We start from the raw sequence: 71,634 nt of genomic DNA, 5'->3' as shown, positions 1-71,634 counted from the left end.
ATCTTTATCAGAAGAAGACAAAACATGAAATTGAATGTTAATAACTCAAAAATATTTATCTGACAAAAACTCAATCACATTTGCCTTCCCAATGAACATTTCATAAATATTTGAAGGCCTCTTGTGGCCACTGTGTGCAAAGCCTTCTGCCGGACCCTGTATATGCAATAACAGTGTGCTTCTAAGTAAATATTGGAAGCCCTGTTCTGATAAGAATGGGGGATAGTGGTACAGAATATGTGTAATTAAGAGTTTTATTGCCTATACTATATTCATATGGTCCCTGTTCTCAACGACTTCATGGTCTTATTGATAAGGTTTCAAATATGCAATTTTTAAATAATACATCAGGCTGAGTTCTAGGAAGTGTTATACTGAATATGAACAGGGGCCAAAATATAGGACACAAAGAAGAAGGGTTCGGAGTAGTCAAGTTGTAGAGGGTCTGAAATAGCCAGGGAAGTTTCCATGAAAAAGGTGGTCTTGAAAGTTATAGCATGCAAGGATCAGGTAGTAATCTGGCTATAGTTTGGATTAGACCTTACAATTTAGATACGGTTGTATAACAAATAACCCCCCAAATCTCACTGACTTGCATCACAGACATTTATTTTTCTTGCTCACAGATCTACAGGGCAGCTGAGATTCAGCTGGTCTTGGTTGGACTCAGCTGGGCATGACTCCACTTTGGGCCCTTCCTTTGTCTCTTCCTGGGACAGGCACCTCCTGGGGCGTGGTCCTCTCATGATTATGGCAGAAACGCAAGAGGCCAACTCAAGTCAGGCAAGCACATTTAAAGCCTCTGCTGCATTATTTTCCTTAACATTCTGTTGTCCAAAGCAAGTCATGTGACCAAGCCAAATATCAATGGGGTGAGGAAATACTCTGCATTGATTCTTATGAGAGAGACTGCAAGGCACATGGCAAAGGTCATGGATATAGAATCCTATATAACAGGAAAGAGCAAAGAATGGGAAACCATAATTCAATCTGCCACAGTCACATACTTGAAAAAAGCAGTGGAAAAATTGCAAACAGCACAGATAAGACCCCCCAGTGAAGAACACAGGTATAGATCATTGTGCTTAGTTGACTTGAAATGAAATGACTGATAGACACATTATCTTTAAGATTTTGGAGGTTTGTAAAAAGACTAATGCTGACTAGTTCGTCTTCCTGGATAAAAAAAATAATAGACCAAAGGTAAATAAGAACTTGAGTTGGAAGAAAATTTTCTCTATTTGATAGCTAAAATGCTGGCTGAAATTATTGGAACAAGTGGAGTATTCATTTCTGGCTCTTCAGGGAGAGAGCTGTGTCTCGTCTCACAGAGGTGCCCGAATAAGGTGAACCCTTCAAGCCTTTTTCGGTTCTACGTTCCTGTGATGTCAGCGTTACTTCCCCTCCCAAAACCCCCAGCGGTGGCCGAGTGTCAAATGCCGCATGACAAGACCCATGACGGTCTTTGCGAGTTCTTCTTTTGGTTTCTCTGGCAGGAAGTGATGGGTGAGGAGTGAAAGCCTGGAGGTCTGCTTTGGGGTCATGGTCCTGGGATGGCTAATTGATGCCAAGATACCACCCCAGGGAGCCTTGTGGCCAACCCCTGGCAGCATCCCTGTGCTGAAGGGCGCTGTGTGGGCAACAACAGATGCCTGATTTGTGTGGACAGGGCTTCAAACAAAAACCAGGGTCTACTTTCAAAGTTTTCATAGAGATCTTAGGCTCCTCAGAAGTAATCTAGGTGGAACTAAATGTTATTGAACCTCAGTACACAGCGGGAATGGTACCAGCGACCTCCCAGGGCTGCAGTGCAGATTAAATGAAAACTACATGTAAAGATCCCAGCACCGTGTCCAGCACATACTAAGTATTAAATAATTGGTAGCTTTTTAAAAATACCACACCAAAAGCATCCCATTATTTGGAAACAATCAGATGAGATTTTTTTCTTAGTAAAATTCAGTTTGGTGCTACTTAGGCACAGCTGATCTCAGGCAGAATCTCGGACCAGTGGCAGGTCTGAGGCACTGGTAAAAAATTTCTGAGAGGCTCCCAGCAAGGGGAGTCTGGTTAAGAAACTCTTACAAAGAAATGTTTATTGAAAGGCAACATTATCTGGCCTTAGGCCCCGCTGCAGAGGTGTAGAGGTAATTTGCACAGGCCTCCCTGACCCGCATTGGTTTCCAACTGGCAGACACGCACTTGACCGACTGGCCTGTAATTTGCTCCAGGGTGAAGGCAGTGTCTTACCCACCGTTGTGGGCTCCCTCGTGTTAAGCATAATGGACTGTAAACTCTAGGTACTCAGTAAATGAATGTCTACTGAATGATTGAATATATCCAGAATCACCCTATATCCTCAGTACATCCACATCAGCTCAGGGCTTCACTGATTTTCAAATCACGGGCTAAAAATGAACAAAGTTTATGATTATACCTTAGGGTACAGGAGGCATTCTATCTTCTAAGACCTTCACATCAGCTGAGTTTGAGAACCTGGACCCTGTGTTGAATTAGCTCCATAATGAACCACACTGGCTGCCCCTGCGCCAGGGGCCTCTGGTTGACATTTGAGTAAGCTTTGACAGACCCCTCCCCACATTTACTGAGAACTTTTATTTCCTCTGCCAAAGCATAAAACTAGATTCAGGGGAACTTCCCCAGAAGAGGCCAAACCTGCCTCTCATGGGTTCCACATGAGAACCCACGAAAATGTCACCAGCCTTTGTAAAGTTCCGCCTGGTTTCCTGTTCCCCAGCCAACTGTACCTGTTCACACCACCAGGAGACCAGGCCCTGCTCTGGACTTAGGCCATCAGCATCACTACTTCCTCTGCAGGTACCCAGAGGCTGGACTTCTTTTTTTTTTTTTTTTTTGCGGTACACGGGCCTCTCACTGTTGTGGCCTCTCCTGTTGCAGAGCACAGGCTCGGGACGCGCAGGCTCAGTGGCCATGGCTCACGGGCCCAGCCGCTCCGCGGCATGTGGGATCCTCCTGGACCGGGGCACGAACCCGTGTCCCCTGCATCGGCAGGCGGACTCTCAATCACTGCGCCACCAGGGAAGCCCGAGGCTGGACTTCTTGCCTCTGAACTTGCTTGTCTCTGTCCTTGACCCTGTTCCTACACCGACACCCCCAAGCTCACCACTAGTCCACATGCCAATCCCCTTATCTGGGAGGATATCCTAGATTTTGTATCTCAGCCAACAGAACTTGAACTCGAGTCCTAATTCCCTTCCCTCTCTTTCATCTATGAACCTTATGGTAGCCATTTGCATTTACAATTGTGCTTGTGGACTCAGACCCCTGCCAGCGCCAAGCAGATCACATCAGGAGTGGAGCTGGTGGGCGGCGTGGGAAGTGGGTGAGAGCGACGCGGGCTTCTCTGCTAATCCTTTTCTTCCTGGCTTTGGAGGACATACGGTGCAGAGCAGTAGATCTCGGCCACGAGACAAATAGTGTGAGATGCTGAGTGGCCACTGGCACCCACCCCCAGTTCAGCTTCAACGGGAGGTGGAGTGGGTGATGGGGAACCGTAGGGCAGATTAGCCTCTCATGACTGGACAAAGGGGCACGTACATCACAGTTCTGGTCAGTGTGCCCAAGAGAACACTGGCTCCTTTATTTTCAAGAGAAAGCACAAATCTGGATTTTTATATGAAATATCCCAATTTTCAACACCGCTGGCTTATGTTTAAAACTCTGGCTGACTAACACCACCTGTGGGCTGCTGGTGGGAGGACCGGCTCACCCAGGCCCCTCACGAGAGGCAGCTCCTTGATTCCTTGGGGCGACATTCTTGTCCGCCCTTCCCGTGCAGAAGGCCCACGGGTGAGTGGAAGAGCCAGGGTCTGAACCCTCATCTTTCAACGGCAAGTCCACGGTGAGTGGTTTCCCAGCTGCTGAGTGTCTTCCACACGCAACCCGACGTGCTGTGCCTGGGACACAGAGCCCGCATCCAGCCCTCATCAACACTGCGTCCGCCAGGTCCCAGAGGTCTGTCTGGGCTGACGGGTCTTAGCGCTCTGCCGCGAAGCTCCTCCCAGCACAGCGGGAGCCTTGGGGCCTCCACGGTGGCCCTGGAGCATCTCCTGTGTCCCCGCAGGGGTGGGGTGGGCCTGCCTGGGCGGTCAGAGGCAGCTTGGGGCAACTTAGGCCATGGGAGCGGGATGCCCAGCTCTCCTCCTCCAGCGTCCCTGCTACCTTGGACGTACTCTTCTGTCCTCTTTCTCCCTCAGGTGAGCCTGGGGGGAAGGCCACTACCACACTGATTCTAGCCTGAACTTGGACCCAGACGGTCTGAGTGTTAGCGCTGCCGCTGCTCTCATCTCCCAGCGTGATCTTGGACTCCGTCTTCACCTCATCAGGCCTTAGAGTCCACATCTGCAAAATGAGAGGCTTCTACTAGGGTATCTGTAGAGACCCTGAAGGCATGTGACAGAAAACCCACCTCAAGCCGGCAAAGGCAAAGACTTGAAATGATTGTTGATGTCCTTGAGTAAAAATAGTAGGGTTTTGAACACCATTTCTGTAACTTGGTCTCTTAGGTCTCTCAGCTCTGCTCTCCTCCGTTTTGGCTTCCTTTCAAGGTGGCTGCGGGTCACTCCAGGTCTTCAACTTCCTGGACTCAAGTGCAGTGAAAAAGAGGAAGGTGACCTCTCTCTAAACAGCAGCAACTGAAGGCTTGTGGCGGGTCACTGTCTCAGTTTGCGTTGGGTGCCCAACCCTGGGCCAGTCCCTATGGCCAGAGAAATACAATATGCAGAACTGTGGCGCATACCCACCCCCCTGAAACACCCATGGGCTGGGCAGTCTGGGAGGAAGTCAGGGTATGGCCGGAGGGGCAAAGGGGTCCTGGGTATTCAACTTCATTATTGATTTCATTTTATTTTTTGATATGTAAAACACCGAAATGCTACCGAAAGTCAAAACTATACAGAAAGGAAGGCTCAGAAAAGCATCCCCCCAGGCTATAGTTCACCCCATCCCCCCATGCACCTTGTAGGAAACCAACTACATTACTTTTTGGATTGTTCCTCCTGTGTTTTGTTTTGTAAAGAGAAGCAGATATATACAAATCTTATTATTTCCCTTACGTCTTACATAAAAGATAGCAGATGATATATGCTCTTTTGTACTTAGTCTTTTCACTTCACGGTATCTCCTGGAAATCATTCTATTTCCACTCACAGAGCTCTTCCTCTTATTTTTTAATATCTCATTACCTCGTTGTTTGTGTGTACCATATTTTATTCAACCAATCTCCTGTGCCTGGGCTTTTAGGGCGTTTCCAATATTTTGAAATTATAAGTAATGCTACAATAAATAATCTTGGGTATCTGTATTTTCTTTTTATTGAAGTATAGTTGATTTACAATATATACATATAAATATATGTATATATATATTCTTTTTCAGATTCTTTTCCATTATAGGTTATTATAAGACATTGAATATAGTTCCCTGTTTTATACAGTAGGTTCTGGGTATCTGTATTTTTATATTGCTAGAGGTATATATTTGGAGTAAATTTCCAGAAGAGGAATTGCTGGGTGGAAGGGTAAATGCATGCATAGGTTTGTTAGGTATTGCCAAGTTCCCCTCCATAGAGGTGGTCCCATACCACATTCCCACCAGCAGTGTTCCTGAGTGCCTGTTTCTTTAGTCTCACAAACAGAGGGTATTGTTAAACTTTTGATTTTTTTTTTTTTTGCCAACATCATGGGTAAAAATGTTATTCAATGTGGGTTTAATTTGCATATTTTATTATGAATGAAGTTGATCATATTTTCATATGTTTGAATTTTATATTTCTTTTAATGGATTGTCTGTTCATGTCTTTTGCTCACTTTTCTATTGGATTTTTGGTCTTTCTTAATTTTTAAAATATTAGATATTGTTTCTTCATGATCTATGCTACAAATATTTTTCTGTCAGTTTTCATTTGTGTTTTGACTATGCTAAAGCTTTTTTTGTAGTCAAATTTATCAGTTTCTCCTTTGTAGCATGTAGAGTTTTAGTCATATTAAAAAATATATTTTCCTACCCCTGTTATCTAAAAGTTCATCCATGTTTTCTTTTAGTACTTGTGCAATTTCATTTTGCATCTAGATCTTTGATTCATTTGGCAATTATTCTTATATATCATGCAAGAAATAGAGCTAAATTAATTTTTTTAATGACTAACCAGTTAGCCCCAAATGAGTCAGCCCCAGTGATTTTGGGATATCTCCTTATCATAACCTAGATTTCTTCAAGTATTTGGGCCTGTTTCTTGACTTCTCATTTTATTCCATTGATCTGTCTTTTTAGGTGTTGATACCACACTGTTTGGATTATAGAGGCTTCGTAGTGTGTATTAATACCTTATAGGACCATTCCTCTTTCACAGAAGATTGTTTTCAAAAGACAGGAGTTATTATAGAATATTTGTAGGCTGAGGGAAATGACCAAGTAGAGAGATGAGTCAGGAGAGAGAGGGGAAAATTGTGATGTCCTTGAATGAGCACATGTGGAGAATTCTGGAAGGAGCCAGTGAATACAGATTCAGAAGTCGGTAGACTTGTTGGTGAGAAGAATTCTCTTCTGACTTTGTTTTCCAGTGAAATAAGAACCAAGGTCATCAGCTGAGAGTGGGGAAAGGGGAGAAGAAGGGTAATCACTCAGACAGTGCTGAGGGCCCACTTGAGGTTTGTGGTAATAAATAGAAAGCAAGACCCATCTGCATAGTTATGTGTTTTCCTCTAGCCTCACGCAATGGTTTGAGCTTGGGAGCTGAGTAGGCAAGGAGTTGAGTTTAAACAGAGTTGGGATTTAGCCAAACAAGCATGACAAATGGAAACAGGGATTAAGTAGTGAAGGCAGCATGGATGCAAGTGAGCAGAATGATGGGCTAGGGATACAAGTTGAGTAAGGAGGGGAAATAAGGACAGTGGGTGAGGCGGGTGGATGTGAAGAAGATAGTGATGATGGGTTAAAGATCCTGAAGGGGTTTAAGAAATGTTGGAGTCTTTGGAAGGGGAGGTGATGCTCCTGGGGGTGGATGGATAAAATGGGATAGAAGAAAGATGTCAACAAAGATATAAAAAGACTGAAGGGCCAGAATGTGGGCAGGTTGTCTTTGTGGTTGAGATGGTAGCGACAGAGAAACAGTGAGCCTCATCCTAAAATCTTCATGAGCAAGGGGCAGTGGCTGGGAGGTAGGAGGTGCCTGCAAATGAGAGTGGGGAGCGGGTGGGTTCTCAGTTAATCATTCCTCAAGGACTCACAGAATTTCAGCACAGGAAGTTCAGGTCCCCACCACCCCTAGGAGTCCCCTAATGCTCCTTTTCAGTCTGTTCCCCTGGCAACTTTCCAGGGTTGGATTAAGCTGTGAAGGCTAAATCTAAGAGGCTTTACTAAGAGATTTCTCTTTAAGTTTGTAGAGCCTGGCATTCCTTAAAACTCAAAGACAATTTGAGAGCCACGAGAGATCTTACGGACACTTTTTGCAGGGCTGGCTCGAGTGGCACCATGGGAAAGATCCTGGGATTCCTCTGCAGTGCAGGCCAGGTGAATGGAGAGGCCACTTGTTGTCATGCAGGAACACGAGGGGGTGAGCTTAAACCCTCAAAGGGTCAATTACTCTGGACAGCCCACCCTGGCTACAAAACCAAAGCCATAGCTCTTTCTAAAAGAGCTCCTAAGTGTTGAAAACTATCCTCCTACTTCAAGCATTCTGTTCCATCCAGACTTTCTGAGAATCCCCAAATCTGAAGTTAGATCCTGGAAAATGATGTGTCCCAGCCAGGGGAACTGGACCTGGGTCACCTTCAGAAGACCAAAGCTGTAATGAGCCCTGGTTGACTGGGTGACCCCAGTGTGGCTTTGGCCATGCACTTCAGGCTGATTGTGCCTGAGGCCTGTTGACAGGAAGGGCTCTAGGTCTTCATGAGGGAAAAATAGATAATGTGAGAAGTTAACCTTTAGGGGAGCAGGAATAATGAATGGACTTAGGATGGGTCCCTGGGTGAGGTGACAAATGGGACATGTGGAATGTCAGACCTGGGTCTTTGTTGAGAATGAAAGATTATGGTCCAGGACCAGTTAAGATGTTAGAAATAAGATTCAGATGTAGGTTATTTTCAGTCATGTATAGTAATTGGTAAGTTGGCGTAAATGTAGAAGAAAAGTGCATGCTGGACTTGGAGCCCACTGGCTTGTGCTCACGAGGACTGGAGAGAACAGGTGAGAAAAACCCCATCTCTGTTTCCTAGCTGTGTCTCAGGAGGTCCTGTGTGGAGGAGGGGCCAGGTCCTATCAGCTCTTACTCTCAGGATGTAATTTGCCAATGGGATTGGGTTCCAAGATTGACAGATGGGGCCTGAATTGGGGTAGGAGAGGCGGAGGGGGTAGGGTGGGGAAGTTCCAGACACCTCCACCCTCACCCATACCTGCGGCTTCCTTTGCTCAGAAAGAAGTGGTGCTTGGGGGTTCCCAGCCCTGAACTTCCATCCAAAAGAGGCACCTCAATCCTGGAGAAACACACAGACATGCGCACATATACCCACTCCCACTTAGGCATATCCTCAAATCCACAAACCCCAAATTGTAATTTTTCTCACTCAGTTGCCAGCAGCAGCTGTGGAGAACATGAGAACATGAGAACACCCAGAGAACATGAACCCCAAATGCGAAAGTTTGTTAAGACACGCAGATCAGTGGAGATGCTCTTTGACAAATAAAGGCTCTCCAAATCCCACAGCTCGCACAGCTTTTAGAGGGTTATGTTTCTGTCTACAACACCCAGCTCCAGGCTCACGACTAAGGAAGCTCAGGGAACAAGTCTGAAGGCCCCGGATGGGAATCTGTGCTCAGCTTGGGGGTCTTGGTCTTGCCTGACTCCCACCCAGATGCCCAGAGTCCTCAGGTCAAGAGTCTGGCCTTGTTTCCCAGCTCGACTTCCCTGTCCAAAACCCGGGCGAACATTGTCACATCCCCTGATGCCGATCATCTACCTTCCTGACCCACCAACCCTGAACACACACACACACACACACACACACAGTCTGCCTCTTCCAATTTGGACCAACTTACTATACTTCAGATGCCACTGAGATGTTGGCTTCTGCTCCCCAAACATCTCACCCCTCTTTTTCCTGGTTGGCAAACTCCCTTTCATAGGTATACTTTTTGGACTCAAGTCCCCACTCAAGCCTGCCTTTTGAATAGTAGACAGTTGACTGTGCTCTCATGTTTAACCCTTTCGGTAAGGTCTATTCTGTTCGCTGGGAGACATGTGAAAGTTAGCCTTTAACTCAGTGACGTCATGGTATTTTGCTCTCGTGTAAGCTACTGTGTATGTGTTTTTCAGGAACTTTCTTCAGCCTGTTTGCCTCTCTGTTATGTGAGTGACCACAAGCAAATTTGAATCCTCTCTTCCCTTTCGGCTTGATGCTCACTTGTGTGGCCTAGAGGGTATTTGTGGAATAAGTTTGACCCCAAAGTGCGGGGTCACTGGGCTCTTCCTGGCAGAACAGAGTGGGCACAGATTCTGAAGCCCCAGCCAGGGTCTGTGGAACAGAGCATTCAAAATCTGCAAAGTCTAAGACACATGATTAATTAACACTGGTCTCTTGGGTCAGGCCTATCTGGGCCTCAATTCCCTGAGGTAGAGAAATAGAAATCTGAGTATCACCCATCGGGATTATCATAAGGATTAAGCAGTGTGATGTGAGTGTGCGGTGAGTACCGCTCAGTAAGTGTTACTTTCTTTTCTCTTTCTGGTCCTAGTGGAATGTGCTTTCCGTGGCACTGTTGATATCGGTTCTAGAAAATGAAACCCTTAAAGAAGCTCAGATGCTTTTGTGCAGGAAGCACCATTGCTGCATTTACCATGAGAGACGGACGCTCTGCCCTCTCGGCTCTTCCTCCGGCAGCTGCTCACAGATCTGTTCGGGTGGGGGAGACTTTTCCTGGCCTTCCTCAAAACCATCATTTGTGCAGCATCCCCAGGGCTACGAACAGCAAGGAAATGAGGGAAAGCAAGCAACATCTGGTGTTAAACAAATACCATCATCTTACAAATGACTCATCTCTGGGATAATGATTCTTGCGTACGTATAGCAGAGGGTTGTCAACCCCAGGACCCGATACTAGAGAATAAACACCTGAAAGGCAGTCCTAGGACTTCCTGACAGCTCTACTGTGTCTCCAGCTGAATTCCATTTTGGAAAAAAGAGAAGGTGCTCATGTTCGTAGCTTTTAGTCACACCAGACAGAAAGCTCACCTCCTGTTCTCTGTTCTGAAGAGCAGAATCCTGCAAACATACGGCATGATAGTAGGTCAGTGTTTGGGGTGGTGCCCGGAGGAGGGTGAGCTTTTGAGCATCTCCTGTCTTTCTCCCTCGCCCAAGGCCAAGACCATGTCTGTTTGTGCTGCTGCTGGTGCATTTGGGAGTCCCTGAGACGTTCTCAGGCATCATCCAGAGAGTTATACATGTAAATGGCTAAGACAGATGTTTTCCACTTTGCTTGGTTATTATGGGTGTTATACCCCAAAGAAGAAAAATGTTAATGAATCATTTTGTGACACTTAAATGACTCCTTAATAAGCTGTGATGGGAATGGCCTGCAGCCAAGTGGTGATGGAGAACTTTGTCCTTGGCAACCACTTGTTCAATCTTCTCTCCTCTTAGCATGATTTTTTTCTCTCTCAACTGAAATCCATCATCTAGCTTCATGTGAGGCAACCAGTCACCTGGCACTGACCCAGGCCATCAAGGATCCTCTCTGTAAGGTCCCAGACAAGACTGCTACCACCAAATGTTGTATCCTATGACATAAATGACAGCCATGGATGTGTTTGTTTTGTCCTGCATAGTGTTTTGAACAAAAATCAATGGTTTGCAACATTCAAGAGATTTCATATAAATAGCTAAATTCTCAGCTTCTCTGCAAAAAAATCCCAGAAAGATTTGACAATGCTGGGTTAACATTTTCACATTAGCAACTGTTGGCTGGAGCTGAGTAGTGGCTGCTCCTTTTAGGTGGGCTGTTGCTGTTCAGTTTGCCATGGACCTCACTACTCCCTATTGCCTCCATTCTCACATAGGTCAAATTTAGTGTCAGGCAACTGGCTCTTTTTATGCATTCATGTTACCTTCATGGCCCTGTAGGTACCCGTTTGCAGTCTCTGCTTTAGACCTTCCAAGCCTCCAGTGATGGCAACCATGTAATCAGAAGACTGGAACTTTCAGTCCCATCTACCTTCCCCACTCCCCTAATCTCCAGGAAGGGGAGAGGGGCTGGAAATCGAATTCAATCACCAATGGCCAATGATTTAATTAATCATGCTTATGTGATGAAGCCTCCATAAAAAAACAAATGGAACCCTGAATAGCCAAAGCGATTCTGAGAAAGAAGAACAAAGCTAGAGGCATCACCCTCCATGGTTTCAAACTGTATTAAAAGCTGTGGTAATCAAAACAGTAAGGGATTGGCATAAAAACAGATACATAATTAGCAGAACTGAGAGCTCAGAAATACACCATCAATTATGACAAAGGAGTCAAAAATATAGTGAAGAAAGGACAGTCTCCTTAATAAATGGTGTTGGGAAAACTGGATAGCCACATGCAAAAGAATGAAAATGCACCCCTATCTTACACCATACACAAAAATCAATTCAAAATGGATTAAAGACTTGAATGTAAGAACTGAGATCATAAAAATCCTAGAAGAAAGCATACATGCTCAGCTCTTTGGCATTGGTCTCTCTGATGATTTTTTTGTATTTGACACCAAAAGCAGAGGTGACAAAAGCAAAAATAAACAAGTGGGACTACATAAAACTAAAAGCATCTGCACAGAGAAGGAAACTGTCAAAAAAATGAAAAGGCAACCTACTAAATGGGAGAAAGTATTTGCAAATCATATATCTGGTAAGGGGTAAATACCCAAAATACATAAAGAACTCTTACCACTCAATAGCAAAATAAAAAGTTCAATTAAAAAATGGGCAGGGCTTCCCTGGTGGTGCAGCGTTTGAGAGTCCGCCTGCTGATGCAGGGAACATGGGTTCGTGCCCCGGTCCGGGAAGATCCCACATGCTGTGGAGCGGCTAGGCCCGTGAGCCATGGCCGCTGAGCCTGTGCGTCCGGAGCCTGTGCTCCGCAGCGGGACAGGCCACAGGAGTGAGAGGCCCGCGTACTGCAAAAAGAAAAAAAAAAAATTGGGCAGAGGATCTGAATAAATATTTTTCCAGAGAAGACATACAGATGGCCAACTGGTACCTGAAAAGGTGCTCAGCGTCACTAATCATCAGGAAAATGTGAATCAAAACCACAATGAGATATCACCTCACACCTGTTAAAATGGCTATTATCAAAAAGGCAAGAAATAACAAAAGTTGGCAAGGATGTGGAGAAAAGGGAGCCTCTGTGCACTGCTGGTGGGAATGTAAATTGGTGCAGCCACTATGGAAAACAGTACGGAGTTTCCTCAAAACAAAACAAAACAAAACAAAACCTAGAACTACCATATGATTCAACAATTTCACTTGTGGATGTTCATCCAGAGAAAAGGAGACACTAACTTGAAAAGATATGTGCACCCCCATGTTTATTGTGACATTATTTACAATAGCCAAGACATGGCATCAACCTAAATGACCATCAATGTATGAATGGATTTTAAAAAGTGAGATATATATATATATATATACACTGGAATATTATTCAACCATAAAAAAGAAGGAAATCTTATTATGACAACATGGATGGACCTTGTTGGCACTATGCTAAGTGAAATAAGTCAGACAGGGAAAGACAAGCACCATGTGAGCTCACTCATATGTGGCATCTAAAAAACAAAAACTTGTGGATACGGAGAACAGGTTAGTGGTTGCCAGAGGCAGGGAGTGAGGGGTAAACAAAATGGGTGGAGGTGGTCAAAAGGTACCTATTTCCAATTATAACGTAAATAAGTCATGGGGCTGTAATGTACAGCATGGGGACTATAGTTAATTACACCATATTGCATATTTGAAAGTTACTAAGAGATTAGATCTCATAAGGACTCATCACAAGAAAAAAAATTTTTGTAATTATATATGGTGATAGATGTTAACTGGACTTATTATGGTGATCATTTTGCAACATATACATTATATAACATTTATACTGCAATTTTTTAAAAAGATACAACTCTAAATTCTAGTGGAGGAAACAAAATATAAAAAGCAAACTAATATGTGAGATAATTTCAGATCATGAGAAGTACTATGGAGAAAAATAAAATGGGGTAAAGGAGGTGGCAGAGGTTTACTCTTTTATACGAAGTAGTTAAAAGAGACTGTTCTGGAAAGGTGATGTCTGAACAGACTTGAATCAAATGAGGGAGGAAGCCAGGCCGTGATTCGGCAAGAAGGTTCTAGAAGGACAGAGAGCAAGTCCAAAGACACAGGAAGGCGCATGTGAACAGGTCACTTCAGCGTAGATGTTACTGTAACACAAGGAATTCATCGGATGGCAGGTCTTCTTCACATGGCCTTGGAGGAGTCTGGTGCCTGGAGGAACCTGGTGTGGGAGAAGGCTTTCCTCCAAAGCACCTCAAATCAAGTCTGAGGCCAATTTCTCTGTGTTTTGTTTTTCTGCAACTTGTACCTGTTGTGAACGGCATCTCTAAATGCTTCTAGTTTCTTAGAGGAGAAAAGCAAGCCAGCCAGAAAAGTACAGAAGCAAGAGGTCTTTCTATTTATTTTGTTCATTAAGTGAACAGATGAGCACATCACTGGAAAGTACAGGGTGACTAAGAAGTAGTCCAAAGGGAAAAACCTAATGGGGGAATTTTATTTTAAAACATAATTTACATATCCACACTTTGGGTTTCCCTCTCAGCCTCTCTTTGGTTCTCAAAGCCCCTGGGAGAAGCTGGAGTGGTGGAGTGGGTATCTGAAGGTCCCATCAGCTTGAGGGCAGGGCTGTGGGAGTGAGGCCCCATGACCCCGTGGCCAGCTGATAAGAGCTCTCCACACAGGGCTGTTTGTAGACCACGAGGTGCTTGGCCACAAACCTTGACCCTTGACTGGGCTCAACTGTGGTAGATTCGTTGGAAGGATTAGTTCAAGAGCATTTTTTTCGTTCAAAAACCCTTCTCTTGAAAGGAGGGCTTCAGAAGGCACCCTTGGGGCAAAGGGGAAACCCACCCTTTTCTTTTTATAGGACTTCCTCATCCATCAGGTCAGTCAACACAAGAGGCGAGAGTCTGGGTAGAGAGAAGGGTGCCCGGAGCAGTAACCATGGATTTTGCCCCCTGTCAACTAGCAGTCACCAGATGAGCTATTCCTAGTCAATCACAAACATCTTTTGCATATTTGCGATGTGCTCAGCATTTGATAAGTGTCTGACGACTTCCAACACCAAAAATGTGTTCACTGGCCCCTCCTGTAGGACTTTCCCTCAAAGGCCATGCTTCGCTCTCATTTCCTTGCTCTCCTGATCCAATCTCCACCTTCCCTGATTCCTATCCTCACTGTGCGTTCCCTCTTTGTAGAACCACCCTCAAGCTCTGTACTCCACACCCCTCACCCCCAGCCTCAGACCTTCCCAGAGAAATTGTGTAGAATTGAGAGACAAAGCAAGGTCCACTTGAAAAAAGAGTGTCCGCCCACATAAACTTCTTCAGAACAATCTTTGCACAACGTACCTGCTGCTTAGTAAATGTTTAATAGTGAACTAAAACGTCCTCCTTTCCATGCCCATCCCCCAGAGCCCTGCCCTGGGAGGGGGGAGGTGAAGAGAACTAAGATAACATCGTTCTTCAGCTTTCTCGTCTCCTGGCTTCCAAACTCTGCCCAGGTTCTCCAATGTCCGAATTCCAAACGTGATGACCTGCTCTACTGGCAAGACCTCTGAGAGAAATAGAATAACAAGCCACGGTCCTGGTGTAAGTAGTCGTGTGAAGGGAGGGTTTGAGGGTCCGCAGAAGTGGCGAGGGCACTGGCTATTTTTGTTTTTTTGCCCAAGGTGAATGCATGCCTGCCATTGGCAGTGAGAATGTTTTCTAATGATGTAGGGTTCTTCGTTTCTTCAAGTAATGGAGCAGAAACATGCGAAGGTGACAGCTACTGGTTTCAGAAAGATCATATGCACTTCTTCGTGTTCATGTTACTTTTCTCTCTCAAGTGAAATTGAAGATCGAGCCATCTGTAAACTCCGTCCTCCTGTTCAAGGAAGACCCCCAAGGTAGGGCTTGGAGCTGTTTCTTCCCATAATCACTGCCACTTCCAGTACACTCTGAGATCCTCTAATTTTTTATTGTAATGTGGCCTGTATAACCCGAGAATGCTTCATAAGGAGTGGACTTCTCAGAAATATGTTCCTACCTCAGTATGAGGGACTTTTTAGGAATACATTAAGGATGAAAAATAATGTGGGAATTCTGGTGGTTAAGCGGGAGTTGCTGTGAAGTCACATTTTTAGGCTGTTAAATAACAGATTGGGGAGTTCTATTTTCAGCAACATGGTTTTCTGTGTAATAGAAAAAAAAAAAACCCACCTTTTGCAAATTTCTAGAAATAATGAATAAATTCTAACCAATATGTAGCTGTACCTGCAAGAGAGTAAGGGCAATCTGGAGGGTAAAAAATGAAGAAAGAGGGCTTCCCTGGTGGTGCAGCCTTTGAGAGTCCGCCTGCTGATGCAGGGGACATGGGTTCGTGCCCCGGTCCGGGAAGATCCCACATGCCGCGGAGTGGCTGGGCCCGTGAGCCATGGCCGCTGAGCCTGCGCGTCCGGAGCCTGTGCTCCGCAACAGGAGAGGCCACAGCAGTGAGGCCCGCGTACCGCAAAAAAAAAAAAAAAAAAAAAGAAGAAAGGGCTATGAGCCTGCACGAGCTGATGCTGGGACTTCTTGGTAGGGGCAGGGGTGGGGTGGGAGAGCAGAGGGGGTGCAGGTGGGGAAAAGCAGTTGTTTGGGCTTCAGAATTGGCTGGGGAATCAAGGGGCTTAGGTTTTAATAACCAGCAGGCATAGAAGAGGAAGCCTGGGCCCCAGGAGAGGAGAAAGTGGGAACTGAAGCCCACCCCCACCCCAATGTAAGGATGAACTACCAACAATTGCCCACTCACCCAGCGAGATGACAAAGAAGCTTTTTTTAAAAAAAAACAAAAAACAAAAGCCTACCCTTAATTTATTAATTTATAATCATAGAGGTGCCCTCACAAAGATATGGTATTTAAATTTAAATTACCAGAGTGGTCTAGGATACATCCCACTAAGAGATTAATATAAAATGCTAACCCAGGCTGCTAATACCTTTGGGGCACCTGGCTGAAACAAACATAAAATCTCTCTAGGAGGCTACACCCTCCTCCCAGACCCTCTAGGATGCCCCTATGTGAAGCCCCTATTAAAGATTAACTTACAATGAAAAATTACAAAATACATGAAAAAAAATCGATAAAAAAGAGTTAACAAACAAAGCAAAAATCAATAGTAAAACTCCAAGAACTTCAGATAATATAATCATTGGGTAGATTATAAAAGAAACACATTTAAAATGATAAAAAGTCATCAAAGGATTAATGAAGAACACAATAAAAGAATAGGACACTTTTGGTGCAGCCACTATGGAGAACAGTATGGAGGTTCCTTCAAAAACTAAAAATAGAACTACCATATGACCTAGAAATCCCCACTTCTGGGCATGTATCCATAAAAGATGAAAACTCGAATTTGAAAAGATACATGCACCCCAATGTTCACTGCAGCACTATTTACAATAGCCAAGCCATGGAAGCAACCTATGTGTCCATCAACAGATGAATGGATAAAGAAGATGTGGTGTATACACACACACACACACACACACACACACACACACAATGGAATATTACTCAGCTATAAAAAAGAATGAAAAAATGCCATTTGCAGCATCATGGAGGGACCTAGAGATTATCATACTAAGTGAAGTAAGTCAGAGAAAGACAAATATCATATGATATTGCTTATATGTGGAATCTAAAAAAATGATACAAATGAACTTATCTACAAAACAGAAAGAGACTCACAGACATAGAAAACAAACTTATGGTTACCAAAGGGGAAAGAAGGGGGGAGGGATAAATTAGGAGTTTGGGATTAACAGATACACACTACTATATATAAAATAGATAAAAGACAAGGACCTACCCCCCCCAAAAAAAGTATAAGACACCTTCAAAGAAAACCAGACTGAGTTAAATAAGAAATCCAATATAACTTCAGAAATCTTTTTAAAATTATAATTTAAAACTTGATATGTTAAACTGAAGATACATATCACTGAATAAATAATAGTGACTGGAAAGACAGGTCTGAGGACTACTTGGAAGCCTGCACAGCGAAATGAAGGGAGACAACACTTGGAAGAAGGGCTTACTGACATGGAGTGTGGGTGGGAGGGTCCAACACACATCTATTAGGTGTTCTAGAGGGAAACAGCAGAGAGAATGAAGGTCAGGCAATATTCCAAGACAATAAAGGAGATTTTCCAGAACTAATGAAAGCTACGAACCTCAGCAGGTTAAATAATATGAAATTCTCTACTAGACACAGCACAGTATAACTGAAACAACACCAAGTAGAAATGCAAGATCTTAGAAGCACTTATAGATAAAAGACAAGTTGCCTACAAAATAACGAGTATCAGTTTGTCCAGAACTTTGCAACAGCAAAAACAGAACAGAATAATATAGTCAAGGTGCTAAGATAAAACAGCCATCTATTTATAACTAAATTATTATTTAAGAATATGGGCAAAATAAACATTTTCAGGCAAATAAAAATGAACAGCATTTACTACTAACAGATTTTTGCTGAAAGAATTACTCAAGAATATACTTCAGAAGAAACTGACCCTATAAAGAAGCAGTGAGATGTCTGATATTAGATCGATTTGAACAGATACTTAATACATAAAAAAGACTAATTGGGGAGTAGAAACGCAAGGTGGCGTGAAGGTATAGGTCGCAATAGTATGTAAGATGGGCAGGGGATGTACAGAGGTCAGGCATTCAGGCATTTTGGGGAGAAGGTTGGCAACATTGATTTTTTAGACTTTATTAGATCGACTATGCTTATTAAAAGTTATGTAGAGGTAATCACTTAAGATGAGAAATTCTATGTATAACTTTTCAACCAGTAGAGAACACTATGGAATATAAAAGTGTGGTCAATATAAGATAGAAGTAAGAGAGAAAATAAAGAAGCAGAGAAAAGTCCAATTAAGTATGAAGCATGAAACAAGATGACTGAAATAAATTCAAATATAGCAGAACTCAGGAAAAAAGTAAAATTAAACTCTCAAAAGTCAGTTGTATTGGATTAGAAAAATCTAACTGCATGCTTTAAAAAGACATAGAACTTAAGGACAAAGAAATGTTGAATGTAAGAGTATAGAAAGTTACTAGCAAAATATTAACCCAAAGAAAGTGATGTGGTTATAATAAGAGTAGACAAGACTGTCTTTGAAGCAAAAAAGAAATATTCAGGGAAAAATGGTCACTAAATAAAGATTAAAAGGAACAATTCACTGGGAAGAGATAATTATAACTTGCAGGCACCTAAAACATAGCATCAAGTTATATGAGGCAACAAATTAATAAAATTTCAGATACATGGGCAATTTCATAGTCACGGGGATTTTGGGACACATCTCTTTCATTAACTGACAGTTTAAGGTGACAAAAAGTTAGTAGGGCTATGACTTAAGTAACACAATGAGCAAGGTTGATCAGACACCCCTGTGGCAAACGGACATTCTTTCCAAGAACACATGACACATTTACTAAAAAACCACATGTTAGGTCACAAAGCATTTCTCGATAAGCAGCAAAGAATCACACAGACCACATTCTGGTCATACTCAACTGCTAGACCAATTCAAACCAGCCACGTATTTGGAATTTTGGAGGAAAAAAACCCTTTAAATAATTCACGACTATAAAACTGTCTTAATGGAGAGTCTAAGAACAAATTGTTAACATTATAAGAAAGTTCGGCAAGATTGCTGGCTATACAAAAGTAAATTTTTATTCACTGGCAACAAGCAACTAGAAAAACTTAGTTTAGAAAACTATACATGTGAAAATAGCAACCCCAGATAGAAAGGTACATAGGAATACATCTACCAAAAGGTGTAGAAAACTTTTATGTATGAAATTTTAAAAATTCCCGAAGACCTAAATAAATGGAAAGATACTCAATATCGATGGACCTGTAGAACTGATTTCTAAAGATGTTAATTTTCTGCAATTTATGAATGTCTTCCTATTAAAATTCAAGCTAGTTTTTTTTGAGGTTCACAAGTTGATTCTAATGTGTATAAGGCAGAGCAAAGAACCAAGAACGCCAGGCCAATCTAGAAGAGGTAGATCAATATATGAGGGCTCCCTCACTCCATCACCATAGTAAGACTTAACTCTAGTGTGACTAAGCAATAAGAAAGCGATATTAGCACAGGAAAAGACAGAATACAGTCCAGAAACAGGCCCCCACACACATGAAAATTTGTATATAACAGAGATGCTATTTCAAATCAGTGGGGAAATAAGGACTTTAAGCAAGCAGCATTGGAACAACTGCTTATCCACATGGAAAAAATAAGTTAGATCCCTATATCAAACCATATTTAAGTGGATTAAAGACCTACATATGAGAAAGCATAACTTTAAAAGTTTTGGAAGAAAATAAAAGAGAATGTTTTTATGATCTCAGGGTAGGAAAAGATTTCTTAACCACAACACCAGAAGCACAAACCATGAATGAAAAAAATCAATAAATTTAGCTACATGAAAATATTTTTTAAAATCCTTTTGTACATTAAAGGGATCATAAAGTGAAAAATACAAAACTGAGACTTGGAGAAGCTCTTTGGCACGCACTTTACCAAGAAAGGATTTGGCCCAGAATTTATAAACAGCTCCAGTGGAAAAGGCCAAATGATATGAGGACACCCAATGGCCTCAAAACATAAGAAATGATTTTCCTCCCTCCTAGTGATCAATGTCATGTAAATTAAACAAAAGGGAACTAACATTTCATATTCATTACATTGGCACACATGAAAAAGAATCTGGTGATGCCAAGCCCTGCTGAGGAGAGTATAAATGGGCACACACCTTTTGGAGAACAAGATGTCAATATTTAATAAAGCGGTGGGATTGCTGGGTCAGAAGACCTGAGCATCCCCAGCTCTGTGCAACATTGCTTATAACACTGAAAAATTGAAAGAAAGCTTAAATGCAGGTATGGGATCTAGCAAGGGACAGATGTTTAATTAAGAATCTATCGCATACACATATGTTTATTTTCTGTACCTATTTTTGTATCTTTAAAAATTTCTTAATTAAAACATCAGTTTTAGTGGGGGTTATGGGGAAAGCGCACTGGCACAGAGCTAGTGTGACTGTCAATTGGTACAGCCACCTCCCAGGGCAAATGAAAATGTCATGTGATGCAATTCTTTCTAACCCCTTGAATGGACAAAGGTGGAAAAGTTCCATGACAGCTTGCGTTGCCAAGAGTGTTGGGAGAGAGGCATGTTCATGCACTGCAGGTGGGAATGTAGTTTGAGGACACCTCTGTGGAGGTTATTTTGCCAACAGTTAATAAAATCGTAAATCCCCTTTGACCTGGTACAATGTCCTCTAGGTATTTATTCTAAGAAAATACGCTATATTAGAGCAAAACTTTATCTACACAGAAGTTCATCATAACAATGACAGCGTTGTTTGTATTTTAATAATAAAAGAAATAACTAATACTAACATTATCTAGACTACTAACCCTAGACTAAACATGTCCAACACTAATAGGTTCTAATTTATGGTACAACTGTAGGACGGAATATTATGTAGCCATCAAAATGATGCTCTTGATTCTTTTTAATGATGTGGAAGCTCTCGCAAAATATTAAGCTAATATGAAGTAGATTACAAAACAGCACGTGCAGTATCTATGCACTGAAGCAAAGACACCAGAATGTTACCAGGGGTTACTTCGGGATGGTTAGAGGCAATTTTATTTTCTTCTGGATTAAAAAAAATCTTTTTCATACATTTTCTGTGTGTGTGTGTGTGTGTGTGTGTCTGTGTGTGTGTGCGACCTTCGTTTTAATAGGAGATGTTCTTCTTTGTTGAAATAATTTAAACAGGCTGCATGATATGGACGGACAACGCCAGAAGGCCGGGGGCCAAGTATGACGGATTAGACGGGTTCCTTGGGAAACCTAGTCCGATGATCACAGAACCTGGAGAAAGGCGAGTCCTTGGGTTCACTGTGATGTCACCACTGGCAGCTGGGCGATCGGGAGAGCTGCTCCTCCTCTCGGAACCTTGTTTCGCTTCCGTGCAAAAGACCTAACAGCCTCGGCTGGCCTGGCTCCCGGCTCTGTTTGGAGGGTCAGCGGGAAGGTGTCTGGCGTGCGCGCGCGGTTTGCCAAGCCGCGGGCGCGGTGCTTTCCTCGGAGATTGCTGTTGCCGCGGCTGGGCGGCGGCAGCAGCTGCAGCAGCAGCAGCAGCAGCGACGCGGGCTTGGGGCGCGGGGGCGGGGCCGAGCGCGGGGGCGGGGCCGGGGCAGCGGGGGCGGGCCCGGGGCGCCCCGGGTGGCGGAGGCGGGGGAGGCGCGCCGCCGCTTCCGCCGCCCGCGGGGATCCCCCGGGACTGCCGCCCGGGGCAGTCCCGGTGCGTGCGGGTACAAGAGGCAGCTCCGGGGCCCCACGCCGGCAGTCCCCAGCGATGTCGCGCGGCCTTCAGCTCCTGCTTCTGAGCTGCGGTAGGGCCCGCGGACGCCCGGCGCCCCCCGCCCGCCTCCCCGGGACACCCCCTTTTCTCGCTTGCTCACGCCGCTCTCTCTCCCTCTTGCAGCCTGCAGTCTGGTGCCCGCGGCGCGGGAGGTGAAGGTGGCTTGTTCGGAGGATGTGGACTTGCCCTGCACTGCCCCCTGGGACCCGCAGGTCCGCTACGCGGTTTTCTGGGCCAAGGTAAGCGCGGCGCGGCAGGCGAGTTAGGGTTGGGTGGTTTAATTGCAGACCGGGCAACCACCTTCCTGGGGCTGGCGACCCTCTATGGCTCGGGTTCGGGGGCATCTCCCATAGCTGAACTCGGTACACGGTCTTCCCACACGCCTCTCCCATCACCGCTCCAAGCCCAGCCGCATCCAGGTACAGGCCGACTTAGATTTAGTTCCGCCGGGGACCTCAATCTTCTTGCCTCTAAAGGTGGCCCTGAGATGAATGATCCAAATAAGACGTTGTGGAGGGCAGAGAACCTCTTATTTGGATTAATTCCAGAGGCCACCTGTGGTTATGGACAGCAGGCCAGGGAGAAAGCAGCTAGTGCAGATTTGGCATTGGACGGGAGGAAGGTCTCCCGGATTTCTGATTTCTGGTGTTTTGTGACGGTGGTGCTCATACATTTGGGGAGGCGGGAAGGGGGCAACTTGAGAGGAAGGAGTGCCAGAGAGAAGTGATAGGCTTGTTTCTTAGGTGGTAGTTATCTGTCATCCCCGTTCCGGGGTACCCTTGGCCTCCTCCCTCTGGCCGTCCTGAGAGGTCCAGCAAGGAGGGCGTCTGTGATGGTGCACAGAGGCTTCCCCGCGTGTAAGAACAGTGTCACTGTCCCTACTGTAAGAGAATTGAGTCAGACTGAGGCTTTTTTAAGGTTTCCTCTGAACTGGAACCTTTGCAGATTCTAAGATTGTGGTTCTGGTGGCACTGGAAACCCAAGCAGCCACTGTTTGCTGTCACTGTTTTTTTTTTGTTGTTGTTGCTGCCGATGCTCCCTGCCTTTAATGAGGTTACTGCCACAGTGGCACCTCTGGCTGAAGCACCATGGCTGTGATATCCCAGCCTTACTCTGCGGAGCTCACTGATTTGTCATCTTACCTTGCAGGAAATCTCTGTGCGTTTGTAGCTTTCCACAAAATGCTGGGTTTTCTTCTGCCCACCGTAAAAGATGCTGTAAGAACCTGCACAAGTATCTAGCCATTTAACAAGGCAGCATAGGACCGTTAACCTCTTTGTGTGTGTGTGTGTGTGTGTGTGTGTGTGTCTCCTAACCAGATTGTCAGTTCCCTGGGGACAGTGCTGCGCCACTGCTTTTGTGTATCCTGCACGGCACCCAGTGTTTGCCCTGCTAATTTTGAAGATGCTCAGTGAATTCAGGCAGACCCTTTATGATTATGCACAGTGGAAACGGTGCTGGGGCCTCGGGACGCTGCATTGTGTATGAAAGTAGGTTTGTTATTATTCCTACTTCATTTCCACCTTATTCACTGTGGGATCAGAGAACACAGCAATTCCAAAATTGTTCCCTTGTAAAAACAATAGTATGTAAATAAAAATATTGTAAAACCAATATTATTTGAGTACTCACCATCTGCCAAGCTCTGAGGTAAATATCTATGTACATCAGCTGTTCCAATCCTTCCAATGGACTTAAGAGATCAATACTGTTACTGTTCCTGCTTTACAGATGAGGAAACTGAGCCTTAGGGAGTGAAATAATCTGCTCACTGTTACACAGCGGACTAATCGCTGGAGGTGGGATTTGAACCAAGCAGTCTGGCTCCACAGCCTAGGTTCTTAGAGGTCTATCTTGTTATTTCTGTTTTCTCTGTTAATTACTTAAAGAAAATGAAAGTGTCTTTGGGCTAGCCAGGCAGGGACTTGGTTATCTAAAAGGAGGGGAAAAACATGAAACCACTATCCCTTTCAGAGAGCAATTAAAAAGGGAAAACAATATTAATATCCCCAGGGGAGTAATTACAAAGTACTCATGAAACAAGTAGATGAAATTTCAGACTGTAAAGTTCAAACAGTTGTCAAGTTAAATCTTGCACGAGGTCATTTGGAATGATGCAGTAAACCAGAGTGATTAACCTTTGACTTTTCCTTGGCTGTCAGCTGATGATGTAACTCTATAATGTATGTGCTTGTTTGTTGAACACAGTTCTTGCAAGCTTTAAAGACCCTGAAGGTCTCTCAAAGCTCTGTTAAGAGAAAAAGACAATAGTCTCTTGGCATTCTCTTTTTTTCTGTTGGTCCGTGGAGTAGGGTCATTGAAAACTCATACCCTAGTTATTTTTTTTAAGGAGGAAACTGTGATTGAGTCATGGTGGATAGGAGAGCTATGCTATGCCAGAAAACTAATCAGATACCTTGAAAGTGATATGCTTTATTTTTCAAGTACTTTTGAACAGATCTCAGCGTATTCTGTAGATGTTTGTTATTTTCCAGCCCAGTAATTATACTTTTGCATCGATTGTGCTTGCACAACAAAAATGGTTAGAGTGTACTGGAAATAAGGCCAGTGGTGAAATGCTGAAATTCTGCATTTTACAGAAGATTATCTTGTCATTTCCTCCCACGACTTTCTTGTAAAATGTTTCAGTGATGCGGAGAGGTAGCTATGAAGTGAGGAATTTACGCCTGGTGACCACAGCCAGCCTAGCTGGATCATCAGTAGGGTGGTTTGTAAAACCACTTTGCACAGTTGTAGGCTGCTTGCGGATCAAGTAAGCAGAGAATCCCTTGGAGTGTGGGGTTTCGCCGTCCGCCAGATTGAATCGCATTCTTGCAGGCCTTCTGCATATCACAATTACAGTTATAACGACTCACAATTTAAAAATCCATTTACCACTCAGTTCTCCGGCACCACAGAGCATCCTGCCACTGTCCAGTTGGCACTGATTACTTATGATTAACAAAAGGACCCATGTAAACCATGTGTTTCTTATCATGTGCCTTTTACCAAAAGGCTCGGAGCAGACGGCATCCATTTAGTGTTTGCAACATTAGGGTGAGTTGGGAACAGTGTCCATTTTATTCTCTCTGTTTCAAAGGTACAATGACAGGGGACTGGGCGGGGGGTGTAATATAGACATGCCCAGGGGTCAAAGGTAGAGCCAGGAGTAGGCAGAGATAGCCCAATTCCTGTTAGCCCAACTCTTCTTTCCTGTGGACTGATGTCTTCCCAACTGGGATCCAAGAACGGGGCCTCCTCTCATCCCTTCCCGTATTGTACCTTTGAAGGCAGAGTGAATGATTGGGAAGAAATAGAAAAGTTAATGCGGTATATATCCATTCAGTTTAGCTCTTAGGATTGGGAATAGACTGTGGTTGTTGAGGGAGGTATTTTGAGCTATTCTGAGGCAAAGAGACATTGGTCCATCACTCTTCTACCAAAGTAGAAGAACGTGGCTGTGACCTTGGGTTAGATTCTAGCTCAAGAGGGTCATAGCCCAGTCCCATGTCTGCCAGGAGTAAGGACATCCCTTAAAGAGCTACGTCTGTGCTGCATGCGGAGCGGGTTCACACTCTCTTTAATGAGGCTGCACTAGGTCTGGAAGGGGAGGATGACACTGGATGAATGGAGTGTTCAGGCGTGGTTGAAGTTCGCCACTGCTCGTAATGAGTGGTTACTTACGAGGGCGACGTAGCACCGTCTCGTATTGTGCCGGGAGCCCCAGCACCCTAGGGTGAGGCATAATGAAAGAGGATATATAGTGTCATCTCTGAGTGACACCACGGGGGTGAGGACAGAGGTGCGTCACGAGACAAGTGCCCTTTCTAGATGATTTCCAAAGGAAGGGAGAAGGGGGAAGTGAGACCACGATTTCAGAGAATAGATCAGACTTGAACTTTACAATATTTAGGAGAGATGCAGCTATGGCAGGTCATGGGCTCTCCTGGGGACTAAAGGAGAGCAGATTCTTGGGCTCGCATGAAGCTACTTCTAAAGTTCCAGGACAGTCGCTTCACGGACATTGCCTGTCCTTGATCTGTTATGAGCTGTCCTCCATGTATGTTGCTAATCTCCTATTCAGTGGAGTCCTGTTTTTTTGTCTCTAGTATCTTGTGTGACAATGAGCCCCCAAGCGAGGAAGTGCTAAGGAGGAGCCTTCGGATGGGCTAGGGTTGATGAATGGCCTGGGCAGATGGCATCTGTACAGCCACCAACCCTGATGGACCCACGAAGGAGACAATGCATGCCGCTCCCTGCACTCACCTGATTCTAGAGTGACGTGTGTTTTAAGATAGATTTGAGATGTTTTAGGAGAAAAAGGAAACATTTCTACATTAAATACAGAAGAGCCGAAACATGGAAATGCGAAAACAATGCCTGTGTGAGCATCAAAGAAAAATCATACCATCCCCATATACGACTTGACGTATAGGGGACGTATAGTCCCCTATACGACTTGACCTGATTGAATAACCTTTAGGTCAGACTATGAAAGGCAAAAAGTGAATTTTCAGATGTCTCCCGTATTTACATTTTCCTCAGTTCATAAATATTTCTATGTCCCAAATGTGTGCCAAGCCCTGCGCCTGGCAATAGCCATCCTAAGACCAGGGTGGACCTTTTGCCAGAGGACTGTCAAGGGCGTGCACACATGAATCCACACGTATTTGGGGGGACTGAGGGGAAACTAATGATCTGGAAGGGAGAATCATACCACAGAGGACTGAGAGGTACTGCCAGCAAGCAGGCTGGGAACAGACTGTGAACACCCCCGAATGCTGAATTATAAGGGCTTGAACTTGGTCCTTTCGGCAGCAAGGAGCCTTTGAAAGTTTTTAAGCAAAGAGGATAACATCGTGAAAACTATGTCAGAGGAAAAGCGTATTTCTTGTGGTGAAAGACAGACTATAATTCATCCCGGAAGATGAATCTCAGAGGGAAGCTTTAGTCTTTCACTGCAGTGAAGCTGCCGTCGGGTTAACTCAGGGAGGCTGCAGCACATTCCTGGGGTTACCTCCCCTTCTCTCTTGGTCACCAGTCCTGTTGTCCACGTGGTTCTAGGGAGGAGTGGGCCAGGCTCTAGAAGAAGTCCCAGCCAGAGGAGAATGATGGAGCGCTGACATTTTTGGACAATGATGAGACACAGCAAAGTTGCTAAAAATCTTTCAGCTTGGAAGAGGGTAGGGAGGAAAAGGGCAGCTGAGAGTTAAAGAGAAAAAACTGCCAGCACTTGTTTTCCATAAATAAAAGGGGGAACCCGAGTCACATGAGGACCGAGTATGTTAGTTCTGTACTTGGTTATGTCACTACACAAAGAAGAGGAAGTTAGAAGAAGGTCTCAGTGACATCAGGGAAGGTTTTATGAAGGGCAGGACTATAAAGAGATACATTACCTAAAAAGAGGGTTCCTCCACCTGAAACTGTTTCCATAAGTCCTTCCTGGCTACTCTCGGGATAACCTCAGATTTTCTACCGACAGTGCTAGCTCAAACCAGAGCTGAACTAAAGTACTTCCCTAAGACTCTTTACACCTGAAGCATAGTTTTAATTTTTGTTTTTGCACTGGGGTATACTTGGGTAAAATTTCTGTGTGTGTCGTGTAGTTAGGTAGGTATAGAAGTAAGAGCCCAAGGCTTGTGACTACCACTTGCTCTTTTTGTGAAGCACCAGCTAGTCTACTGCACGTTCTTGTCCCAATTGTCCAAGAGAAGATAGATTCCAGAAGAACTGGTAGTTGTCTAGGATTATTGGTCCAGATGGGGAAAACCTATGGGAAAAGATAGATGCTCATTGCCATAGATAATTCATGTTCACCTAGGACCTGACTCACTGGGTCAGTTCTGGAGAACAAAGGACCTGAGTCCAGTCACACCCTGGTGTCTCTTTCACCGAGCCGTGGGGGGCATGTGAGCCTGAGTGACAAAGCAGGACTGGCCTTGAGGTTGGAGCCACGTGGAGATAGCCCCGCATGTGCCACATTTATTTCTGGAGTGGGGCAAGGTGCTCCTATCAATTAGGAATCTTTCTGTTGTGAAGGCTTGTAATCCAATCAAAACTAGCTTAAAGAAAAGGGAATATATTGGCTCATGTGGTTGAAATAAATAATTTTTAAAAATCAAAATATAGTTCCTACTTCAGTTATGCCTGATGTCGTGGGTTAAATAGTGTCCCACAAAAAAGTTATGTCTCAGTCCTAATCCCTGGTATTTGTGAGTGCGACCTTATTTGGAAACAGGATCTTTGCAGATGTAACCAAGTTAAAGTGAGGCCACACTTGATTAGGGTGGCCCTGAATCCAATGACGGGTGTCCTTATAAGAAAACAGAAACACAGAGACAGATGCACAGGGAGAACAGCACGTGAAGGTGAAGGCAGAGACTGAAGTGATGTGTCTACAGGCCAAGGAATGCCAGTCTCCAGCAATACCAGAAGCCAGGAGCGGGGCATGAAACAGATTCTCCCCTAGAGAGAGCGCGGCCCTGCCAGCACCTTGATATCCGACCTTTGGCCTCCAGAACTGTAAGAGAATAAGTTTCTGTTGTCTTAAGCCACTCAGTTTGCGGTAAGGCTAAATTTGGAGGTTCGTGAATATCCTCAGGGTTCGGTGACTTTCTGTCTCTCAACTTTTCCTTCCTTCGTGTTGGTTTTGTTATCAGCCTCCACGTGGCAGTGAGATAGTAGCCGGTAACTGGAGACTTGTCTGTCCTCCCGAGATCAAGTGCAAAGCAAAAGACTGTATCTCTTCCATCTCAACAATGTCAGATTATACTTAAGTGGCTTTGATTGGGTCACGGATCCATCAGAACCATTCCCTCTGGTCACGGAGGTCAGGCCAGAGTCAAGTGTGCCTTTTCTAGAACCAGATGTAGTGCCCTCCGAAGGACGTGAACTCAGAGCCCGTAAGGCTGCCCCTCCCGGTCCAGCAGGACCCCCAAGAAACTAATGGAAGAAGGACGATTGGCATGAACAGTGAGTGGCCCAACGTTGCCTTCAAAGCCCAGTTCCAAAGGGTATTTTCCACGTTATGATGGTGGCTTAGAAATTCCGAATGTTGTGGTTATTTTGGAGACCTTGTGGGCAGAAAAACTTTCTCCCTAGAGCAGAGATTGGGACTTCTAGAACAGCTTTGCCGGAGGAGACTGGAAGTATCAGCTGGAAGGAATGACTGAATGGGTGGGTGGAGTAGAAAGCTACTGGATACAACAACAATTCCTGTTACCAACATTACCGATTATGAAGCACTATTATGTGTTTTCTCATTTGATGCTTAAAATAACCCCATGAGGGAAGTAAGGTAGTTACAGACGGGCAAATCCAAGTCAGAGGTAAAGCCACCCAGCTACCTGATGCTTGACTCCAGGTCTTCTGATTCCAGAGCTAGTGCCCTTGTGTCTTCCTCATTGTTTCTAAAATTCACTCATTCATTAAATAAATACTTTTTGAATATTTCCTACATGCAGGGAACTGTTTGGAACTCAGTGGTAACATTTTTAGCGCTTTCTGTGTGGTTGACACTATGCTACGGTACCCACCTACCTCATCATAGGTACATTCACACCAACTTTGGGAGGTGTAGTTACCCTCCCCCATCTCAGGGGAGCAAACGAAGCCTGAGAGCTCCAGGCCCTTCGCCAAGAGCAGAGCTAGCCATGGTGGGGCTGGGGTTTGTTTCCACGTCTGTCCAACACCAAAGCCTGTGCTCTTAATTACGTTGCCTCTGTCATACTCATAACTCTGTTAACAGCCATAAATCCAGCTCTGTCTGTTAGACCCAGTAAACTTCAAAGTGGAAAATCATTTTTCCAATAAAACTACACTTAGAAAAATACGATGTTAATGCTTATACATTCTACCCCCATTATGACATCAACCTCTGAGCCAAACTATTTTGCATGTTATAAAGAGCTGTTTTTATGATGAATGGGGATTATATTGGCACTTTAATTGAGTTGGAAACCAAGGTACATGAATGTTAGTGCATGGGAAATGCAATAAAAAAAAGATGTTCGATGTGATTGGAATATATCAGATTAATTTCATACCACCTTTAAATACTAACATCCATTCCTTTAAATATGTTTAATTAAATTGTTAGATTAAATATTTATATGCATATATATATGCACACATTTTTCTCCTCAAAAAAATCTCTTCCCTTTTCTTTTACTTTCCTATCACATTCCTAACAGATCTCACGCATGATAAATTTGGATTTCAAGGCTGTGGAATCAAAATTCTTTGCAATAGGAATGGAGCTGTTGTCTTCTTATATCCAAAGATGGTAATCTAGGAAGTTAGCATATATGTGGATAAAATTATGTAAACTTCTAAAAAAATCCCTTTTCACAGTAGGGATTTGACTAAAATATAGGTTCAATTTCAGCCATATTTAGATATTTATTTGATTTCTTTCTAGTTCAAATTTATCCACCATTAAAAAAAACAATTCACATGCATTTAAAATTACTACTTGTATTTGCTTGGTTTAGTATTCGGCAAATTAAAGAGAATTTATCTTAATTTAGGGCTTGTGGTTTCCTTAAGGTCAGATCTCCATCTTAGAGAAGGAATATGGTATTTAAATTATTTAGTCAAATTGGAGACCTTGAGACAAAAGTCCGTAGGCTTTACTGAAAATGAGATGTCTTATATTTTGCCTTTTCTAATTCAACCAGAAAGATAAAATTTGTCAGCATAAGAGTTAATGCATGGAATGTGGACTTTCAAAACATAATTTGGATGCGTGTTTTGAGGAATTAATTTGCCCACAGTGTGCTGTGGTGTAGCCCTCTGCAATATGAGCGTCGCAAAGTGTGCGTCAAATAGTTCCTGTGAGTTACACTCGGCTGTGAATGAATCTGCAGGTTCCTTTTGTTATAAATGACTATTTCCTAAAATGCTTTTGCAGAGAGGCAATGAAACACTTTTAGATTTGGAATGTTGAGAGTCATTCTTGCCAGTGGTTTATTTTGAGCCAGCTCAAATGTTTATAAGAATTCATAAAACCAGGCGAAGTTGAGGATGGCCCATTTGCTGTCATTCAATGTTCCTCCCCCTGACATTCCTTCGGTTCTTGAACAGTGCTGCTTGGGCCACGGCTCACTCCCCCGATACTGCAGGCTGATGGCTGCTTGGCCGCGGTGCTGAAGACAATGAGTTGAACTTTTGCATAAAGTCTCTTGGTACTGCGAGCGCTGCACTCGCACCTTGAGCGTGTGACGTTAACATGGAAACTACAACTATTTTTGCGGCTGTAGGCAGGAGGAAGGGGGAATGGGCTATGTACATACCTGCAGCTTGAAGTTAGAAGGAAGGTTCTGAACTATTTCCATGTGCACTGTGTGAAGTTACAGAAGGTTCCTTTTGTTACAGGTAGTTATCGGGCACAGAGAGCTGTTCATCACTTTGGCCAGAGGTCCCAGGTTAAGCCAGTACTTCTCTCAGTTCTCTGGGTCTTTCAGGAAGGGGCCATTGGAAGATGACCCCGTGAGAGCTGAGATATTTTGCCACGATCCCGCTGATGGCTGTGGTGGTTCAGTAAATCAGAATTCTGCAGGCTGCTTTGGGGTTCTTCGTTTTGACTTTCCCCTACCTCTTACTTTCATTCTTATGATTTCACCCTGCCTTGGCTTTGCCATTGTAAAATAACCTCTCTGGAGGTTTTTTTCAGAGACCCGTGGAAATCTGACCATCACATAAACTACTTTTTGTTGTTACTGCTGATTTTTAAAATGAATTCTCTTCTGCAAATAGGCAGAAGGCCACTGCCAGTCAGTTCTGATCACCGCCCCGTACTTGCTTCAGCAGTTCCCAGCAGCCAGCGTGATAAAGGGGCCATCTTTATGTAAATAAAACACAATAGTTTATATTTCCACCAGCTCCAGAGGGGTTCTCAGTGTTTTGTTTGTTTTTTTTTTTTTTTTTTGATCTTGACTTTCAGATAGGTCTTTTTGAGTTGAGGGAGGGGTCACTGGATAGGAGAGAAGACCGCCCTAAGGAGAAAATCTGAGGTAGAAAATCCCAGAATGATTGTTGCAGACAAGTTTCCATCTTTTGGGATGCAGGAATTTCTACAAAACTCAATTCCAGTGAAATCCATTGGAATGACATCTGAGTTGAACACATTTGGAGGTTAATTTAGAAAAGAAAAGCAGATTGAGACAGCATCGTGGGGACTGCAGAGATTAAGCTGAGTTAATTAGTTCAAAGTGGCCTTGGAGGGGGAGGTGGGGGAGGGAGTCTTGGAAGCGGTTGGCCCGGGATGGTCCTGGGCACCTGACCCATCAAACGCTCTGGTCAGAGGGAGCACTTCTGCCAGGCAGCAGAGGAGGGGAGAGGTGCAGTCACGTGATAAGGCTGCAATTTTTGGTTTAATCAGACTGGAAAAGGGGAAAACTGGTCTAACTCAGACGTGTTCTAAAATCAGTTGGACGCCTGAGGTTCCTTGACCACACCTCCTTTTTTTGTTTGCTTGTTTTCTTGCTCTGTTTTTGAACACTAAATGCCCCAGTCTTGATTATTTTGGAAGGAACCTTTCAGCACAAGGACTGTCAGGAAATGGGATTTACGTTCGTAGACCTCGCCTGAGAAAAGCTATTAGTCTCAGCCCAGTGCTAGGAGTGAATGAAGCAGGGTTTCTTGCAGGAGCGATAAGTCAGCCACCAGATGTCTCTGCAGGCCACTCCACAGGAATGCCTATAGGAGCCCGAGCCGTGGAAGCTGGAATCTGAGCTTTCCGTGGACCTCAAGGTGCATTCCCCGACTTAATACATGAAGCAGAAACCAAGGAGGGGGTGTGTGTGTATGTGCATGTATGTCTTCTGTCCTGGGCTGCCTCTGCCTCACTGGGTGTTCCCCCCATTCCTTGGTTATTTATTTCCCTGTGCTGATTGCCTTTTGAAAAGTGGGAGAGGAGTTGTAGGGTGCTCCCAGTACAGGAGATTAAACAGTGGCAGGTGCAGGCAAAGACAGCAGCAGTGTCTGACTGCGGTGTCTTTTCCTAAGGGGTCCCTTTGGTGCGGCCACTACGCTGGGGACAGGGAAGGAATGCCACTGAATCCCAGGCTCCCTGCTGTTCCCCAGCCACCCAGCAAAGGGCTCGGGGCTGCCCTTGCACACTGAAAACGGTGATTGGCTTTACTGTTTATGTAAATGAGTTTTAGAAGCTTTAAAACATTTCAGTGGAGGATCAACGAGCAAGTTAACTAGACAAATTAAAAATATATCTGGGGAAGAAGGGAATTGATGGTGAACGTGATGTGTGCTTAATCGTGGAAGTAGGAGATGATGGAAAGACCCCACCAGTTTAATTGCCAAGACTGTTCAGGGAAAGAAAACCAGCCAGTTAGTTTGGCTAAATTTGGCATCTACCCCAGCTGGGCTGGTCCATCCTGGGTACAATGATTTAAGCCGTAATTGCCCTTCCATGTATATCTTGATATTACTACCAAGTGACCTGACACATAAAATCTCCACGTGGCGCTGCTGTCAGCTGTCTTCCTGCCTTAGCGGAGGCGTGAGCGTGGTACATCCTGCAGCGTCACAGATGACCCCACAGGTACGCAGTCTCTGAAGAACAGGGTGACTTCATGCGAGGCATTGCTCATCTGCATCTCTGTGTTTTCTGTTGAGTTGTTTGGCAATGACCTTAACAGATTTAGAAACGTTTCCAAATAAAAGGCCGGGCTACAAAAATAAGAATCAGTCAGTGGGTGAGTTGGTATCTGACGAAAACAAGAGAACATTGAATAGAGAACAATCAGCAAGAGAGTGTGATTCAGTGTGATTCATATGCGTCATTACACAGTCGTCAGTGACACACGGTTATCGTCCATAGGGACACTCTCTCCTTCACGTAGGGATACAGAGAATCGTAAAATGCAGTCCTGATCTTATTCTAAAAAAGATGGAGCCTTAAAGAATTCTCCTAGATTCTCTCCTCCTCCCCCAGGCATCACACACACACACAGTATCTTGTTTTAAAACAATTAGCTGAGGATGGAGTTTATGAAAACAAGAGGTATAACCTTGACGTGGAGGCCCAGTGCTTATAGGTTCTGGCAGTAGAGCATGACGTGGTTTGATTCTTGTTTTTTAAATTTATTTTATTGAAGTATAGTTGATTTACGATGTTGTGTTAATTTCTACTGTACAGCAAAAGTGATTCAGTTATACATATATATATTCTTTTTCATATTTTTTCCATTATGGTTTATCACAGGATATTAAATATAGTTCCTTGCTCTATATAGTAGGACCTTGTTGTTTATCCATCCTATATATACTAGTTTGCATCTGCTTATCACGAACTCCCAATCCATCCCTCACCCACCCCACCTCCCCCTTGGGAACCACAAGTCTGTCCTTTATGTCTCTGAGTCTGTATATGATTCTTTCTTAACAGCTCACAAATGGCAGTGCAGAGAGGATGGAGGTGCCCCAGGAAGACCTGCAGTACTATCAGCAGAGGGCCTCTTCAGAGGCCCCCAGGGAAAGGCTGTATTCCCTGAGGATCCAAAACACTACCAGCTGCAACTCGGGGACCTACAGGTGCACTCTGGTGGATCCAGAAGGGCAGAGAAACCTCAGTGGCACCATGATCTTGAAAGTGACAGGTGAGGTGATCTGCGGCATCTGTTTTCTCCTTACAGTATGCAGGGCACTTTCTGTATGTAGGTCCTAAACTTGATCCCCTCAATCCAAGTTTACCCTGTAATTCAGAAGCTTTGGATAATATCTGTGGCTGAAAGCTAAATCCTACTGCAAGGATGTCATAACTTTCTCTACTTTCTTTTTAATAAGGACAGATCTACCCCAGCCTGACTGGGGTGGATGCCAAAGGTAGTCAGGCGACTAAGTCAAACAACTCTTACTCATGTAAGAGTCCTTCGGAGCCAATAGGAAGTTTCCAAGTCTAATTTTTGGAAGACAGAGAAACTGGGTAGTCTCCCGAATAGATCAGATAACTGTGTAATATTCTACTCATTGGGGGCTTTCTAACCTGGCCTAAGGGAGCTGCTTCATGTTTCCACCTTTTTCACATGAGAACAGCATTCCGCTCCCACTTTACAGCAATTGAATGTCCCAATATCTCAACTCAAGCCAAAGAAAAAGGGTACAGCAAGAAAATAGCGTTCCCGTGACAGAAGGCACATTTTTGCTCTATGCAGTAAGACCAGGAATCAAGTATGAAGACAAGGATTATCTCCTTGGACTTTTTTCCATAACTTTTCTTTATGTAGCTTAAAATACGCCTTGCATTTGACTTTGGCCCAACTCTTGTTAGTGGCTGAGGCTTGAAATGACGAACATGTTGTTACAGAGGCCCTGACTTTGTACAATGGCTACTTTCTCCTGCCACGGAGAAGCGGAAAGGAATCTGACTCGAGATAACATTCCCACACTCGCAAGAACGCAATCACTGCTTAGGGGTCAGCGTTTGGATTTGGTTCACTGTCTTATACACACACAAACACACACACACATACAAACACACACACACCCCCTATACCCTTCTCAACCTCTAGCCCTTTACGCTGCTTCGTTTGTCTTCATGGCATCTGCCGTACCTGCCGTGGTACGCTCCCTCAGTGAGTATTGTTCGCATGAATGAGAAATGGGAGCAGCCTGGCAGGAAGGGCAGAGAGGGCAGGCGTTTCCTGCGGGGAGCAGAGAGGAAAGGAATAGGGAAAAGCTGGCTTGCTTTTCTGTCCTCTGCGAAGGCAGTGCTGCCTACAAGTTGAGTGGTCAGACTAGAGCCACTTGGATCTGGTTCAAATATTAGCTCAGCTGCTCATTAGCATCTTACCTTGGGGAAACCTCTGAGCCTTGGTTTTCTCATCTTTAAAATGGGGATAATATAATATTGATATTATCTACAAAACAGGCTTGTGGTGAAGGTTGAATGAGATGTTGCACTGAAATGCTCAGTCTGGTGCCTGAGGTGGGCGTACTGAATGCTCGTTAAATGTTAGAACCATCAGTGGCTCTCAGCCCTTCTCTTCTGGGGTCCCAGGCCTCTGTGAGAATCCATCCCCAGACCATTGCATAAAATCCTGAATCCAGTTTCAGGGGTCGACAGCTGTCTGGAGGCCCATCGTGGCCCTGAGGGCGGAAGCCCCTCCTGTTACCCTCACTCCATCTTCTCCTGCCCCAGTCCTCAAGCCAGCTCCCTGAGCAAGCTTGCTGCATATTGGATGTCGTGCTTGGGTGGGGAGAAGCTGTCCCGGCCTTGTCCCCTTCTGGGCTGAAGGCCTCCCTCCTCCTGCACTTGCCCCCTTCCCGGGGCTGAGGCCACAGCCTTTAGCAGCCCCCAGGGAGCTGGTCTGTAGCCCCCGTTGGCTGTCAGCCTTGGTGGAGGGGTTTTAACAGGTCTACAAAGGCACATCGACATGTTCCGTAATAGCAGGGCAGCTCTGCCACCTGCCTTAATCCCTCAGTCTCTCTGAGCCTTGGCTCCTTCTTCTGTAAACTGGGGTACTCAGACCTGCCCCTGAAGGTTCAGTGAGATGCTGGATGTCAGCCCCTTTGCATGGAGCCAGGCACAGGGTGAGTGTGAGCGCCGGCTGTGGCCACCACCGTCATTACCGATGTCCTTCCCATGGTACAGACGTGAGGGTAAGAAGGGGAGACCAGTAGGACTTTAGTAAGCCAGAACAAAACATTCTTAGCTTTTGCATCCTGGTAGAAGAGCCCTGTTCAACGGCTTCATATTTTACGTATTTCTTTTTAAAGGATGCTCTAAGGGACGCAAAGAAGAGACTTTTAAGAAATACAGAGCTGAGGTTGTCCTGCTGTTGGCTCTGGTCATTTTCTACGTGACACTCATCATTTTCACTTGCGTAAGTATCTTTCTTAAACATCTCTCATTATTAAAAGATCACCTGGGTTACCAATCGAATGCGTTTTGTAGACAGTGTGAGTCATTTCATAATGGCAAGAGACCTATTCGCAGAACCCTGGCCTTACAGAGGCCCCCAGACTGTGAGAATCTCTCTGGGAAGCTCCCAGGTTGTTTTCCGTCTGGCGGCTCCACACACAGCCTTGTGAAGAGAAAATGAAGTAAGATAGCGGTGGAAGTTTGTGAAATGCCAAAGGATCCTCCTAAGGGACCAGCGGGCCTTGTAGATACGGTGGGAGAAAGTTGGACCCTGCCCATCCACCATCCGGGCGACGTGCTGTTCTTTCTGTAGGCAGGTGAGCAAGCCCGGCCACCCTGGTGTTGGATCCATCTCCTTGGTTGGCCCTTGAGCTCTTTTCTCTTAGAGATTCCCTCTTATAGTTTGGTACTTCCACCAGTTTTTTTTTTTTTTTTTTTTTTTTGGTACTTCTGGTTGCTATTTTAGATATCACTTTTTAAGAATGAATCCTGAGAAGCCAGAGGTACACAGGGTGTGGCCTGGGGTAGAGGACTGCTGGCCAGTACTTGGGCGTCCTTGACATGCCCTTGACCTACTGGTTGCAGACTCCAGCTTAGACTCCTCCCTGCCCCCCAAGCCTGTTTGTGCGTGGCTGGTCACCTGGGTTGACAGTGGTCGCAGGGGAGCAGGGCCAGGTCTGGGCCTGACCCACTAGGAAGTGATCTGTCCCATATGTCTCAGCATATCAGGAAGTGCTGGCCATTTGGGGACCAGGACATCAGTCACCCAGGAGCTATTCCAGCGCTGGTTCTAGTCACTCATTGGCCCCATCTGTTCACTTGCTTGACGCTGGCCGAACACTCATCTCTCTGGTTGCTATTTTAAACGTCAGTCCATCAGAAGACTCCTCTGAGCGCCTACTGTGTATAAGGCATTATGCTAGGCACTGGGGGGCATGTAAAAACGCATAAGAACTATGTCCTTCCCCCAGGGAACTTACAGCTTGGTCTTTAGAGTTATTTGCATATAAGAAGATAATTAGCGTTACCTGGCAGTAAATTTTTAAAATGAGTGACTCTAGTTTTTTGTTGGCAAGTGCCTGTTTCTTTGGGCACTGATTTTCCATGCAGGAAATCCTAGTGTTAGGGTCTGGAAATGGCCCCAGTCTGTAACTCCTGGTTGAGGTTTGGAGATACCGGCGAAATAGCACAAGCCCACTGTAGAGTGAGCGACGTAGCCCGCATCACGAGGGCTCCCACATGAGCTGTCCAGTCAGCTCCTAATGAATGGAGTTTAAATCCAGGTGACAGCTGAAGCATTTTTCCAATTATTCACTTCTCAACGTATCTCTTTGATTTTATTTTTCAGAAGTTTGCACGACAGCAGAGTATTTTTCCAGACTTTCTTAAACCTGCCGTGGAACATGCTTTTCTCCCAGTTACCTCCCCAGATAAGCATTTGGAGCCAGTGACTCTTCACAAGACAGAACTGGTGTGAGCAGGGTTTCTGCAGACTGTTTTTCCAAGGTTGAAGGCTCCGTGGTGTGCATCCACATCACACCGAACAGGAGAAGCCTGGGCCCCACACTGAACACACCATCCTTCCTGTGAAGCCCTTCGCTTGACTGAAACATCCAAAAGTGGATCCCACCCCACTTTTTGTGAGCGGGGCCTTGAAAATTGTGACATGACCGCAAAGCACGGGGCCGCCTACAGGGTGCTTTTCAGTGCTGCTTCTTTATGACCTTCTTAGCGTTTTATTCAGCTATCTGGTCAACCTCTTGGACAGGTTTGTTTTTTTTTTCAGTCTTAGAAAAGCTATGGTGAGATGAAGTTGGAAAAGGACCTTGGGATATATGAATGCCTGGAGTTGGCCCTGTGTAGACCCTTGAGGGCAGCTGTCCTCTTCCACATCTGGAAAACATCTCTGAATTTGCTGTGTTTTCTTGTCTAAGCCCAGATGTTTTATGTCTGGGAGAAAGTGACAGGGTAAGCTGAGAGACAGAGGGAAATATTTAGCAAATAGTTTCCCGGCATGAAGGCCCTGCTATTACGAAGGAGTATGATGTGTACGCAGAAATAACAGGTCGATGAACTGTCCCCAACAGGGCCTTTTATATGGGAAAGGCATCCATAAAGAAGCAATAGAGAAGAATGTCACAATTATTTTTATATCTGTGTATACTTGTCAAAGAAGGATTTGTGCTGCTTCTCCTTTTGAAATCTGTATCTTCAGTTAGATATCGTTAACTGACAAGCAACCTGTATATGGAGGGTGAGAAGAAGTGGGAAACTGTGACAATAGGAGGGAGAGCTATTTAGGGACCTGATGAAAATGCTGGACCAATTGTGCAAACTGGATGCTGGCCCCAGTTGTCCCACTACTTAGCTGTCTGATCTTGGACAAGATCCTTATGGTTTCTACTTTCTCAGTTGTAAACCAGAAGGTTGATGTATGAGTTGATTGAAAAAAATATATGTGAAAATTCTTTGAAAGAGTATAAAGCACTATCAAAATTCCAAACTCCTTTAGGTCGTTATCCTTATTACTGCAGTGGTGTTCTGGGCATGAGAAAATGCTTTTCATTTTTTATGTTTTCCATCGTTCCAAACAAAGAAGGCTACAAAGGACACTTTCCCATAGTCTTCTGTATGAATTCCTTTGGGGAAGTGAGGCCAGTTCAGTGGTCTGTTCTTGAAGCACCGGCCAAAAGTACTCCAAGATGCGGACACTCAGGGGCCACCAGGCCACGGGGAGAAGGGAGTTCTCAGATGTCCCATTGACATTCTGGCAATTGTCGGGTTTCTCTTATCAGACTTGGCCCTTTCCCTACTTATTTTCCGAAGAGAATATTGCCCATGCTAATATTAGGGAGTAAAAGGGATGCCAAGTTTGGTGTTTTTGCCTCTTTGTCAGAGCTTTCATCGTATTAAATGTATGCATGTGAAGAGGGAGTGTTTTCCTCTTTTATATTTAAAACTACTCGTAAGACTTTGAGATGAGTGCTGGTATGTCTGTGAACTAGTTTGAGAACCAGACCCAAGATGAAATTCGAGAATTGAAAGCATGGCTGAGTCCTTCCTCTGAGTGTGTGTGGGGGGGCATTTATGGCAGGTAGACGTCTGTGAAACGGCGTCCCCTTCTTCCCAAAGATGCTCCCAAATCCATCCTCGAGTTGCCTTGCCACCAGGCAGTACCTGATCAGCTTGACCACATGCGTGACCATAGGTGGGAGGGATGGAAAGGAGGACGGTTTCTACTTCAGAAGGATGTGTAGAGTCAGGGGCTCTGTACCTGGGATTCACGGGGTTTCACTCAAAATTCTCAAATAGTTCCATTACCTCCCCTCCCCCAATGGTAAGAACAATCTAGTGCAAGTGGTTGGTGGTTGTAATAGTTATAAAAGCATTATAGGTGAATCCACTTTGGAAAATGACTCTTTGTGAAGATGAATGCCCGTAATATGTCTGTAAAAGCTATAGATTCCCTTTCAGTGGAATCAACTCCATCCTCAAATGCTTTACCAAAAATGCTGGCGAGACCGTTGGCACGGTAACGAAGAACTCAAGACTTTTTAGCTGGTTTGACGCCCAGCTTCACCACTTAGAAGTTTTACCACCTTGGACGGGGATTCACCTCTCTACAGCTGGCGGTACTTCAGAATAAGAATAAAAATAGTATCTGCTTCTTAGGCCTGTGTGAGGATTAAATGAGATAATATATCTAAGAGCCTAGCCCAGTATCTGGCAAATAGTAACATTAGAACAAGATTAACCTGAGAACAAAAAAGGAGAAAAAGGCAGCAGAGAAAGTGGCAAGGACAGTGAATATTTGACAAAGTGCTTTTGTTAAAAACAGAATTGACTTGGTGGGAGAGTCATGTTGCTTTCAGAGGATTAATACAAGATGAAACCAAGTGCTTCATGGTCATTAGAATTATAGTACCTGAGAGGCCAGGGAGGGGGGTGCCCTTCATCAGTTTGGATTGATTTAAACTGAAAAAAATGATGGAAATTTGAAATCAGGTAGACTCAACATTCATACTTAGTCTTTGGTATAAGAAAAGGTGTGTGTGTGTGCATGTGCGTGTGTGTGTGTGTGTGTGTGTGTAAGAGAAACAGGTGAGAGAGAGAGAGAAGGGTCAGGGTGGGAAGGGCAGAATTCATCAAGGACAGTGAGCTGCTTTTCCACTGCCGTCATTGAAGCCTTTCAAGGTATTTCAGAGGAGGTAGATAATTATGGACCATATTTATTCTTTGTCTCTGTTGGCAGGGAGAGCTTTGTTTTCAGAGCTCTGCTTTGTCTACGGAATTAGATCTACGGTTATAATAATTTCACCTTGGGATGTCCCAAGACACAAACAGGGACATGAATATTAGCTCCACGTTCTCCCAAAAGAAGGCCTGTGGGTTTTGTTTTCATAGTAATTCTTAGCAGATTTCATCATAGAAAATACTGAGCCTCACAGAACCCAACAGAGCCTGATAGTTTGCTGGGGTTGCAGGAGAAGAGATCGCACAGCAGCCTCTGGACACAGAGAGTCCTTGAGACTCATGTTCAACCCCACAGCACAGTAGGATTGGGAGTCTCAGAAAAATTCAGTCTGGTTCCCAGACTCTTTCCTCACTGGCAGCTTTATTTGGCTGCATTACCTGGTAAATCGTTTAATTCTCCATCTTTCCTATGTGAAATACCCAAAGGCCTAAAAATCTTAGGAGCTATTTGATTAATTCAACAACGAGTGTCTCTCATCGTTTTTCAGCTGATTGCCTGAGACCCAGATTTGATCTAACTGGTTGGGAAGATACAATTAATCAGTTCTTTGATCACAGACTATTATTGCTATTTGTTATCTCTTCAAGACCAGATGGGTTTCTTTTCTAATTTTCAACTTTAAATTGCATAAGAAATTAAAATTCTACCACCTGCCTTTTTGTAATCTCTGTGTGTGGCTTGAATGGATGAAATTAAGCCTAAGGTTATTTGCTGAGCATTCACTCTGGCACTCTGTGTAATACTCAAAAAAAGCAAGGTACGGTCCTTCCTTTCAAGGAGCTTATAATCTAGTGGAAGGAGAAATGAGCTCAGAGCCATATGCACAGCTACTTGTTTTACTTAGCATTAGGGAATTATTCAAAGATAGTGGGAACACAGAAAAAGGACTAGTGTTCCCATTCATCTAGGAGCACCTTAGAAGGATTTATAGAACTAATTCCATTTGAACTTGGACTTGAGAGATAAGCAGGATTTTGAGTGGTAGTAATGGTCAGGGGTGTTGGGAACGGCAGAGGCACGATCTCTAAGGTAAAACGGTAGAGAGCGCACTTGAACAGAGGATTGTATGAGAGTTTCTGTAGGCGTAGGGCACCCACAGCCCCGACCAAGCAGGAAGGAGGCGATGATGGAAGATGGACAAGTTACTGTAGAGAATTTGCACAGCGGGGCAGTATGGAAGGATTCTGAGTTGCGGAGCCATAGAATTAGATCCATTTCTAGGACAATAACCAGGAAAATAAAGTGAAGGATGAAATGAAAGAGCTGGAGGAGACAGGAAGCAGGAAGGCCATCCAAGAGGCTGATGGAAGCCCAAAGAAGCAGAGCATCAATGGAAGAGAAAAGGAGGGATGGAAACAAGCTGGTTTCTACATGTTGTCTTCTCAATTTTCAGTCTTGGGTTTTCTTATGATCCTAGCTGATATCTCTCTCCCCTTATCTCCATATCTATCTATCTATCTATCTATGTATCATCTATCTATGTATCTGATTTTGTTTTTACTTAGTTCTCCTTTCCTTTCTTTAAATAATGGAATGCAAAGAAAGAAACAACCCCTTCCATCTTGACCCCTACATAACTTACAGAACATAATCATCTTAGACCACAGAAAAGGTTCCCATGTGTCACAGCTGTCACAATAGCTAAGAGGGCTCTGAATAATTATAAGAGGACAGTCATAGACGTTACATGATTAAACCTGGTTTTATACATCCTTACTCCCAGTCCTGCCTCAACTTCCCTGTCCCAGCAGAATATTCCTTGTTTTCCCTGTAGATAAGTTGATATCACATTTGATCAGCGATTGGCTGACTGAGGAAACATCTGTGCTCTTTTGGTTTCGTTTTCCTGTGTTTACAGTGATATAGCAAACGTTTGCATCTTTTTTGTTCATTTTTGTTTTGTTTTGTTTTCAATATATTAAAAAGCAACATAGTACAAATGTTGTAGTTAATATTGAAAAGGATCCAAATTTTTCAAGGAATGAATTTTTATAAACAAGTTCTACAATGAAAGGGAAACGGCATATTGATACATAAAAGTTTTGTTAAACAAGATTTTAAATTTTTTTTTTTTTAGAAGATGTTGGGGGTAGGAGTTTATTAATTAATTTATTTTTGCTGTGTTGGGTCTTCGTTTCTGTGCGAGGGCTTTCTCTAGTTGTGGCAAGCGGGGGCCACTCTTCATCGCGGTGCGCGGGCCTCTCGCTCTCGCGGCCTCTCTTGTTGCGGAGCACAGGCTCTAGACGCGCAGGCTCAGTAGTTGTGGCTCACGGGCCTAGTTGCTCCGCGGCATGTGGGATCTTCCCGGACCAGGGCTCGAACCTGTGTCCCCTGCACTGGCAGGTGGATTCTTAACCACTGTGCCACCAGGGAAGCCCCAAGACTTTAAAATGTTTAAATCAAAGTGTTTTAGACTAAATTCTTTCAAATGTTCAAACAAAAACAAAAAAAAAACCTGTACAATCTCCATAATAAAATGTGTCCTTGGACTTTGAAAATGTTAAAATTTTAGAAATTTGAGGATGGAGGCAGCACCTAAAGGTTTCGTGAACCTTTTTTCCCAAAAAAAGAATACTTTCAGTAAAATATTTTACTATTTTTATCTCACTATGCATTTACATTTTTGTTCTTCCAGAAAAAGATTTACATTAACACTGTATTTTTACTGTAAAAAAAATACATTTAGAGATATTTAACTTCCTGAGTGACTTCAGTCATACATCGAACATGATTTAATGAGCGAATTCTAAAATTTTATAATGAAATAGCGTGTGCAGATGTATACTTGTATGCTTACTTACCGTAAAACTCAAGATCATGTCATAGAACTTACACTTAAGTTCTCTAAGAAGTTAAATAATATGATTAATCCCCAAACTTGACCAAAAGGTTTTCTCAAACGTTAGTAAATTGAATTACTGAATTTACATTTTCTCATTTATTAACAAAATACTGAGTTATTTCAGACTATCAACTTGAATGTTTTCCATTATATACACCAAAAATCTGGTTCCCTAACAAGAAATTTCTTGCAATACAAAAAGATAACAGATAATTAAAATATTTGCTTCATAATACAAGTAATCTGTAAAATACATCCCTTCCTCAATTGTCTAAAATGATTAGGAATTGTGGCACTTTCTTTAGCATAAAACCCTTTCCTCTTCTTAAAACTCTGAGGTGAAATGTTATTTATGTAATAAAACTAGAACCACAATTTTTCTCATTTCTGTACTGGACTGCAATTAGGTTTTAAAAATTTTATAAAGAAATGTGGCAACTTGTAAAGCTGTTCTATAGAGTTTTTTTAAGAAAACATTCCCAGAAACAACTTAACAAAAGGGCCTAGAATGACCCTATGAAAACATCCTTTTAACACTTCTTAGTGTCGAGATGAGTGCCAATTTCCATCGCTACCACTGTCTCTTCTGTTATCATAGTCATGGCTCCAGCCATGAAGTGATTTCTCTCTTCATAGAAGAAATCATCTCTGCTTCCTCTGTAATGATGGTCGGACCCATGGTCAGTGTAATACTGTTCACGGCTATGTCTATCCACTACGTAAGGACGAGAATTCTGTCCGACATTTCGCTGTGATAATGGTGTATCTTGGTCCCACTGGGAGGTTGAAGATTGGTTAAAAGTATGATTATGTGACTGAGCTGATGGGGAAAATCCTGATTGATCCAGATGTGGAGAACCAAATTTCCCTCCATAGGACATCTGTCTCAAAGCACTGTTCATCACTGCTTGTCTCTGAAAATTTTCTGAAGAAGAAAAAGATCTTTGAATTATCGGTGTTGATGGAGTCATGTTATCCACTGTCCTTTCGTACCTGCTAGGAGACGTGGAAGTAGGGCTTGAACTTCCAACATGCTGCTGGGAATATGACAAACTGACCTCCTGTGAGGCATGGCTGCTTCCTGATCTAAACTGAAGTTTGATGGGCTTTCCAAAAAGTTTGATTCCGTTAAGCAGATTCATGGCATAAGGAACAGATAACTTCACGTTTGAAATTCACAAACGCAAACTGCTTTGGTTTACCATCCTTATCTTTTGGAATTTTCACTTTTATTACTGGCCCAGCCTGTTGGGTGCCAGGATGGACCGTCCCGCTTGTCCCAGGAAAGCGGGGATGGCCATTGGGCCGGGCCCTACCCAGGCCGGAAAACGAAAGGGAAAGCACGTTTGCATCTTTCATTGGTCCTGTACTTTTGTCCAACTGATTACATGTTAACTAATTGCTCCTTAGTGATTTTTAAAAATAAAATCTTCCAGCAGTTGACTAACAGACCCTGCTAACCAAGCGTTAAGATAATCCAAAAGATACCTTGAAGGGATCCTAATGGATTGTGTGTGGGTATCACGGGATGAGTATGAATACGTTTTAGAGAAAAGGAAAATGGTGCCTTATGACATTGTTTGTTGCCCCAGAGGTTGATGAATTACACTCGAGCCCCATTCTGTCCTTCAGAGACAAGGCATTTCACTTGCAGACATATCTTTTTTTTCGATTCCACTTCTTTATTTCATTCTCCCCAAGGGATCTCAGGCAAGTGCAGAGTTAGGCAACAAAGACTAGCAGGAAAACATCATCTAGGTGGGGTGTATTGGTTTCCATGGTTCCTGAGAAGTTAGAGTGAAGGAAGGAAGCGAAACTTGGGCACTGAAAGCAAATCTTCTATTCTTTCCTCCTTTCAATGCATAAACCCGTACAGAATCCCTCTGGGCAAGGGAGACAGAGCTCACTTAGTGATTCATTTAGATTCTGCATGAGAAGGAGATATTATTTTAGTCTTCATTATAAGAGGGGCCATTTCTTCAAATTGACCGTTTTTCCCTCTAACTCTTTTCCAAAGTAGCCTGTTTACAATCTACTCTTGTAGATTACAGTACTCAGTAGAGACAAGTAGGGAGACATTCAGACCTTGAAAAGCTTCAAGACATCCCACAGAGTTGGAATGCTTTTCTCAAAGGGAAAAAAATTCTGCAAATGTGTATGTACTTGCCTATGTGCCCGAAAGAGCCAGCTGGACAGACCATAAACAGCTCCCATTCAGGAACAACAAAAGCCCATGTCAGAAGTCAAGGGACAGGGGGCTGAGAACTAATAATAATTTTGCACTTACACAGCAGTTTTCATCTGAAGACCTCAGAGTGCTTTATAAACATTAATTAAATTGCCCCACAGCCCTGCGAGATGGCTGTGTATCACTGTTTCCAATTTACAGGGGGTGGAGGGAGGAGAAATGTGTGCCTGGAGTGAAGTTGGAACCAGGCCATGCTACAGTGCACGTGGATTGTGGACTCAGAAAAAGCAGTGGGACCTTTCCTCTGTGAATTTAAGGCTATGGTCACGTCTCATGGTACCTGCTTGACCAAGAAGGAGATGGTCTGGCAATAGGGCTGTCCAGGGCAACCCCTCAGCAGGACCCACCTCCTGCATAAGGCAGCCACCTGCACTGGGCTTGAGGGGCTCCGGCACGATCTCCCCGACAAACTCATTGCCATTATTACAAACGCATCCCTTCAGTGGGACTCATGAGGGCAAGTCAGGCCCACCTGAAATGCTGGCTCTGATTGCTTGGAAGTGTAGTCAGGACAGCTGCTTGGAGAAGGACCGTGATGGGTACTCAGCAGAAAATCCTATGATCGATTATTATCTGCCTTGCATTTGGGAAAAAGTAGGTGTGGGTTGAATTGTGTCCCTGAAAAGATACCTTTTTTTAAACAAAACTAATTTTATTGAAGTATAGTTGATTTACAATGTTGTGTTAATTTCTGCTGTACAGCAAAAGTGATTCAGTTATATATATATATGTTCCTTTTCATATTCTTTTCCATTATGGTTTATCACAGGATATTGAATATAGTTCCCTGTGCTACACAGTAGGACCTTGTTGTTTATCCATCCTACATATACTAGTTTGCATCGGCTCATCCCAAACTCCCACTCCATCCCTCCCCCCCCACCACTCCCTTGGCAATCACAAGTCTGTTCTCTATGTCTGTGAGTCTGTTTCTGTTTTGTAAATAAGTTCATTTGTGTCATATTTTAGATTCCACGTATAAGTGATATCATACGCTGTTTGTCTTTCTCCTTCTGACTCACTTCACTTAGTATGATCATTTCTAGGTCCATCCTTGTTGCTGCAAATGGCATCCTTTCATTCTCCCTGAAAAGATGTCTGGAAATCCTAACCCCGGTACCCATGCATGTGACTTCATTTGGAAATCGGGTCTTTGTAGATGTAAGAAGTTAAGATGAGGTCATACTGGATTAGAGTGGGCCCTGACTCTGAAGGCTGTGTCTCTGAGACAAGGGCAATCTGGATGCAGCCACAGAAAAGCGTGGTGCATGAGGATAGAGGCGGTGATTGGCGTGATGTGCGTACAAGCCAAATGACCAGGATTGCTGGCAACCACCAAAGCTAGAAGAGGCAAGGAAGGAGTCCTTCCTAGAGCCTTGGCAGGGAGCGCAGCCCTGCTGACACCTTGACTTCAAACTTTTGGCCTCTAGAATTATGAGAGAATAAAGTTTGTTCTTTTAAGCCACCCGTTAGAGGTGCTTTGTTACGACAGCCTTAGGAAATTAATACAATAGTCTAAATATTGGAAGTTGCAAATGCAGGATCATTAAAATGGTCGTTTATTTAAAGACACATCCCACCATTGTAATAAGCGAAGGAAAGTTTTCTGGAGAGATTGGGCTGTGACGATGGAGATGAGGATAGGGTGAGCACATCGTAATGATGGTGACAGTGACATCACTTAGTCCTCTGGCCTGGCACCCGCTGATGGTTCTTAGCCACTTAGATGTTTTGGCGTGTCAGTCCTGTTGGAACATGTTGAATTATAATTGTGAAAATTCATTTAACGCATCCCATTCCTTCATCCCTGTAATGACATAGAAAGAAAAACAAGGAAGGCAATTTGAAGCCCGATCAAGGATAGCAAAAGGCAAAAATAACCTACAAATAAGAAAAAGGAAAAATAAGATCCAAACACTGGGAAAATTAATCTGTCATGGGTGAAGTTGCAGACATTTGGGGCAAGAGATCATCTGTTGTATTCGTCTTTCATCTTGCCCTTTGCAGGCTCCCTTTAAAAAATACAAACAGCCCTGGGATGGGCAACACATATAAAACAATACAATCATGTCAGGCTTTGGAGTCAGACAGATGTGAATGGAAATCCAGGCTCTGTCATTTACCATCTCTACGGTATTAAGGAAGTCACTTGACCTCTCAGTGCCTTAATTTACTCATCCGCTAAGTGGGTGTAATGATATTCTCAAACGTTTGTTGTCAGAATTAAATGAGTTAATATCTGTTTCAAAGCCTGCTCTATAGTATGTAGAGTATTATCAGTAGCGTTTGCTTCTGCTCAATAAATAGCTTTCCTTCCCGTGGAGAGTGGATAAGGTGGGATAGGCAAGCTGGAGACGGGGCAGAGGGAGAGGCTGGGGGAGATGACCCAGTTGAAAGATCCTGCCTAACGGAGTCTGCCATTGGACTGTGGTTTGAGGGGAAGTTGCTTCCTTCTCCCTGTAGCCTCAGGGTGGCCCTGCCCCCAAGATTCTCCTTTCCTCCTTGGCTAAGGTCCCTCAGAGCTGGGGGCGTGACAGAGTGCCCACAGTACACTGCTGTGGGCAATGGAGCTGTTTCCTTGTCTGCCTTTGCTCTCTGAGCAGGGCCCACATCCAGGGAACTGGAGCTGGGGAACCCCTGGAGGCGGCTCCAGCTGTCAGCGGAGTCCTTTCCTCAGGCTGGGATCCAAGAAGTGTCAAGAAAGGAAGCAGAAGTTGTTCCTATCAGACTGGGCCGAGCAGTCAACAACCTCACCTTCTTTGATAGTGATCTTTGAGCCCCAGTTAAATGGGTCAACTCCTATTTACCCAAAAAGAAACAACCTTGCCAAACGGTTCATCATCATCTTTTTTTTTGTTTTGTGTTTTTTTTAACAAATGTGGTCAAGTTTTGAGTGTAACTTCTTATTTCCCCAGGCTCCACACAACCAAAGGCATGAGTGACAGCCTTGATCAAAATATAAATATTTTAACGTTGAGTTCCCCCACCAGATATGGCTGGTAATAAACACAGACCCAGACCCTGTGGGTCCTGAGTGGCCCACCATTGCGCTTGGCCACCATCATGTTTTCCTCTTGGGATGGCCATGCCGCTCTCACTCTGCCACCTGGTGGACTGGTTCTGCAACTGCATTTCCCATACCTGTGGCTTAGGTCTCAGGAGACTGTTGCTTTGTTGCTGTTCCTGCGGCTGTTGGGCCCATGAACATGGGAAAGGCCTCTTTCGTCAATAAAATCTCCCTAAATAAGAAGTTAGCTAATTGCAATTTCTTTCAGTTCCTAGAATTGGGGCACTTTCTACCTCCCAATGCTGCATTCAGAAATATCTTGCCCCCCTACCATTAGCCAAAACCCCTAGCCGGGCCCAGGCACTTGTCAATGACTCTCCTTTGACCAAACTTTAATCAACCTCCTGGGAGCCCTCGACTGGACTAGGCATGACCTTGGGCTTCCTTCTCCGTCCTTGTAGAAACCAGTTTGAGCAAGAATCCTATAAAGCCAGTTTAGTGAAAACTCCCCACCTTTGGTGTCTGACTACCCTTGATATCACGCTGGTATCAGCAAGAATTCTGTCGAGTCATTCTCACAAGAATTCCCATACCCGGGCTTCCCTGGTGGCACAGTGGTTGGGGGTCTGCCTGCCGATGCAGGGGACACGGGTTTGTGTCCTGGTCCGGGAGGATCCCGCGTGCCGCGGAGCGGCTGGGCCCGTGAGCCATGGCCGCTGAGCCTGTACGTCCGGAGCCTGTGCCCCGCAACGGGAGAGACCGCAACAGTGAGAGGCCCGCGTACTGCAAAAAAAAAAAAAAAAAGAATTCCCGTAGCCACGATGTCTCTCCTTAGAGTTTTCCATCCACTGACCCTCACTCTGCTCCTTCACTACGAATCCCCACTGTCCTTGTTAGAGTCAGAGTTAAGCCTGGTCTCTGTCCCCTACCACAACCCCCCACTGTAGTAGCCTTACCGTCGCTAGCAAGTGTCAGAAATCATTTTTTCTTTGACACATTTCAGCTGTCACTGCAGGAGGCATCCCTGTCCACCTGGGCATCCCAGGCTGGAGCAGACTTTTTTTCCTCTCTGAGACTCTTCATCCCAGAAAGGTCCTGCCTGACCCATCAGATTTAAAGTCTCCCAATAATGTCTCCCAGGAGGACTACTGAGGTTGGCAGTCATATATCTTAGGTTTGGGAGGGCATTCATAATTTCGAATCACCTTTCTCACAGCCAACAAATAAGTCCTGAATTTCTGGTTTAAATAAAAATTTTCTGTGTTTTCTGCTTTGGCTCTGGGTCTTCCTCCTGATCACCCCAGCTGGTGTCAGCATTACATGCCGCGGGCTCACATTGTCCCTTTCAAATGTCCAGCCTTCTCCTTCAGCCTCAGAGCCTGCGTCTCTGTCTCCACCTTCCCCGCAACTTAGCTCAGGATCACAGCCAACTGACTGGCTGTGGCCGGCTAGGCTTGCTTTCTCAGGTCCCCGGGACTAGACAGGAGCCCAGGAGAAGAGGAGAGGAAGGGATGTGGCTTCGTTCTCTCTCTCCTCCCTGCCTCCCTGCCTAGAGCGTCAGGCCGCTGGGCAGGTGATGCGTTCATCTGGCTATTTCTTCCTCCTGAAAATCCAACCCCATTATCCCTGATACCAAATCCTTGGTAAAGAGAGGGCCAGGCTGAGCCTCGAACATGAAGACAGGAAGTGAAGGTAGCCCTGAGATTCTGGGCATAAGAAAGCACCAGTTAAGAGACGGAGAGAAAAGAGATCGTATGTGGCGCCTCTCTGCTGGGAACGGGGACCGGACATGCATGAGGAGCCTGAGATCTGCGCCAGGCACTTTCCATCCATTAGCTTTTCCCACGTTATAGATTAGATAACTGAACCTCAGAGAGGTTAAATAGTGTCCCCAGATACCGTAGCTCAGGAGTGGAGCCAGGATTCGGACTTGGGTCTGCAGATTTATTTGACTTCTATGCTCCAGCTCTTTCCACCAAACCCTATTCCTCCCATGGGGGAGAAATGTGTACGCTCCTAGGGACAGGGATGAAGTCCTCCCACGTCTTCTATAGGAGAAGCCTGGCTGCCTTCGGTCAACCACCCCTCTGTGCCTTGGATCTTGTTACCATTCATGCCGTTTCTAATAACATATTCGTAGTAATCTCTGAGGTGACAGACATGGCCCCAGTCCGCAGACATCTGGAAGGGCTCAGGGCTGCCATGACCACTGGCACAGGCTCCAGGCTCAGCCGGTACCTGCTGTGGACCTCGGATGCCTGGAATCAGATCCCCAGGCTGGGCAAGGGACAAGCAAAATGGCAACCAGGCCTGGGAGGTTCCCCTGAGATGGAGCCATGCGCTATGGCCCTTTGGTAAGGCCGATCTGTTCAGCAAGCCCCTGGGAAGTAGAAAACCCAGCCTGACAAGTGACCTTGACAGAATTACAGCAGTAATATTTTCAGTCGGTTGAGCTAGTCTTGGCCAATTTCTCTAGAGCATTAGGTGCAAACGTAAGTCTGCTTCTCCACATTGCACACGCCTGTGCTGGCCTCTCCCCCTCCACCGTTTAAAGTATTTATCCTGTGGCTTGTACAAGCCATGTCCTTCTCTTCCCCAGTGAGAGTGAGAGTCTCCAGGCTTCCTTGCCCGCCGCTGGATGTGCAGCGAAGCAGTGAGGACAAGAATCTTGTTCCAAGCCCATCAGGCCGGGCTAGCATTGGATGACCTCCTGCACCAGCCAGCCTGTCTTTTGGGGATTGAAATTGATTTTCCTCTTTTCTGTGTGTGAGCACAGCCCAAGGTACAGCTCCGTTACCAACGCCCATCTCAGGTGTGCATTTACAGGTGAACAGTGATACCCTTAAAAAGATAAATGGGGGCTTCCCTGGTGGCGCAGTGGTTGAGAGTCCGCCTGCCGATGCAGGGGACACGGATTCGTGCCCCGGTCCAGGAAGATCCCACATGCCGCGGAGCGGCTGGGCCCGTGAGCCATGGCCGCTGAGCCTGCGTGTCCGGAGCCTGTGCTCCACAACGGGAGAGGCCGCAGCAGTGAGAGGCCCGCATACCGCAATAAAAAGATAAATGGGAAAAGTTCTTTAAGAATGTCCTCTGTCACCTCTGCAGATGAACAGGATGTCTGCTTACATTTCCAAAGAGTAGCTTTTAATTTCTCCATGCCGTTGTGTGTGTGTGTGTGTGTGTGTGTGTGTGTGTGTGTGTGTCTGTACAGGGCTGGGGGTGAGAGGTTTCTGAAGCTGTGAGAGAAAATGTGTAAAACTCCAAATTCTTGTCCACATGGCCAGCCTGAGATCAAGGCATGCAAGGTGCTTGCCTCTGGTGCCAGCTTTAAGGAGGTAACCAAAAAGTCAGTACTCAGAATGTGTTAATGTCATACATTAAAAAAAATCAAAATTAATGCAAAAAATCCACTGTGAGCAACATATCAAAATTTTAAATAAACAAATAGTTGACATCACTGGTTTTTCCCTTTGTTTCAGATTCCAATACGACTCGACGTGGCACTTTAAAAACTTTTGATGTGATGTTCATCACGGATTTTTTAACATTAATTTTAATTTTTTAACTATTGCATGAAGATATTATTTATCTTGATTACTGAGTTTTTCCTGGTGTCCCTTTAAGTTTTGCAAGCCAGGGGACTTGCCTCTCCCTGGTCTCAGCCCCCTTCAGACATGGCCCGAGTCAGAGGCAGGGCTGTTTTTGAGAACAGCTGAAGATACTAGCTGGCGTTTATATTCAGCCTCCGAATTGAAAATGAGTTGTTGAACTCTTCCTCTACATGGTAACTGTCTGAGCCCAGAATGGCATTTGGATTTCGTCATTGACTTGGTCCCAGCTAAAGTTATCCTGAGTGCCAAGCAGGAGTAAAGGAGGATTGGCTCTCTTGGGGATAGTGTCAATTCTGTATATACCATGGATGCCCCGAGAACTGTCCAGGCCACGGGAGGATACACCGAGGCTCCTGGTGGCTGTTCAAGTTTAATTTTTATGCCCAGTCCTTGCTGATGATATCTGTAGAAGAACCTCAACCTCCTCTCCCAAGCTGCCCAGTTCATTGCTCAGCTGGGTACTCAGAGCCCTTCTCCCCGCCCCCCCCGGCCCCCGACATCAAAATCACTGGTATCCCCAGTAGCCACAGTCTGTGGGGGTATCACTTCAGTAGCTGCCTTTTAAAGATACAGCCCGGTGCTTCTGGAAAAGCGAGCTATTTTGTAATTGTAAAATTGACCTCTGTTCCACAGCCCTACTACACACTGGTGTATTTCCTGGCAAATCCATCTAACCCCAAATTAAATGACATTTCCTGGCAAGAGATGGAACAGTGGTTGAAAATATCATAGCAACAGCTCCGTTCAACTTGCAGTATTCCTTTACATTCAATATCTCAGGTCTTTCCTGGGTCTATTAACTGGCAAGTTTAAGGGGCAACATTGTGGGCTTGGAGTCTTGCCATTTGGAATAAGAGGCCAGCGAGAGGCTGCCTGACTCTGGTTTTCAGTTTTACTTTTTCCAGTGTATTCTTTCCCATCTCAAACCTGCCCCTCCTCCTCCTGTATGCTTTCTTTCAGGAGTCGACATCAGTGCCTATACCCAAACACACAGGCCCAGCTTTACCTCCTTAACCGTTTAGATCCCATCCTGCTGCCAGAAGGATCCTGTGAGAATGTTGATGTGATCATGTCATTTTATTGTTTAGAACCCTCTGCAACAACCCCTCCTAGCCTGGAAGGTAAGGTTCAAGGTTCCTGTTTTGCCTCTGCCCACCTCACTGGGCTCATGGCTCACTGTTCTTCCCACCCGAACACTTGCAACCCTGGCTCAACCCCTGGGCCTTTGCACACACCCTCCCTCTTGTCACGCTCCAGCTTCCTGTCTTAGGGTAACTGTATGGCTGCCAACCTTCTCGGAATGAGAGACCAGGTGGCAGTGGGGTCTTAGGGTCCTGCATGTGGACTTTCACTTAGAGCCCTGATGTCAGTAGGGTACCAGCCCCCTGTCCTCCCACATACCTGATGGTCTTGATTCCAGAGCCTCTCATGTACATTTCACTCCCACATAAGACCCCTGTACCTCCTAGTAGTTGGGGATGGGGACCAATTGCCTGGCTGGACCAGCTAATGAAGTAGCCTGGGAGATCTTGCCTCTTTCATGACTGGAAACAATCAGTCCTCTTGTTTTCACTTTCCTGTCTTCCTCCCATCTTCAAGGACACTCAGAGCCTCCACTGCGGGAACCTTTCTAGGGTTCTAGAGAGCAGATCGTTATTTATCGTTGATATCCCTTTTCGGAGGCACTTAAGGTATGGCTTTCTCAGATTGGCTAACATCCTTGGTCTGACTTCATTTTACTTATCTGTAAAATGATAAAAATATGTTATCTCACTTTCAATTCCATTAAAGGAGTTGAATGAGCTAATCTCTCAGGTGACTTCTGAGACAGGACTATCTTATGCTTCGTCAAGGAGTTTAGATTTGTGGGCATGTTGGATTCCTCTTTCTTTCCTAGCTGACTGTGGTTGGAGGGAAATCAGACACATTGGCTCCAGGAGAATCTGGCAAATTAACATACATTTGTTTTTAAGTTAAAGCTTGTGCAGTACCTTTTTTTTTTTCTTTTAATGATTCCTCATCTTAGTAGAGTTTTTGATTACTTGACAATGATATTGTGGATAGTACGTTGGATAAGAGAGTTTGTGAAAGGAAGCAACCAGGGTTTCATGCTCAGGAGGAACCGAAGGGCCTAGAGAGGCGTGAGTGACATCACCCCAGGCAGAGGGAGTGACCTGTGTCCCCTCTGTGACTTGGCGGGTGACGGTGTAAGGTTCAGGAATAGATGTTATTGGACCAATTAAATAGAGCCCTTAAAAAAGACCAAGTTTGCATTGTGCTTTCCAAGAGTGGGCCGTGATTTTGATTTAAGTACCCACAAGCCACAGAAGTCTGAGATGCATTACGACTCAACGTATGTAACTGTTGCAGAGTGTGCAGGGGATGGCCCTGGATTGCTGCCCTGGGAGTCACGTGCGGTCACTGCTGGCAACAGCCCGTCACCCGGGCACTGCTTTCCTGGCAAGCGTGGACCAGCGTGTAGGGCTGCCATGATTCTGGAAGGGAAAAGGAGCAGATGTGCCCCTCCGCTGACTCCTCGGCCTGCCTTGGGACGCATTTGCACGTTGCATGGGGGCTCTGATACCCCAAGGCGTACGGTTGCCTTTGGTTAATTGTTATGACCATGTGTGAGAAGAATTCTGGGTGCAATTGCCAACTCTTTCATTGGGGCCAGAAATGGAAAAATCTTTCAAACAGAAAATGAAGTTTGGTTTGGCATTCTGATAGATCGTTAGCTAGCCTGAAAATGTACACTTGGCTTTGCTGGTAGGCTGGAGGAGAGGCATAGTAACTTTGCAGGGTTTAGACATGCTGCCCGTGGAGACCAGCGTCCTGTCCCATGGGCCCCACAGAGCCCTGGGACTGGTTCTGCTTCAGACCAGACACTCCTGCCTCATCTCCTTACCGTTGGGGGGAGGGTGGGCACTCCGCAGGGTCTCGCTTACCTGGCATGGGCATTTGGCTGTCACACTTGGGCTTTTCCATCTTGGTGCCCCCGAGGCTGCGCTGGCTCCGTCTAAGTGCTGCCCCCCAAGGGACTTGGCCTCACTTCTGCCTCTGCCTCCCCTGCACGGTCTACACCTGGAAGTTCCGAGTGGACACTGCTGTCATTTCTTCTTATGTCTGAGTCCCCTCTTGACAAGCTGGTGACCCTGGAGGATTTTGTCTGGTTTTGTTTTGTTTTTTGGTTACACGGCTCCCACACGCATAGTTTACCCAACTTCTGACGTGACTAGATTTCATCCCATGTGGAAAGAAATGTAGCAATCTTTGGACATCCACAGCTGGGTTTGGAAGCAAGTTGATATCACTGATGACGTGTGGATTACACAGATTTATGTGACAAGCTTGTCTGGCCAGCCATACCATCAAGGCCACAAACCCCGGTCCTTTCCAAACTGTAACCAAAACTTATCTGTATCTCAAAGTATCATAGACTCGAATGAGGACTGATGCCAGAATGAGTTACGAGTTGACTCTATGTGAGGGGGGAAGAGGGGTGGGAACAGGGAAGACCAGAGGGTGAGATATGGGGGCCTGGTGGATAGAGGAGGTGCGGGCTGACAGCTTGAGTGATGAAAAGGGGGAATTCTAAGGAAACAAAGTAGACTATTCAAAAATTGATCTCTGGGACTTGATGTTGGCATAGCTCACAGGGGAAGTGGAAAAGGACAGGGGCTGGATGTGCCCTTAGGGTCCTTCTGTGGAGTGTGAACGCTGACAGCGCTCGTCACTTCCTTTAAGACTTGACTCTGAGCCTCAGTTCCTGCTGCTGTTGACACCATGAAGACTAAACAGTCAACCGTCACGGATGCGCACTGGAACTTTTTTTTCTTTTTTTTTTTGCAGTACGCGGGCCTCTCACTGCTGTGGTCTCTCCCGTTGCGGAGCACAGCCTCCGGACGCGCAGGCTCAGCGGCCATGGCTCACGGGCCCAGCCGCTCCGCGGCATGTGGGATCTTCCCGGACCGGGGCACGAACCCGTGTCCCCTGCATCGGCAGGCAGACTCTCAACCACTGCGCCACCAGGGAAGCCCCGCACTGGAACTTTTAAGAGTCTGTTTCAAAGTATGGAGTACAGCGGAACTGTCCAGGGGTCACTGAGCTCCCCACGGTAACTGGAGGTCAGATGTTAGAACTGGGCCGGTGCAGGAGGAAGGGGGTCATTTGCCTGTGGACCAGTGTGAATAGAGCCTGGGTGAGTAATATAAGAGAAAATACTTTAGGAGGAAATCCAAGTGAAAGCCAAGCAGGCCATCCTCAGGGGCAGAGTATGTTGTATTTTCTGTACCTTTCAGACCGTGGCCTCGGAAACCCATAGACAGTACACCACCAAGAGGAAGCCTTAATTAAACTGCGGACTTCGGGTACTTATGATGTGTCGATGGAGGATCATGGGTTGTAACACATGGACCACTCTGGCGGGCGATGTTGGTAATAGGGGCTGTGTACATGCAGGTTTATGGGAAATATCTGTACCTTCCCTCAATTTTGCTGAGAGCCTATAAGTGTTCTAAAGAGGTAAAGTCTTAATACAAATTTAAAGTAAAACTGTGTCCTAGCAAGCAGACCCTAGATGTTGATCCCACCTGACCAATAAGGAACAGACCACCACCACCCTTGGACCTGGGCATTTAAACCTTTATTAATACAAAGTAGTTCTTTCTTTCTTTCCTTTTTTTTCTTTTAAAAGAATCAATTCATACGGTGGCTCAGTTTGGTTTGAGGTTATTTGAAGCTGTATGTGAACATGTAGTAAGGCCCCTTCTTCCAGATGTTGTAGTTGTGTATTTGATTTTAATAATTCTAAATACAATATTTTATATTCATTCCTACCATATCGAATTGTCTTTGATTTGGCCCATTTTTCCAGCTTGCCAAGATCTTTTTGAGACTGAGGTCTGTTTTCCAATATGTTATATGTTATCCTCAGCTTTCTGGAATTTGATATTCATGTTTGCTATGCTTTTATTGACAAAAAGTGTTGAAAGATAAGGTGAGGAACAATTTCTCTAGAATTCTGTTGGTGATCCCTTTCCAGCTTAATGTATCAATCCATTAATCCAATCTTTCTGGGTAATTTTAATCAGTTTGCTATTGATCACCTAAGTCAATATGCCAGATACAGAGTCTATTCCCCTTTAATGGCTAGTGGTCATGCTGCCCGGACCATGCCCTTAGCATCCTTCCTGTCTAGACCACATCACTTCTAAGGAAAACTCCTTTACTTAACCTCCTACCTAAGCAGCTTGCTTTCTACCCTGTGGTCATTGCCCCTTGCTGGCTCATCCTGACTCAAGTGCAGCAATCCTGTCACCTTTGGCCTCACGCAAAAAGCTGGACCAATCATATTCTCTAATTGTAAAATCTGAACTAAGGAAAATGAAAGGAATTTTATACTTTCAATAAATCTAGCAGTGAAGAAAAATAGCCTGAGGTTGAGTTGGGGCTGAGGAAAGCCAAAACTTGCCTCTCTCTGGAGAGAGAGGTGATGACAAGGATTGGAAGCTTCTTTTGTATCTTAGATCATTCTGAGAACTTTAGGAAAGCTATGGACTCTCTCCCCTGAGAAATATATAAATTAACGTATATACAGCATTTTGCTTACAGTTTCAAGATGTTTATAGACCTTTTCAATCTTGGACTAGTTAATCCTAGAAAAAAACGTAATAAATCCGGTAGGTATTGAGGCATTGAAGAGGATGTGCAATAAAAAATAGGGGTGGAGAGAGACAGAGACCCCCCAGACCTGCCTCCCTTCCTGAGGTCTCCAGGTCTGATTTCCAGTCCACCTGACCTTTCCAATAAACTCCAATTTTCTTGAGATTAATTGAGTGAGTCTCTGCTTCTGCAACTAAAAGTGCTTTACTTAAACAATCAGGTTATCATCCACCCAGTCATGCAAGCTATAAACCCTAGAGTCGCATCTCTAACTCCAGACATCCCTTTCCAAGGGCTTCATGCTTCACCTTTCTTACTGTGCTGATATCCCAGGCCCAATCCAGCCCTCCTCTCTCACTTGTTTCCTAATGTTTTCTATGCCTCCAGCCCAGATTGCTCCCCGAACTGTATACTCAGGTATCCAATCACCTACTGGATGTCATTACTTGGTTGTCCCAGAGATATTGCAAATGCAATAGGTTCAAAACCCAACTCATAGTTTTCCTACCACTGAAAAGGAACAGAAAACAAAAAGAAAAACAAGGCATATAAAATTCCTCATTTTTCTATTTTTGGTCAACAACATCCATTCGAAGAAGCCTAAGAAACACCTCTGATACCCTTCTCTCTCCTGGCCTCAATCGCGTCAATCACTGTATCTTGCTGATTCTGTCCTCTGAAGAGTTCTCATACCTGTGTGTTTCTGTCACCCTACCACCATGATCCTTATTCTGCCATCCTCATCCATCACCTGGAGGAGGTTTGTTGTAAAATAGAACTCTAATCTGTCTCCCTGTTTCTAATCTTGACCACTCCAACCTGTCCTCCAGCTGCAGCCACAAGATCTAAGATACACTTCTAAGACACTCCCACCTAAAGCTCTTCAATGGTTCTGCATAATCTCCGAGATAAATTTCACATGCCCTACAGGACCGAGGAGGCTCCACGTTGCCTCCTGCTTCTTGTCCTTCTAGCCTCATCTCTTACGCCTCCCTGCACCTCACTTCGTGCTCCAGCCAGCTGACCTCCTTACACTTCCAGCCCAGACCATCCCATTTCCCGTCCCCAGACTCTGCTGGGGATGCCCTTCTCTAGCTGAAGATTTTTCATAGGCTCCTCTTTGGCTAAATTCCTTCTGGAGGTCTGAAAAAATATATATACAAATTACACCAAATTATGAACACTTTCATAAGGAAATTGAGAAGAATTGTACATCATACACTCCATGGCCAAACATCATTAAATTCCACTTAAACATCTCTAACACAACCAGTGCTTACTATCTAAGGCCCCCAGTGTTCCTCCTTTTTTTTTTTTTTTTTTTTTTTTTTTTGCGGTACGCGGGCCTCTCACTGCTGTGGCCTCTCCCGCTGCGGAGCACAGGCTCCGGACGCGCAGGCTCAGCGGCCATGGCTCACGGGCCCAGCCGCTCCGCGGCATGTGGGTTCCTCCTGGACCAGGGCACGAACCCGTGTCCCCTGCATCGGCAGGCGGACTCTCAACCACTGCACCACCAGGGAAGCCCAGTGGTCCTGCTTTGATGGTCTCTTCGTGGCTCCTTTCTGCCACCTGCAGCCTCTCCAGCCACGCTCACTTCAGCTTTCTCTCCTCTTACATTTGTACTCATTCACCCTAGCTCCCTTTTTCAAAATGGAGACCATATCGGTATGGTTCTCATTTAGACTTTCCAAGGAGCGTCCTTCAGCTTAGCACTCCGTCAGCAGATGCAGTATTGTTCTAGGAACTGGCCTTCATTGGAAAGCAGAGTGTCTGAAATATGTGAATTTTAACTAATATGTGAATTTTAAAGGACATATAGATTTTTGAATAACATTTTTTTCTGGTTACAAAAGTAATTTCTGCTCATTGAGGAAATACTAGAAATAACAAAGGAATATAAAGAGAGCCATAACAACTATCACACAGCTAACTGCAAAGATGTAACATACTTTTTTCTCTCTCTTTCTCCCTGGTTTGGCTAGGACCCCCACCAGAAACCAGAAAGAATCTCTCCCAGGACCTTTTGCAAGGCTGAAATCAAGCCTATGTTGCAAAAAACAATTCTGAAGAAAGTTGACTTTTTCTTTTCTTTTCATGGAAACAAGCTGCTGTAACCTGGAAACCCATAGGTATTCACTGTCTTTAAAAAAAAGATTGATTGAGTTAATATTTGATTAAGTAGTTCATTCACATGATTCAGAATTCTAGGATTAGAAAGACTTAGTGTGGTTTTTAAATATGTCTGCAAATTCTTTGCCACTTCTCCCATCAAAAGATAGAGTCAAATTCCTCTCCCCTTGAATATAAACTGGGCTTAGTGACCCAACTCCTTGGGTATCCATCCAGAGATTTTTGTGTACTTGAAAAAATATATAAATATATATTCTTGGGGCTTTCCTGGTGGCGCAGTGGTTGAGAGTCCGCCTGCCGATGCAGGGGACACGGGTTCGTGTCCCGGTCCGGGAAGATCCCACATGCCGCGGAGCGGCTGGGCCCGTGAGCCATGGCCGCTGAGCCTGCGCGTCCGGAGCCTGTGCTCCGCAACGGAAGAGGCCACAGCAGTGAGAGGCCTGCATACGGCAAAAACAAAAAACAAATATATATTCTTTCCCCTCATTTTTATACATTGTCTCATACTTTGATTTTTTTTACCTATCCGTACATTTTGGAGATCTTTTATTCTTTTTTACTGTTGAATAATATTGCCTTGCCTGGGTCCCTTTCTAATGGACATTTCAGTAGTTTCCTATCTTTTGCTTTTAACAATGTTGCCACAAATAATCTTGTACACGTATTACTTTGCATATATGTGGGTATAACTGTAGGATAAAGGCCTGGGAATGGAATTGCTGGGTCAAAATGTAGGCACAGTTGTCATTTTAATAGATATTGCCATGTTGACCTTCATAGCCCTCCAATTTATTCCCACTCCAGTGATAAATTTTTTCCCTTTATTTCAAACTTCACCAACCCAGTATGTTATTGGACTTTTGGATCTTTGCCAATCTGAGTGGCCAAAAAAAAAAAAAATAGTATCTCAGTGCAGTTTTAATTTATATTTTTAAAATGAGTGATGTTGAACATATTTTGTGTGTTTAAGAGCCTTTTTATATTTACTGTTCTATTCTTTACCTACTTTTCTATCCTTTGTCCATTTAAAAACATTTTTTTTCATTTGCCCATTTTTGAATGAGTTGATGATCTTTTAAGACATTAATCTGAACATACACATTAGGGAAGTTAAGCCTTTGTCCGTAATAGATGAAGTCAATGTTTGTTTATTGTTTGTCTTATTGACTTTGTTTGTACTATTTATTGCATGGAGAACTTGTATTTTATTTTTCCATGGTAGAATTTATTGTCTTTTTTTATGGCTTCTGAATCTTATTTCCCAGTTGGAAAAGTCTTTCCCATTCTAAAGTTACTAAATAATTCCCTTATGCTCTCTTCTACTACTTTAGGGTCTTAATCTTTTACATTTGGAATTTATCCAGGTGTCAGGTGTAAAGTATGGATCCAACTTTATTTTTTTCAGGATGGCTTCTGTGTTGATCCAACACCACGGATCAAAGGATCCACTTTCTCCTCACTCGTTTGAGATGTCATCCATAGGCGTGTTTCTGTTTATTTCTAGAGTCCCTATTTTGTTCCATTGGTTTGTCTGTCTATCCCGACACAGTATTGTATTTTTCAGTTGCTAATGTTTTCGAATATGTTCTAATATCTAGTATACATATTCCTCATTCATGGCTCTTTTTATTTATAGGTTTCCAGATAAACCTTGTTTATTTGTCCATATGACATTTTGAATCACCGTGTCTGCATTTTTAGGAGTGTATATCTAAAGTGAATGGCTACCAATACCCTTAAAATTTTGATGATATGGCCACTTTTTCTTAAGGCTCTTATCTCTTTCACACTCAATCTTGACTTGTTCTCTTTTGGTCAGGGACACAATTCTAAGGGACACAACTTCCACTGCTTTCTGAAAAATGAAATTATTAGCAAGGTAAGTTAAAGAAGCCATGCATTTGGTGTACTCAGTCTTCAGCACATGTCTGGAGAGGTTAAATCCGTCACTTGTAGGGGCATCTTAGGAAATCATCAGTAACATCCTCCATCAGTCAAGGCAGCCTGTAGCATATGCCCAGAGTCTCCACTCACACACTTGATCTTTTCCCTCCATATGTGTGGATTTTGGTACCCATTTATTCATCGGCTGTTTTGGGAGAACACATTGTGCGCCAGGCACCATTTTAGATAATGGTAACGCGATAGTGTACAAAACATATGAAATGTTTATCATGCCTCCTTTTGAAGCTCCAAATTTGCCTTCTATGGAAAGAGGCTATTCCTGATATATTCAGTGGATTAAACTTTTTCCATTCATTCGTTTCAATTTTTGCTTCTTTGGTAATATACCTGGAGTAAGTATTTTGTACCAGACACCGTGCTAGGAGCTGGGGGCATTTCTTCCTCATGTCATGTGTTTTCCATTCACGAGCATCTTAACATTCTTTTTGATTCTATCTTCTTAGAGTTATTTTTCCTCCTGATGCTTTCTGCTGCCATTCTGGTCAGTACATGCAGGAATTCTTCATCCTTTCTAGTTGGCAAGAATTTAGGAGGCTGTTCCCCAAACCCTTTTCTCCCTAGCAAAAAAAAGTCTGTGTTTATATCATACCCAATCCACAGGAAGACAGCCATGAGTGAACCTTGCAAGTCCCTAAAAGAGCTCAGTCCTAAAGATATCCTACTCCTTGGGTGGCGGGCTGGGCTGAACATAACTTCTAGTGGATTGCTTCTGGCCCCTTGCTCTGTGATCCGCTGTAGTATTGGGATTATTTGCCATATTTGTTCATCAGGTCACGTCTGGTCTTGAGGAATTATTGGAAACCTCTGTTTAGAAGCCGCTATGCATTTGCCTCACACCAAACACAGTTCCACGGCTAGGTTATTATGTATTTGCTTGATATGCAAATTGTACAAAGTCATTCTTGTTTACTTTAAAAAAAAAAATCCCTCACTCTGTTGATGGCAATATGGCCAAGTATTCCACTCAGTTCACAGTGCTTCTTTCTGAGGAGGATGACTCTAGGATTGCTGAATTTCTTTAACTGTCAGAATTGATTAAAAGCCTCCTTGTCAGAATAGCCTAACAATCATTGTTGGAGAAACTTTAATTTGTCTGATCACGTAGCTCTTGTCTACCAAGTCCTGACTCTTGTTGCACAGGTTCACATCTTAGGTCCAGCAGAAGTTTTGGGGTTCGAGGATGAATTGGGCTGTTGGCTTTTATGGACAGCAGAGTTAATTTAATTCTACAGTGGGACTCCAGGAATTCTGCCCCTGTGGGTAGGAAGTGTCTCAGCATCCAGGCCCACAAAGACCCGACATCAACAAAAACCAATCTCGTGGTTCAGAAACATAAAACTGAGCAGCATAGGATACCAGCGTGCACCTTGTCTACTTTTTTTTTTTTTTTTTAAATCTGATCCATCCCAAAAGTGCAGCCCTTGTGAGGGAAGACACAGTTATGAAAGGCACTGGCCAAGGTTTGAACTGCTTCAATCAAACCTTCGGTGTGCTCATAAAATTGGACGCTGCTCTGAGATAAAAGAATTCTGTTTTCTTCAAAGAGAAGGCCCAGGGCTCCTGCTCTATTTGCTGGAAAGCTTTCTGCTCGAGACCCCAGATCTAGACTAGAAACGGTGCTGTTGCTTCTTGCCTGAAGTGGCTACACGTGGAAAGAAGTGACTTCTCAAAGGCAAGTTTAAAACATCAACCCAGGGTCTCTGGAAGGAATCTGTCTCTCAAGGTCTCCATGGGGAAGGGTGGGTGAGTTCGTGAAGGAGAGGAAGGAGGATTCTGTGCTGGAGGCAAGAACTAGATGCAAAGACCGTTGCGTGAGGGAGGGAAGGAGAGAGGCCTGAAGCTTGGAAAAAGAACGATGGAAAATTCTAGAAAGAAGAGGAGAGAGAACTGTTAGAGGCTGTGATCAATCAAGGAAATAATAGGGAAGCAAAAAACCAAAACCAGAACAAAAACACTACACAGTAACAAGGAGCAGAAGCTGCCTTTTCTGGGGTCCCTTGCAGTGTCAGCCTTTGCTATGAGTAATTATACCGTTGGCAGGGACAAGCTGATTCTAAGAGGACTGATTACTTATATTTTCTTGAACATCTAAACTTTCAAAATTCTCTTCCAGTGTCGGCCTAAGTGCCCTGAGATACAGAAAACAAGGTGGAGGCATTCTAGTTTCTGATTCATTTTAACAAACTTAAAAGCTTCTAACTCAAGGCCTTGAAAATGCCGGGTGCCTCTTCATTAACTGTATTCCAAATAAATTAACTAAGAAAGTGATGTCGTTTCTGGTGATGATGAAAATGGAAACAGCCTTGCACTTCCTGCAATAATACAGCCTGGTTTAATGTTCTCTGTTGGTATTTCTCACAGATATTAATTGACTTGGGCAGAATAGACTGTAGTATCTTAAAACAGTTTGTGGACTTGAAAATAATTGTCTTTGGATCTATGCAGATAAATGAACGTAATTTCAATGGTTGCTATTGGACCTGGGTCCCTGTTGAGCTCCTGAATGAACAGTGGACACTCCCTTCCGGGACAACTTAACAGGAGAGTTGAGTTTGAATTGAGTTTCTACAACTTGCAGGGTAAAGCATTTTTACTTGTGTTATGGACTGAATTGGGTCCCTCCTCAAATTCATGCGTTGAAGCCCTAACCCCCAGTATGGCTATGTTTGGAGATAGGGCCTTTAAGAGGGTAATTAAAAGTAATTAAATGAGGTCATAAAAGTGGCTCCCTGATCCAATACGACTGGTGCCCTTATAAAAAGACAAAAAGACCCCAGGGATGCTGTGCACAGAAAAAGACCATGTGAGGACACAGCAAGAAAGTTGTTGTCTATAAGCCAAGGACACAGACCTCAGGAGAAACCAACCCTGTCAGCACTTTGGACTTGGACTTCGAGCCTCCAGAACTGTGAGAAAATAAATTTCTGTTGTTGAAGGCACCTAGTCTGTGGTATTTTGTTATGGCAGCCCTAGCAAATTAATAAACGGGTAACCTCACCTTTATGGTTTTTCTGCTTTCATTGGAGCCACGAGGGCTTGAGCTCTATTTAGGTTATGGCATTAGAGCTTTAACATATTAATAAACTGAAAAAAATGACGCAGGGAAGAAACCAGAGCTTGATCCCTGGCTAAAGTCCTGACACACAGTAGGTGCTTAATAAATGCTTCTAGAATAAATGGAGAATATGCCAGTAGGAACGGCTTTTCATAAAGTGTGACTCTGAAGTGTCTAAAGGAGTGACCACATGCCTTGACCCGAAGAATAATGACAAGACTCAGAGGGTTCAGCTGAATAAACATCCACCAAGGGCAAGCCTAAGAGGCCACAGCAAGGAAGGATCTGGAGCAGGGAGTGGACCCTAAGGAAGGGGCAGAATTGTCTCAGAGGTCATGACAAAAATCGGCAGAAAACTTCAGAGAATCTTTGCCATGAGTGGACGAGCTGGTTAGGGCCCAGAAAAAAAGAAAGAAAGAAGGGAGGCTGAGGCCAAAGAATCCCAGTGGCTGATCTACACAGGACTCCAGAGTTAAAAATCATTGTCATTGTGAAACTACAGACTTGATGTGAGGGGAGTTGGGTGTGACCTGGGGAAGCAAGGGTTACACCCACCTCAGTCACAGAGACGCTTCAACTCTGTCTGTACAAGACTCTACGAAAAATTGCCACTCTGTGTCCCTTCCCCATGGCCTCCTATTTTCCACACTCATCTTTGGCAGTGATGTTTATAGACAGTGAGAGGGTCAGCCAAAGGCTGCAAGGGAAACCTGCAGCCTGGATAATCTCGGGTGGGCAAAACACTGGTGAAGACACTGTTTTCTTTTTCTTTTTTTTAACATTAAATTTATTTATTTATTTATTTTTGTCTGTGTTGGGTCTTCGTTTCTGTGCGAGGGCTTTCTCCAGTTGCGGCGAGCAGGGGCCACTCTTCATCACGGTGCGCGGGCCTCTCACTATCGCGACCTCTCTTGTTGCGGAGCACAGGCTCCAGACGCGCAGGCTCAGTAGTTGTGGCTCACGGGCCTAGTTGCTCCGCGGCATGTGGGATCCTCCCAGACCAAGGCACGAACCCGCGTCCCCTGCATTTGCAGGCAGATTCTCAACCACTGCACCACCAGGGAAGCCCCCATGAGACACTGTTTTCTATGGCATCATAGCCATTCCACTCCTGGATCCCAGGGCAGAAAAAAACCCTTAGCCTCGTAAGCAGGGGAAGTCTTTAGTTACCAGCGCTCTTTTCGTCACGCTTTCTCTGGCCTACCTTAATTTCATGTAAGATGCCAGCCCAGGATACACACTTCATCTTTATATAAAACACAACTTATCTTTATACTTTAAAGAGTTCTCCACAATGCATTCCTTCTCCTCCACCTTCTCTTCTTGTTCAAATTCCCTCTTTTCTCTTTTTCAGAACCCTTCTGATAGCCATTGTCCTTAGGTCTGGACTGCCACACACAGCCTTCAGAGACAGCCGGCCTCTGCTGCCCAGCTCCTTGGAGAAGCTCCCGAGTAGAAGGCCATCCAGTTGCCTTCCCCACGCCAGGAGATATGCCAGCTCCCAAGGCGTTTTCCTCCCACCAACCAACTTTGGCTGACTTTGCACAGAGACGTCGTGAGCTTCACCTCATACACTTTGAGGTTGGCTTTTGACGTTCTTTACATTTGACCCACTTTCTGTAGAAACTTTCCACACCCTTGGCATTGCTGTTTCATGGCTGAGAGCAATGTTTTGACATTCCGGAATATCTCAACACAGATGAGAATGTCTAATTCCAACATTAAGAGGAAGGACAAAGAACATAATTTCCTAAACAGTAGATTTGTAAGAAATAAAAGCCTGTTAGCACAAGACCTACAGCCTCAAAATGGAGAAAGCAGAGAGCCTGAGAAGGCTTGCTAGAACCACAGAATTCACTGTAGTTTTGTAAGATCTGAAAGAATAACTTTAAAGAGAAAAATTGCCACGCTAAGGGGAAAACTCTATGTAGATAGCAGTTTTAAAATATGCATTCAGGACTTCCCTGGTGGCGCAGTGGTTAAGAATCTGCCTGCCAGTGCAGGGGACACGGGTTCGAACCTGGTCCAGGAAAATCCCACATGCTGCGGAGCAACTAAGTCTATGCACCATAACTACTGAGCCCGCGCGCCTAGAGCCCATGCTCCGCAACAAGGGAAGCCACGGCAATGAGAAGCCCATGCACTGCAACGAAGAGTAGCTCCCGCTCGCTGCAACTAGAGAAAGCCCGCGTGCAAAGACAAAGACCCAACGCAGCCAAAAATAAATAACTAAATAAATTTATATTAAAAATATATATATGCATTCATTCACACATGCAAGTGCAAAACCTCGTGTTTTTCTTCCCACAGTTGCTTTCTATTTCACTCTAACTCAACAGCTGTAAATGGCTTTGGTAAATCACACCAGTACATTTCCATTAACATGAGCAAATTTATGTCAACTGCGTTGACAACTGTCAGCCTCGAAAGACCCCACTCTTCTCTTGCACAGAGAACACACATCTGTGTCACACCTACAGTTTCTCACACCTCCTGGTACCATTTGTCTATCTTGTTTCCATTTCGTTCTCCTCTGGACTCAGAAATCTCCATGCTTGTCAATCAGCTTTAGTGTCAATGAGGTATATTCTGACTCGGTACAGGCTGCCCCTATTACTCCCTTCTCTGGCACAGCTGCCTTTTTATACCAGTGAATGAGGTCTTTCCTTGCAAAGCAGCTACATTTGTGTGCTGCAAAGATGGGAGATAAATTGGTTCTGAAGCCGCACCATTCTGCATCCCTTCAGGGTAATGTCCATTATTCCATAAACAGATATTTTTTCTATTGTAACATATATGAGGCTTATGATTCCCACCCATCAGGAATCATCCCCTTAGGCTTATAGAGTTTCTAGAAAGACACGTGATGTGGACAGTCCTCAAGTTCACCGTCTGTTCTGTAGACAGACTGAGCCACTCTGCATTTGATCCAGCTAAGAACTCAACTGGGGTTTCTCTCACTATTTGTGGTGAAGGGCCAATGCTTTTCATTTCCAATATACCATGGACTGATACTTTTATAAAATACAGAATCAGGTACTTGGATGCTGTGGCAATGTCAAATTGCAGATAAAAGTTTCTAGGTGCTTGATCTCACCTTCCACACTTATTGCAGATGGGTGACCGTTAGCTCATGGGCCAGCCCAGACCTATGGACCACACTGCGGATAGACGTTGAGACTTGGCCTATTGGCCACACCATTCTAAGGCTCATCTTGCAAAAACTACCATGGGATGCAGGATGTGCTCTCCTCTGTTTCCTAGGGCAGACAGTTTCAGACCTAGGAAGAGAGAAATTTTAAACTGCTTTTAAAAGAACAGGTGCTGGGCTTCCCTGGTGGTGCAGTGGTTGAGAGTCCGCCTGCCGATGCAGGGGACGCAGGTTCGTGCCCCGGTCCGGGAAGATGCCACATGCCGCGGAGCGGCTGGGCCCGTGAGCCGCGGCGGCTGAGCCTGCGCGTCCGGAGCCTGTGCTCGGCAACGGGAGAGGCCACAGCGGTGAGAGGCCCGCGTACCGCAAAACAAACAAACAAACAAAACTGACGGGTTGGTGATTGGCTATGGGGATCACACAATGAGGAAGATGGTGGTGTCAACTGCTGAGCTGGGAAGCGGTGGGAGAAGAATCAAATTTAGGGGAATGATGAGGAGTTCAGTTTTGGACACGTTTACTCTGAAACGAATGAAATTTCACTTCATTTCGGGGGACCCGGACTGTCTGTGGGTAAATCATGGTGTGGTCAGATTAGCAAAGTTTCATTTCTTTGGTCCCTGTAACTGGGATAGGGAAATTGCTTTACCAAATAGCTTCCACGTTGACTTAAAAATTAAAAAACAAAACAAAACACAGTTATCCACCTAGCCCCTCTTTACACATTTAGGCGGATAATACCATGAATGTTGGAGTATAAGCAACTCATTATATTAAACAAGCCATGCCATGTACATCTCCATTGGAAACATTAGGAAATGAAACTCAGCAGCTACCAAATGTACTAAATGATCAAATCAGAGGGAAGTGAATGTGTTTTCGAAGCTCGCCAAGAGAATTTACAACTGAAGTGTTAAAAATTAGGAAGATAATATGTATTTGATGGTGACCTCAGAAACATCTTAAATTTTAGCTTTTGACAACATCTTTCTTTTAGCTTTCACAAAAACCTTTGTTTTTTCAATTACATCCAATAATATGAAGCATTTTGTACATTAGAAACTGATGCCTTCTGCTCATATAAAAATGCTCATGATAAAAAAAATATACGGCATCCAATTTAGTCTTTTCATAATAAAATAAAACCTGATCCAACACAATGTAATAAAAGGGAAGTGGAACCAGATCAGATGATCTACCTCTGAGAAATGCACAAGTCATCATTTTGATAATCCCTTCTTCCTGAAACATCAGCAGAAGTGGGTCTTTTGTCAAATTAGCTCTATGCTAAGAATCTTTTATCTTTAAATTTATTCCTGAGAATTATTAATTTTCAAGATCAACCAGAGCCATCAAAGCTATATACATAGAGATCTCACCATCTCTTTTCTTCCTTTTGACTCTGATGCCTGGGGTAATGGTCAGGCCAAAAACAATTAAGCAGAATGTAGGTCATTTTACCAAGTGACAAATTTACCCATTCCTTTGGGTCCTCACTCTGAAGTTTCTGAGGCTAACCCTACGGCAGGTGCTATTTTGAGCCAAGATGAAAGAAAAGGATCTTCAAAGAATGTGACTGCACAGTACACGTTATAGAGCACGTGGCAGAAAGGCCTGCAGGAAGGGGCTCTTGGCTTCAAGAGAAGCCTGCTGCCCTGGAAGCAGCCAGAAAACTTAGAGGCTACATCTGGCAACACATGTCTTTTAAAAAGAGGGAGGAGAAAATGTGGAATGGAAGAAACTGGCTAGAAGGGCTCAACTCTTTTGTGGAAAGCACTGAACTGGGAGTCAAATACTGGATTCCAGGCCCCATCAGACCACGAAACAGCTGTGTGTATGTGGTAAACATTTCCCTTCTCTGGGCCTCTGTTTCCTCTTCTGCAAATGAGGGCATAAGTTGATTTTTCAAGTCCATGAAAAGTCTTGATGGCCTAAGACTCTGCTGTTAATTAATCTATCCCTTTCTACTAGGTGTTTATTTTTTGTTTCATCATCTTGCCTTCTTTCCTAGCGCAGCAGGCAGAATAATGCCCTCCTCCCCCCACCAAAAAATGTCCACATCCTAATCCCTGGAACCTGTGAATATGTTTCCTTCCATGTCAAAAGGACTTCGCAGATGTAATTAAGGATCATACCTTGGGGAGATTACCCTGGGTTATCCTGGTGGGTCCAATGTAATCACAGTGGTCCTTATTAGAGGGAGGCATGAGTGCCAGGGTGAGAGAGAGAGAGAGAAAGAGATATTTGAAGATGCTGTCCTGCTTGCTTTGAAGGTGGAGGAAAGCAGCCAGGAGTCAAGGAATGCAGGTGGCTTTTGGAAGCTAGAAAAGGCAAAACAGATTTGCCCCTAGAGCCTCCAGAAGGGAGCTCTGCCAAGCCCTTTTAGAATTGAGACTTATAGAAATATAAAATAATAAATTTATGTTGTTTTAAGCCACTGAGTTTGTGGTAATTTTTTGTCGCAGCCGCGGGAAACTGCTACCCTAGACCTCGGGGTCTGGATCCTCCCTCTGGGGGCGTGGTTAAGTAGCATGGTAGCAGCTGGCTGGAGTCCATCCATCCCTAAAGAAAGATGTAGGAAACCATCACAGAGGATGAATACTGGGCAATGGAGGAGAGTGAAGCTAACAGGCAGCACTTAGCCAAAGAGGACACCTTTTTGTTCACCTGAAGCCATGGAGGTCTATACACATCCCTTCTCTACAGAAGCAGTCGATCTTCAGTGGGGGATTAGCATTTGGACACTGACCCAGTGCAGGCAGCACCATCTTCGAATTGAACCTTGCTTGGACGTGCACAGTATCAATCGGAACAGAGACAGCAAGACCAACAGAAACGCGACTGCAAAGGTGCTGTGGCTGAAGCAGGAAATCTACTTTAAGGGATGAATTTCAGAAACTGTAGACAGAGACAGACTCAGTCTGCCAGACAGACAAAGTCTCTATTAATTGCCCGTTGGTTGATAACACTCCTGGGCCACAGAAGGGAAGGGTGGGGTGTGTCTGTATTCATCTGAGTTGGTCTGAGACACCCAGGCAGAGGTCCAAGGAGAGCTCTAGCCAAGA

The 71,634-nt window shown here is 44.5% G+C and overlaps 1 protein-coding gene and 1 pseudogene across 3 annotated transcripts; one reads left to right on the top strand and one right to left on the bottom strand.

Annotated features, from left to right (window-relative positions):
* The first annotated feature begins 14,500 nt into the window (after positions 1–14,500).
* On the top strand, positions 14,501–39,136 carry CD83 (CD83 molecule). Of its 3 annotated transcripts, XM_049716374.1 has the most exons (6): positions 14,501–14,925; positions 21,175–21,421; positions 21,887–22,002; positions 34,170–34,380; positions 36,500–36,606; positions 37,993–39,136. In XM_049716374.1, exons 4-6 carry the CDS (start codon positions 34,194–34,196, stop codon positions 38,119–38,121), a joined length of 423 nt encoding a protein of 140 aa, XP_049572331.1. In that variant the 5' UTR covers positions 14,501–14,925; positions 21,175–21,421; positions 21,887–22,002; positions 34,170–34,193; the 3' UTR covers positions 38,122–39,136. The 3 variants fall into 3 exon arrangements, with proteins under 3 accessions (XP_049572331.1, XP_012389823.1, XP_004273596.1); XM_012534369.3 differs by lacking the exons at positions 14,501–14,925; positions 21,175–21,421 and adding an exon at positions 21,611–21,794 and having other exon boundaries at positions 37,996–39,136; XM_004273548.3 differs by lacking the exons at positions 14,501–14,925; positions 21,175–21,421 and adding an exon at positions 21,611–21,794.
* Positions 39,137–44,281: 5,145 nt separating this feature from the next.
* On the bottom strand, positions 44,282–45,100 carry LOC101285787 (RNA-binding protein 7-like; annotated as a pseudogene).
* Positions 45,101–71,634: the final 26,534 nt, after the last annotated feature.

The sequence above is a fragment of the Orcinus orca genome, chromosome 10, assembly GCF_937001465.1.
Source record: "Orcinus orca chromosome 10, mOrcOrc1.1, whole genome shotgun sequence".
NCBI lineage: Eukaryota > Metazoa > Chordata > Mammalia > Artiodactyla > Delphinidae > Orcinus > Orcinus orca.
This window is presented reverse-complemented; position numbering and strand designations above follow the sequence as displayed.

What these genes read in the sequence shown, in the direction of transcription:
- CD83 (XM_004273548.3), top strand. Translation starts at nt 21,758, where the DNA reads ATGTCGCGCGGCCTTCAGCTCCTGCTTCTGAGCTGCG. An exon ending in CATGATCTTGAAAGTGACAG is followed by an intron (nt 34,381 to 36,499) that starts GTGAGGTGATCT and finishes TTCTTTTTAAAG; the next exon opens with GATGCTCTAAGGGACGCAAA. An exon ending in CACTCATCATTTTCACTTGC is followed by an intron (nt 36,607 to 37,992) that starts GTAAGTATCTTT and finishes TTTATTTTTCAG; the next exon opens with AAGTTTGCACGACAGCAGAG.